The sequence below is a fragment of the Leptosomus discolor genome, chromosome 2, assembly GCF_034619465.1.
Source record: "Leptosomus discolor isolate bLepDis1 chromosome 2, bLepDis1.hap2, whole genome shotgun sequence".
Taxonomy (NCBI): Eukaryota; Metazoa; Chordata; class Aves; order Leptosomiformes; family Leptosomidae; genus Leptosomus; species Leptosomus discolor.
Window position 1 is genome coordinate 65230816 of NC_141392.1, and position 70699 is coordinate 65301514.

Genomic DNA, 70699 nt, shown 5'->3' on the forward strand with positions numbered 1-70699 from the left:
TGTACTGTATACACAGAGCTTTCTAGACTCCAATTTATTGGTTTGTCAGAAACTTCAGTTATTTTCATCAAGTTGAGTTTTACATTAAACATTCCTCCACTTAATTGGAACCATGCGGATATATTTGGGCAGCATCCATATTCCTGCTCAAATAAAAGGGGTACTTTGTTACAAATTCAGCATACTTTGCTGCTAAATTATATTTTGCTAGCAATTACAATTAAATATGAAGTTCACACTTAATAGCAGACCTTGTAATCATGTGGGAGTAGTTCTCCTTCCGTGAACATCATGTGTGGGTGGGAGAGGGGAGAGTCCTGCAGCCTCATTTTAATAATGAAATAAACAGTTCTACTGGTGAGTAATTCAGGGATTTTAAAACAGGGTAGTGGCAGGATGGAAATTGTTTAAGAAGCTTATTTAACCCTCTCACCTGCTACTTCTAGCTCGCTCAAGAACTACCCACCACTCAATTGCAGGCAAACAGGAGCCACACCAAGAGATTCAGGAAGGGATCAGGGAGTGGGGCAGGGGGTTGTGTCGCACCTGGTTTTATTCATGCTTCTAGTCTCCTTGTGAAAATTGTGGAGGATAGCAAACTCATATTTGCAGAAAGCTTTTAAAGATCTCTTTTTTTTTCCCCCAATTTAATTCTGAATTATAATAACAACAATTCTCTAAGAATGTTCTGCTTTTCTGGCATTTGTCTTGGAAAACAGGTAATGTTGTTCCGCAAATTGAGATTTCATTTTAAATTTCATTTATGGTTTTGTATTTTTACACGTGTTCCCATTAGCTGTAAGTGTGCCTGTTTATAGAAAGGTATCAAGTGGTTTCATTAGAAGACGAAGAGGAGACTGTGGAGAAGCAGATTTGATGCCTCAGTCAGTACAAAGCAGCCTCAATTTTAAAAACAGAATGTGAAATATTGCAGCTATTACATGTTATGTTGGTACTTCTACTATCCTGAAACATGTTTCTACTGACATGTCATGGAATTATAGAATATAAATTACTATGAAAAATACAAAATATAAACCTTAGAGGAAAACTCTCTCATTCTAAATTCAGGTGGTGAGGTTTTTTCTGAAAACAAAGCTTTAAATTTGCATTTGTACATGAAGAAAACTTATGAAAGAATCTAGAGGACTAGGTCTGAGGACACATTGGGATGAAATCTGCTTTACTAAAACAAAGAAATCCCAAGATCAACCTGATAATTTCAGCTCAAGTGAATTACCTAGTCTTTGCCCTTAAAATTTCTTGCTGTCTTCCAAATGAACCTTATTTCCATGCTGCCGCTTTAGAAGAAACTGGAGTTTGTCCTCCACGTATGGCTGATACTGCCCAGCTACTGTCACCCATCATTCAATCCAAGGCATGCCCTGCTTTCCCTCCGCTCAGCCAAGTTCGGTATGTTTGAAAGACAGCTCCAAGCGTGTCCAACTCAGAAAGAAAGCAAATGATGAGACTGATGCTGTGTCAGCAATTCAAATCAACTGCCCTTGCTGTTGAAAGCAGCTACTTGCCTTCGTGGTCACACATTAGTGCCCAACTGGAGTATTTTTGGTATTTTTGGGTATCATGGGGGGCTGTGGGGGCAGGATTTAGGTCCCCAGACACACAACTTCACACTGAGACTTGCAGCGCATACCGCAGAAATCTGCACCGAGCATCTCCTTGCTGCAGCATGGAATTTAAAGGAGTGTTTTCCTTCTTTAGCCCGCACACATATCCCGTTTATTTCCACCTTTGTCGTTCCTGCACAAAGCACACTCAAGAGAAGCCAGCTCCATGCCAGTATAAGCTTTTCAGTTCTCTGGAATGGGGGAATTAAATAACTCTGAGACCTACAGAAAGCACCATTCTACAATGCTATCACCCTGTTTCTGATATCGCACGGGGGAATTAAACCCACAACAGCACACTGTTCTCACTGGAGAGCCCGTCTTACTGTTTCCCTGACACAAACCGCTGAACTCTTCTGGTCATCCCCAGAGCTGACACCTCTCTTGGGGACTAGTCATCTGCAGAGCTAACATCTCTCCTGGAGGTCCTGAAGGATGGTGAACCGCTTTGCCAGGTCCAGTCTTTTCTGCTTTTACATCTTCTCACTGCCTCTGCAGCCATTATACCTGTAAATACGGGAAAGTCCGTCTATTTCACTTAGAAATGGGTGAACCTTGTGGCATTTGAAGTACCAAAGATCCCTTGAAATACTTTAGAACAGTTTTGGTTGGAAGAGACCTTCAAGATCATCGAGTCCAACCTTTGTCCTAGTTCTACCCACACCACTAAACCATGTCCCTAAGTACAACATCTACCTGTCTCTTAAACACCTCCAGGGATGGTGACTCCACCACCTCCCTGGGCAGGCTGTTCCAATGCCTGACAACCCTTTTGGTAAAGAAATTCTGCCTAACATCCAGCCTGAACCTCCCCGGGTGCAGCTTAAGGCCATTTCCCCTTGTTCTATCGCTTGTTACTAGGGAGAACAGACCGACCCCCGCCTCGCTACAACCTCCTTTCAGGTAGCTGTAGAGAGTGATAAGGTCTCCCCTCAGCCTTCTCTCCTCCAGGCTAAACAGCCCCAGATCCCTCAGCCGTTCTTCATACAAGACATGCTCCAAATCTTTTACTAGCTTTGAGGGTTCCAAGCTAGTCCCATCTCAGAAAACACTTTTACTTGGTATAATTTAGCTCCATGTTTGTCTCATCGCACCGCTTTCCAGATGCAATTTCACTTAAAGCTGGGAAAAAGATCTTTTTTACACTGGGCCTTTTCTAAAAAAATGACAAACATGACTGCACAAACAGCACATCAAACTTCAGAATCTGTGCTGTTTGATTTGTTTTGAAATTTTACAAAAAAATGATCCTTAAAACATCCAAGAAGTGCCTCTGTTATGATGTCCCGATGGGTCCCAAAGGACTTCCCTGGACAGGACCTTGTAGTTTATTTCCAAAATATTCTCAGTGCTGTGCTCCAGCTCATACTTTCTCCAGAGGCTGCCAGATCTCCCCAGAGGCAGACAACGCAAGAAAATTGCAGCTGAAGAGACAATACCAGAAACATTCTGCTGAACCTGAAGCACCGTATTTCTTTCAGAGCTTGAATCCAAGTTCCCATCACCCTGCAAATATGCCTGAAAAGGTATTGCACTGAAAATGACTCTGCTTTGCAGCAATAGATGCCTTCTGCTCTTTAAACAAGTCCCCGTCAACAACACATATTCTCATCTGTGCATTTCTAATAGAAGCATAATTTTTGTCATATGTTATAATGAATAGCATACAACTAAACAGTGCGTATAAGACTGTAATTCCATCTGGGAGTTTGTTGACATTGATAAACCACTCGGGTTTTGCCTTTGTGGTTCATGCCATTACAGCAGCTCAACAGGATTACAGTCCTGTTAGGTATAGCTGGTTATAGGCATTATACCATATGATAATGACTGCATGTTTTATTAAAGAAAAGATTTGAATCTAAATATATAATTGAAAATTCTCATCAATGGTCTGATAATACGCTGTTAAAAACCATCTTTATGTTATTACCTGAGTGGCTTGCTTATTTTATTTAAGATTCCTCATCTCAGGCAATGGGAATACTTTAGTCAGATTTAATTATATCTACACTGAGGGACTGAAGCATTTCCCTTGTAATTTTGTGGCATCACTACTTTTATAGGATATGAAAACCAGAACATTGCACTGCCCATAAAGAAAAGTGAACCAGACAAGTCTAGTAATTTCATAGTCTAAACCAAGTTAAACAGATACACACAAAAGCAGATAAACAGTGAAAACTGTGGTTTTACTTTTTTTCTTTAATTTCCAGGCACTAACAAATGATAGCAGTGGCACTGCTAGGGATTGTTTAAAATATATAATAACATTTTCCTTTAATTCGATTATAGTTAATAGATCAGCCAGTCCATGTGTGCATTTCCCTCAAAATGAAGCTTATGTTAAGACACGTTTCCCTCTTGTCTGCAAGTAAAGCTATGAAACCTGTGTGAACAGGAGCTTTCATTCTTCTGCACTTTACTCCCAGTTTGCCTGGATCACCATAGGTTTTAAAAATTTCGGTCATGCATCCTGTTTCTAGTGTGGCCTCACTCTGCTAATTGCCATTTAGTTCACAGTGAAATAACTGCACTAATGACTTCAGCAAAGTCCAGATGTTCTACGTCGGTCAGAAGGGAGATATTTCTAATCTGAATTTTTCTACTTACAGAAACCACTGGAAACGGCCACCGCTGCCTGACAGAAGACTCGGGGCACTAAGTCTGACGTCCTGCTGTTTGGCTCTGCCCAGTGTGCTCTGTGGAAAGGTTATTATCTGTAACACCCCCTGTATCGGATTTCCAGATTTCACTTTTTGCGCCAAGTAAGCATTTAGCAGCATCAGCAGGAAAATCACTGGGATAGGTCATGGCAGCCCACAGGCATAGGGCACAGAGTACAGCTACACTTCTTCCCCTTCCCATCAGTGTCTTTACTGAGCTGCTGCTTGCCCAACGCCCGCACACCAGCCTCGGGTGCCTCGCCACTGCTCCTGTTCAGCCACAGGAACTCTCATATACTAGGAGAGAGCAGAGGTACCCACATCATCTCCAGTCAGCAAAATTAGGGGAAGAAAGTAAAAGGCAAGACTGCCCAAAGAGCCAGCGGAAGCTATTCTGCTGAAACCTACATGCTCTGGATCATTGTCTGAAGGCTCTGCAGGTGATGAGGAGCTTCCAGGCAGAGGCAACATTCACAAAGCTGCCGTTTAAAGTGTTAGGAGCTATTGGGGTGTATTTGCCCACTTATCCCAATTTCATGCAGTTTCTGACTCCCCTCTAGACAAGAAAAATTGAAACTTCACTTTCAATGTAATGGCACTTCCACCCTGTGTCTAGGGCCTTCTCTGTAGTACAAGATCTTTGCAGACATAGCTTTCACAACAAACTCTCCAAGAGGAGACGTGGTATATACCAGCGAGAGATTTTTGCTAACAGTGTTTATACCAGCTACCCAAATGACATAAGTTAGACCTCTCAATAGAGCTTTTTGCTGGCATAAGAACATTTACCAGAACTGATGATTTGATTAGTGGTATGTTTCTTTTCTTCTCTTCCCATGCTCATAGCTGACAAAGCTGTATATGCCAAACGTTTGAATGCAGACAGACCTATTACTTCTGGGGAAGCTCCACAACGGCCAGCAAACGATTCCAGCATTGATGGGGGAGTGGAGGGGGCTGAAGCAATACAGCCATGACGTGCGGTGAAGCAGCATTCTCGTGGATCCTGGGCAATGTCCAACAGTAACACACAAAAATCTGGGGTGGGATTTAGGGCTGCAGGTTGCTGTTACAGAAGTTCTCCAGAGCCAAGGTGGAAGGAAACAGAAGACAACCACCAATGAAGCTGGTTTCTCAGTGATTTAAGACGACTAAATCCTTTCACTCAACATGGGTACTAAATTCTCATTAGCCTTAACATATCATAATGACCAGAAAACCTTCAGATGGCACCTTCCCACCGAATGCTCTTTGTCATCCAGATATAACCCCTCACTCGACTAACCAACACAGATTTTTCCTCTGTTAACACCCTACAATTGTTAACCTACTGTGAATACTCTTGGGAGGGTGAGATGGAAAGGGAGAAAAAGGCTTGGGGAGGTGGGGATGGGCAGACTCTAGTCTCTCTTGCACATTGTTAATAATGTTAATAATATTGTCAGCTAAATAATTAAATCATCATCATTATAAATGCAACACAAAAAGAACACAACTTGACGCCAGGTGGGATCCGCAACACTGTCAGATTTTAAAAAAGCTGTTTAAAGGAGGCAAATTTGATCCAGAGCCATTGAAAGAATAAATTTGGAAGACCACCAGGTCAATTTTACCGAATCCCTTTTGTAAGCGTAATGGCACTTTAATGGATGTTACACTAAAGACACATATAAACAAGAGAAAATTAGTGTATATCAGTTATGTTAATGTTTTCTGCTGAGTACTGAAAAATTACTGGAAAACCACTTAATAACTACGTAATGTTTTATAATACTGTCAGCTGAGTGATTTCCTGCTCTAAGGGAGACACAGCCCTGCAGTTAATTTCATTGGGTTGCACTTAGGGACTGTTCCTGTGCATACAAGTGCTCTCAGTAGCTACCTTGTTCATGATGACATAAAAGGGGGTACGGAACCCACCTTCTGCTCGGCCAAAACCCAGAGACATGAGATAGTTTTGGTATTATAGGCAGGTGAGAGAAAATGCTGTAAAGAATATTTTGGGTATTTGTTTTTGAAGCTTCAGTTTTACCCTAGGATGAGGGAGCCTCAGCATCTCTGCCACAGCTGAACCAGGAATGCTCCAAGCTTTATTGACAGCATCACTACTGTAATACAGCTGCTAATAACTTGTTTACCTCAGGACTGACAAACTAAATAATTCAGAAGAAATTAATCAGGAAGCAGAAAGTTAAGACTGGGTAACTCAGAAACGAGGGCAGGCATGGCACATCTACCAGAATTTTGGGGTGATTTGCAGTTGGCATCGCCGAGCACAACTAGAAGGTGGTGTCACCTGAAACAGGTACAGGTGGTGTCATCTGAAACAGTTGTGCAGCAAATCCCCTTCAGCTCTTTCCTCCTTCTTCCTTTCACGTAGCTCGCTGTTAGATGAGAGCTGCATCTTCCCCGTACCACGCTGTTCTCAGCACTGATCTGGAGTGAAAAGAATTTAGACCTTATCTGTTCTGCGTTTTGTAGGGTCACTTTGTTTCCTATATTCAGTGAAAGCAAAATTGTGCATCTTTCCTAGGGTTAGACAGGTTTGTGGTTTTCCCTAGATTATATATTGCTATGGTTAGATATAACTCCAAGTCCTAACTGCTGGTTTGTACAAAAAGTGGTCACACAGTTCTGATTCCTTATTACAAAGGGGAGGGGAAACTAAGTGTCCTCTGTATCTTTCAGAGTTTTTCAGAGGGGAGGAAATAACCTAATCATTACTTTTTAAAATGTACCATCCTGACTAAACATGCTGTGGAAGAGGTGCTCAGGATCTTCTGTTGCATTAGGTGTTTTCATTCCAACTAATTTTATTTCTAGGACTAAATAATCTCCAAACCTGATTTAAGAGTTTCCATACCACCTTCCACTGAAGCCAGTGAGGACGAAGGGCTCAACTGTGTACATCTACTTGCTAGTTCTTCCTTTACAAGTAGGGGCAGTTACAGTGTGCTCGCATTTACTGGGATTTATTTAACTGACTTTCAGCATACCTGACTGGCCATGTGGGTTTGCAGTCTCATGGACTGCAACTTGAGCTTTGGGGTATATCCAGCTTGCATGCTGAGAGCAAAACTGCAACTTTGAACAGTTTCTAGGTGGTTGCGGTCAGGGTAAAGCAGCCATTCGGTACTGCGTACACATTAATTTTAAGCACTGACCCCACCTTTGTTCTCCATCCAGTGCCTTCCCCCACATATAGCTCACTAACAGAGAATAAAATACTTCTCTCTCTGTGCCAATTCCTGCTTTTTGTTAGTTTTGGTTTTTTGTTTTTTTTTTAAGGAGGGAGATTCTCCCCATTCTTACCAAATTTGGAGGACAAATATTAGCGGCTGCTTGTCAGACTCCAGCAGAAAAAACATGGAGTAAGAAAACTAAAGGTGGTTCAACTCAGGCTTTTTCTGTAACATATTAACTCAGGGCTACTTAAATGGGGGACTCTGACCCAGACCTGCCCTGAGGTAGGTTTGTTCACAGCACCACAAGAGCCCATGCACCAGAGGTACGCAGACATTTGGGTCAGTCGTCAAAGGCTCCCTTTGCAGTTCTGGAGGAGTGGGTGGTTCATTTCACTCATCATTTTAAATGCCTACTTTAAGATGAGATTAAGTGACACTCACTTTTGTTTTCCATTGGCAATAGGGAGAGTCGGGGGTGATAACTGCGCCTTGTAGATATATAGCTATGATAAACCAGCCTTGAAGTCATAAACAGAGACACCATGGGAGAGATGAGGGACCTTACCAGAAGAAAGTCAATAGCTTTCCTGGTATTCTGTCCCATGGACTGCTTCTGCATTTTACTTTAGAGAGTCACTGAAGAAAAAAAATCAAAGTTCCCAAGAAATTACTTGGACATAAAGGACCAAACTTCTTTCTCCCCATCCCCATCCAGGATTGTATCCACTGAACTACAGATCAGGATCTCTCCTGCCTCCTCTCATTCCCCCAAGACTTTAACATTCCTGGCTGCACAGGTGCACCCTCAGCAGGGCAGGGGCGACACTACCTACATAGAGAGACTGAAACGGCTGGATTAGTCCAGAAGAGAAACCAACAAAAATCGCTACTACAGAAACTTCCTAACACAGGAAACAGCTAATAAAATGGACATTTGTTTGCTAGAATTAATATATACCAAATTAAAGTACTGCACACTTAAAAATTCTTAAGGACTTCAGATTTTTAAGCACAAATGAGTGTGAAATTCTGACATCATTATTATTAAAGTCAAGGAAAAAATGGGTAGAGATAACATGAATATCTGCAAGTACATTACCTCCTTCAAGGAGGGAAACACATGTATATGCACATGTGCACTTGTACATGTGCGAACACATGCAGTGGAGGAGTCAGGAAAGGAACAGATTTTATTTTCCTAGACTCCCCAGGAAAAAGAAATTTAGATTACAGTGTATTTTTCCTTAAATAAACAAATTAAAAGTTGCAAAATTAAAATGTAGAAATTTCTCCTTTGTATCAGCACAAATTTCTGAAGTATTAGACTATAATACATTTTATAATATGATGAATTTGTAAATGTTTTGAAGAGTAAACCAGACTATTTTCTTAATCTAATGGATTTTTTTTTTTTTTGTAAATATAGCTAAAAGAAAACATTAACTGCTTGATGCAAATTGTAGCTGCTGTCTTGCCTTTATGCATTGTACTGGTTTTGGCTGGAATAAAGTTAATTTTCTTCCTAGTAGCTGGCATAGTGCTGTGGTTTGGATTTCGGATGAGAATAATGTTGATAAAACACTGATGTTTTAGTTGTTGTTAAGCAGTATTTATAAGTCAAGGACTTTTCAGTTTCTCATACTGCCTTGCCAGTGGAGGCTGGGGGTACACAAGAAGCTGGGATGGGACACACCCAGAACAGCTGACCCAAACGAGACAAAGGGGTATTTCATACCATATGACGTCATGCCCAGTATATAAACTGGAGGGAGTTGGTCAGGGGACACTGCAGCTCAGGGATTGGCTGGGCATCAGTCAGTGGGTGGTGAGCAGTTGCATCGTGCATCACTTGGTTTGTATATTCTATTATTATTATTATTACTATCACTACTACTTTCTTTTCTGTCCTATTAAACTGTCTGGTTTTTTCCAATTCTTTCCCCCATCCCATTGAGGAGGGGGAGTGAGCAAACGGCTGCGTGGTGCTTAATTGCCAGCTGGGGTTAAATCACAACATGCATACAACAAACCAGCTCATGTTTAAAGCTGTAAGGATTTGTTTGGGCTTCTCATAATCTCTCTGTTTGCCTTAATGTTGTCCTACCATACTATCTTCTAAGTATGGGAAGTTTACTTGGAAACGTTTATTTATATTTTTCAGTTGACCACAATTCCCTGAGATAATTGTTTTAACATTGCCTTTATGGCTGGGCTGTTTCAAGTCTACGTAGCATACCAAAATTATCTTGCGAAAACCTGTTGAATTTCTTTGTGAGTTTTCTCCCAGAATCCAAAACTTTAAAAATGCTATTCTTTTCTTCCCTGAGGTAATTTTCTGATGCTAAGAGCTAGTGGGCTTCCAAGCTTTCTACTCACAGAGTCTTTGAGGCACTGCCTTCCACCCTGTTCTTTGTTCTGTGAATTTTCTCATGGCTACCCAAGTAATTTTCACCAAGGTTCAGTACAAAGTTTCACTAACGACTGCTCAACAACTATTAGTGAGCAGACTCCAGGTTTTACAGGCCATTCAGATGCTGCAAACTGCCTTCAGACCTGGGAACTGCTGCAGCCAGAAACAGCCAGCCCCTCGGAGATGGAGAACTCGAGGGACCACCTAGAGGAATCAGGGAGACATTGCATGGGTAAGACTTGGGTAGGTCTAAAGAAAATTAATTCATTATCCAGTTATAAATCAGCTCAATACCAACATAAACCTGTTCTAGGGAAATGGACTTCGTACGCACTGACACTCTCCCACACATTACAGTAGTCGCATCACAACCATGTATCTCTCGTTAGCATATCATATGACTATCAAAGTACAGGATGACCGTCATTTGTATTTGGGGGGAATTTTATCAAATATTCATAGATTAAACTTCTTTTACTACCAGTAGACCGTGACTTTGTGTACAAAGATTGGGACCCATGATACGTACACCTAACACAACACAGCCTATGTCCTAAAGCTAAGCAGATGAAACACACAGCAGAAGTAAAAAGCCACACTTCCCTCACTCTTTGTAGCTGGTGAGCTGAGGGACAGATTTGCTCTAAGTTTCGCAGCAATCACTGGCAAAGCTGGGAAACAATTCAAGACCTGTGTTCTAACCATAAAACCATGCTTGCTCTCCTGGCATAGAGAGAAACAGGAACATGCCAGAGATGCAAAGCAAACACCAAGTTGTAGGATGGGCCCCTAAAGTATTTTATACCCTGGAGAGAGATTAAAGTCTTGCAGTACATATAAACACCTGCCTAATGATGACAGAATTTAATTTATTGCTTCATGCAGCAAAAATGCCTCAGAAATAAGATACTAGACGTACTATTGAGATCATCCAAAACATAACACGTGTTGTAGTTATCACAAACTTCAGGTGATCAGCCTAAAACATCTGCAGCACATGTACTATCTGGTGAACACCAAGGCACAGCTCGTAGAAGCTCTGCCCAGGACTCTCCAGAGATTGTAAAGTAGCTGAGACATGATAGACTCGAAAGAACACCTCACTTCATGAACCTCCACCACTACCCCAGCACAGCAGCTCCACTGGAAGCGCTGCCAAATGCCTAAGCTATGCGCCTTCTCCTTCAGCTTATCACACTCTTAGATTAGTGAAAACACATTTCTGAGGCTGGGATAATAAGCTTGAACAGAGACCTTAATACAGAACTGCTGCACCTCTTCCTTTGGGAATCAACTATCTTCTATAAGCACTTAAGCCACAAAGTATTTCTAAAAGAAGAAAACTGGGCTTCAAAAATGTTAATCAAATGCAACATTTGAAACAAATCTTTCTAATCCCTCTTGATACATCCACATAGTCGAAAAACAAACCTCTATCATAACCAGCATCCATTGGAACAAGTTGTATCATGCTCACACAAAAAAGCTTTCCAGCTCTACTGGGTTTAAAGTTGGTATGAGCAAAGGCAAATTCCATTAAACTAAATCTGACAGTGATGTTAAAGGTGAGATACTGTAATTTATATATTGGCTGTAATATGGTCAAAATCCTGGTACAAATGGCAAAACAATCTACACTGCAGTCATCTGATATTGTTGGATTTATTTTCTCATATTAAAAAAAAAAAGTTTTCATGGCTTTTTATTGATAGAAGACGTAATCAAAATGGTCAGTCTTGACTGAAGAGTTAATCATGCAGGTTGAGGAAGAACCATATTTGCAGATCATAAATTAGGTGAAAAAGATCCATGTTTATTTATTTTCATTTCTTCTCCTCTGGACAAAAATCCCTATTTTATTATCCAGAGCAACTGGCAAATATTTCAAAATACAGTCCTTACAAATTACAAATTTAGCTTCACTCCTCAGATCTCAGGCCAACAGCAGCTAAGAGAAAGAAAAAAACAAATAAATCCTTGCCCCCACTCACCCTTTCACCACCTTCACGATTCTGTTCCTCTCAGAAAAACTTAAAGAGAACTGGTGAACTTTGCAGTGTGCCAGAGAAGCTGGTGCACATGGGCTATTTTAGATCAAAGGGAGAAATGCCTTCTGAAGTGCCAAGAGCTCCCTCACTATTATACCAAAAAAGTGACAGTTCACCTTTTGTGCTGGAAGAAACATCATGGAGAGAGAAGAGCTGGTGTCTAACATGGGCAGGCCTGTGTCATTAAAGACTCCACTAAAGAGTGGAAAAAACCAACTTTCAACTCCTTTTGGAAACAGCCCATCCTGGTGCACAAAGGCAATATACTCACAGGGCAATAGACGGTACATGCCATGTTCAGCCCTGGACTGACTTCAGTTTCTGAGCTGGCTCAATAAGTAGTTCCAAGTGAAGGACATCACAGCAGTGCAATTCCCAGGATGACAAAGGCACAAAAGGTATGTCCACCGCAAAACCAGAGCAACCTCAGAAGGAAAAAAACTCAAGAGCTTTTTAATAAGATTTCTTACAAGTATCTAGAAAGCTAACTGGATTGGGTATGTCCACAGTTCTAATATTCTCCATTCAAATGATGGTAAAAATGGTTATTGCTTCCTTCACTTCTATAATCTAGCACCTTGAGACTCCTTCAGTCTCTGCTAGCATTTGATTTTGAGCTGGCTGCTAATCAAGCAGATTCCTGAAAAAAATCTAGCTTCTTGACTTCCAAAGGATTGAAGTAGCCATCTCCTCTTAGCTTGCTTTCTCTGCAAGTGCTAACAATTCCTCTTGTACATTTTTAAGACTGTGACCATGAAACAAGAGGCTTTAGGCAGCCATTTCAGCTCTTGTAGCACTCTTTGGAGCATGCTCATCTTACCTTTTCCTATCAGAAATGCCCCACGGGGTGAGACCAACATCCATGGCCCAGTTTTCTGTCTCCCATAGTGGCTGTTGCAGAAGTTGCTTAGGGAGAGCATGCTAAATGAGCCACTAGCTGAGGTCCAATCCTCATGCTCCTTCCTCATCCTGCTATTAGATTTCGGATGTCAGAGAGAATATCGTTGCCTATTCTCAACAGTATCTGGTTTGCACCTTTTATCCATTCATTTGTCTAATCCATTTTGAACCTCTTGATGTTTTCTGACTTCACACTTTCTTGCAACAGCAAGATGTAGAAATTTATCACAGGCTTTGAACACAGGCACTTTTAAAAACCTGTTTTAAATTACATCGTGTCAGTCTGAATGCATGTTCTCTGATCTAGTATTGTAGGATTTGGTAAACAAGCTAGCACTCATCTTCTGCACTGCCTTCTTGATGTTGTAAATCAGCTTCATCCCTCCTCAGCCTTCTCTCCAACACGTGTTACTTCCTTGTAACAATTTTAGATGTCCTTGTCCATAACTTTTTTGTTGTTGTTCAAGAAAAAACTATGGTCTTCTTGAGATGTGGAGAAAATTGTATGCAAAACTCAAGATGTGGAGGCACGAAGATGTTCTACAGTGGCAAAATGTCATCTTTGGTCATGTTCTCAGTACCCACCCTTCCTGATATGGGCAATTTTGGCTGCAGCTGAACACTGATGACAAAGAACTGCTAACTCAGCATGGCTTGGATTATTCTAAAGTACCACAGTTATTTTGGAGATGCCCAAATTAAGTCCAGACAAGAAACTAGATCACACAACAACATAGGATAATGCCATGCAGAGATACTTCCTTAAGCCCTGGAAGATTTATAACTACATTAACGCAGTGCACGGACTCCTCCTAGATTTGGCAGTACCTTGCCCAGCTAGGGTGCCTATAATCACAGCACATCGGGTAAAACAGGCAGGCCAACAATCCCTCCTGTGCATTTGAAATGTCTTCAAAACGATAACTCTCTTTTGGGGAGCCCTCTCCTCACCCCGTAAGGCATCTGTATCCGATGTGTACAATGTCTGAAGCCCATGTACTACAGAGTTAATAATTATCAATAAAAATCAGTGACTAATTAATTTTCCCCAATTTAAAACTTGTTTTCAGTCACTGAGAAAATTTGCCAGTACCCTGTCTGAAGGGCAAGGCATAGCTGTTATGTGACAGAGGAGGATGAAAAGTATGAGCTACTTCCTCTTCACCCAGTGCTGCACGCCTTCTCCCTCCCTATGTACACCACTGATGCACCTCAAAAAATATTTATGAGTTCTCATACAAATACTTCAGCTGATAAATTTAATATCACATTCCCTGGGGTAAGCAAAAAATAAAATATTGCATTGGCCTTCGCACATGTGGAGATTATATTACTTTACAATGAAACCCAGCAAGCTGCACATTACAGTTTTTACCACAATCTCCTTGGTAGGAATGTTTCAAATACATTGCATATGTGTGAATACAATATAAGCATACTGAAATGCTTTGAACACTGTAATACATCAGACACTTGAGGCAGCAGGGGAAAAAAGTGCCTTCACCTACCTTGGCTCTTGTCTTAAGTCTATGCTGTCCTTTAAATGCTTAATTTGACACTGGTGTTCTCTAGTCTCATCGATGGTGCTACTTACAATGTACAAAGTGAACTTTCAAACCGGCTGCTTAAACATATCCCCCAAACCTCTGTAAGTTTGCAGCTTGTTCATTAAATAGCTCTGTGAAAGGAAGCAGACGAGAGGGCTTGCTCTCTGTGGTACGACTCTGAGAAAAACAGATTAAAGGAGGCGCAGCTGCACAACAAAGTCCTTTGGTTGATGCAAACACGTTTCTACACGCCGTAAAAGTCTAAACATCTGACTGACTTGGATTTTACAAGGCTACAACACTGGAAAATACGCGTAGAAACCGACAACATTCAAAGGCATTAAAGACTTTCATTTCACATTTGTTTCCTACGCCGCCAGCTTGCTGGGATCGCCGCAGCACCTGCTCCCATAGCTCTAGCCCCGGCCGGCCAGGCCCCTCGCAGGCCCGCTCCCTTGTTTTTTCGGCCGCGGCCCTGTAGCTGTAGCGCGGCTGCCATCTCCCGCCTCGCTGGGGAAGCGCTGCAGGCCGCGGCGGGCGGAGGGGCAGGGGCGCCCCGAGGTGCCCGGCCCCGGGGCTGGGGCCGGGGCCTGGCCGGGCTGCCGGAGAGCTGCCGGCACAGGCCGGGCTCCGCCGGCTCCCGCCCGCCGGCCGGGGCCCGGTCACGGCCGGTTTCTGCAGCCGCGCGGGATGCACTGCGGGCAGGCCGGAACGGACACACCGGCCTAACCGCGGTGTGGGGCCCCCGTGAAGCGCTTGAGAAGGAGAAGGGGATTTGTCTTCACCGGCCTCCCAAAGGGGGTTACTTCCCCCATCTGCACTTTGGGAAACGGTGGCTCACGAGTTACAGGCACCCATCCATGTAGACTAGCCAACCTGAGACTTGTAAACCCTCTTTTTCAGGAAAAAAAAAGCATGCTTGGTAGCTTTCTGTGCTTAAACCAAAACGTCAATAGCTGTGAGTGTTTGTCGTTCCTGCAGAACAAGGCACAGGCAAGTTGGTGCACCCAGAAAATGAAAACATACCATCAGTCCCCCTTCACGGACATTTCTAAATGACTTACCAACCTCTGCGTAGGAATGCAGTTGCAGAGGCAAATCGACATCACCAATTTTAACCACAAAACCATAGTTGGGTTTTGGTTCTTTTATTTTTTTGCAGAGCAGACTTTTTCACAGTAGAGCCCTGAATTATTTTTAGGTTCTGCTGGTCAGCTTTGCCATAAGACAACTGTAGAAACAAGAGCTTATGACTACATGTTTAAAGAATACATACATGCCAAGAGACTTGAACAGGGTGGCACATGCAGCTTTTTTTCCCCCTAATATTGTCTTGAGCTTTGTAATCTGCCTTTAAAATGGCACATCATATGGATGCGTGCATGCACCTTCGCTCCTCCACTCAATTCTGCCCCTTAACAGTCATCCTCCCTATGGATAGGTGCTAGAGGATGAGAAACATACATTGCCATTCATTTCACGGATGATTATTGGCAAGAAATCAGTGGTGAGACGGGGCCTCTTGAGGCTCAATACCAGCTTCTCATGTGTCTCATTGACTTGGCCCCTTGCTGTTCCTGCTCTTCCTACTCTGCCCCCACCTACTATTAATTATGTTGACCAGTCTGCCTTTTTTTTTCCTACACATGCAATTCTCCCCCTCTACCCATCATCTAGTGCTCCTAGAAGTGCTCCTTCTCTCCTCCAACTTTACCCTTACATCCCAAGTCCATGAATGGAAATACTTGAACTTCCTAATGAAAAGATTTTAAGAAGTTAGCTGAGGTTTAAAATAAGAAGTAAATAAACCCCGTCAAACACCTTGTACTCAGCAAGAGTCTCAGAAATAGCTATGTTGCTTTAAACCAAAGTCAAAAACCAAAAATATTTGAGATGGACCCTCTACAAGGAGCAAATTCAGGCCATGGAAAACAGGCTTAGCAAAGTTCTCAACAATGTAATTAGGATCTTACGGGAAGGGCTAGCTATCAGTCTCTATATTCACAACCATACTAGCTCAGTCAATAATGACATAATGGATTTTATCATAAGATAATGGAGACAGTCATACAAAAGGCACTGCTTTTCCATCTCTGTTTCTTGGCTGTAGGCCAGTTCGGCTGACAGTTTTTCTTCTCTTCCGAATATATGCAAAATCACCCATAGCTCATGTCCAAACAGCATTTTTAGGGTGTTTTCACACAATTGCAAATAGAAGAGGTACATATATTCCAGTTAACTTTCATTTGAAGAGGACATGAAAATAGGCTTGAGGGTCAGACAGAATGATCACAACGATCAGAAAAGGATTAAGACATACTTGTCTTAAAAGGAAATGTTAAAAGCTGTCATGCTGAGTTTAAAATGTATGGTTAGATAGTCATGAGGGAAGAGTCAGAACCAGCTGAAATTTTGGTTTGGATACAAAGCATATCCATGGAAGGAATGGAAGGGTGAAAGTCAGTCTCTGCAGAAACGGGAATTGAATTTATATGTTTTTAGAAGCACAGTAGCTTGCTAAATTCCATGCACATAAAGGCATTTCTTGTACACGTGCTGACAAACATTGTATTTTGCTGCCCTGAAAAAAGCAAAGCTGAAGGGTGTTACTTGAATATTGTCCATTCAAATAAATGGATGAAAAATAGAATATATACCATGGCTTGTATGGACACACAAACACTTTTATATATATGGATATCTGAGGGTGTTTCATTTTTTTGTGGAGGGGTTCTACTACAAAACATGACCTCCATTCCCTTAAACTCATACTCTTAAAACTAGAACCATTTCAGGTTTTTTTCCCCCTATTTGCCTTCCTAAACCTGTCCTAAGCATCTGTATTATGTTATCCAACACACTGGCTGCTAACAATACAATCAATATAAAAGGTTACTTACGGGGCACGGCTTTTTTCTGCCCTCAAAATACAAAGCTTATTTTAACAGGGATTTGAAGTCTTTCACTGTGAAAAATGTCTTAGAACCATTCAGAAAAAAAAAAAATGGAAAAAATGAAGCATACTGAAATTACAATTTTTTGGAGTATGAAAACAGGAAATTTGCTTTAATAAACATTTTTCTGCAGGTCAGCATAAAATATATTTTTTCAGTTTCATAACTTGATTGTAAAATTTTACAGGGCAGGAACTTGGCATGCCAGGCACTGACCTAAATGCCTATTATTTCATTGCTTTTAGAAAAGAATATCTGATCCCTTACGTGTTGGTATTCTTGTAAAGTATCGATGTACAAACTCTACCGTTGTGCTTCAAAGAGTAAAACTTATTCTTATCTTACAGACAGCACCCTCAGTCAGGCTACAGCAAAGATGAATGGATTCCTGACATTGACTGAGTTAGAAGACTACTTGAAGGTAACAAAATTCCAATTAGATAAGCAGAAAAACAGCTAGGTTGATTTGTACATAAACATTTTTCCCCCTGTAGATACATATTTTTATGTAATTCTGCTTTGTGCTTAATAATCTTTCAGCAATATGAAACATCAGGTGATCATTAAAAGGATTTTCTTTTAAACAAACCAATCAAGTACAAACAAAATTATCATATCAGTGTATAAATTTTTGAAAACTGTGGTGGTGGTTAATTTAATTATCAAAATTATCGCTGTTTTATGTAATAGTCTACTGCTCACACAGGTCTCAGTGAAAATATTTTAAATACTTTTGCTTAAAAACTATAAAAAGTCCCCCCAATTGCTTTTGAATTGGAAGAGGAGGGGAAAAGCTCCTGTAAGTCAAAGTAATTTTCAAATTAGTTTCCACCAGTTCATATAATAAAACATGACTCGAACACTTTTGGAATTAGAAGGAAGGAGGACAGTTACCAATGGCTGAAAGTTCAGATATTTGTATAGTTGTTTACTTCCATAAAAGATTATATCATCATTTAGAACAGATCAGCTACTTGAGGCAGTTAATGTGGATTTAGGGCTTTTCATAGGTGGACTTTCATTCAAAAATAATGCCAATGCATGAGAAAATTATAAATGTGTGTAGGATCATTATATACAACAGCTTACTAACCACTTCATCTGCTCAATTTGTTAAAAAGACTCTCAAAATAAACATTTGCTTGCTGGCCAATGGCTGAAAAAAATACCTGTGTATTTACTTGACTGTCTAAAACCATTCAGAAAACAACTTGCTGTTACTTCCGTTTTCCTTCAGGCTACATAAATCAAGCCACAACTGTGCTCACCCAACATCCAATGTCTGGTTCAATGGCCTAACACAAATTAAAAATCCTCCTGAGGCTTCACATCCCAAACACATCCTCTCCGAGGGAGAAGACAAGGCTGACAAATGGATGTATGTTCAGAGCTCCTTTACATTGCTGGATGAGAGACCTTTGTGAGGTCTCCAGGAAAGGGATCATGTCTCAGGGACTATGTTTGCACTGGCTTTGGTAACATGGACACGAGAGGGGCACTGGCTTGCAGGTGGGATACCCAGGTTCTGCAGTACAAACAAGGAACGAAACAAAACAGGTAGAGGCAGTTCTAAATCAGGAACGTTAGTCAGAAATACTGGGGCTTATTTGTTACAGAAAGCGTTAAGGATACTGTGTTTTAATACTAAATATATTTTTAATTCATGTGGGATTAGCACTCACTCTCCAATAAATACTTCATGTGTTAAGTAAGACTGGAAGACATACTTTTGTCTTGGCAAAGCAGGCAGAATAAACAATGCTTTCCAAAGAAAAGGTTGGAGCCCGCAGAAGTGCTTGTGTCGCATGGCGATTTGCTGCTGACAAGCCCTGATCCCCTGACGTTCATGCTACTGCAAGTTGTATCAGCATGTTACAGTGGGAGATCCTGATGTGAATGAGCTGCCCTGACAAGACATTATCTTCAAGTGAGCACTCATGCTCCCACTACACATTACAAGCACACACACTCCCTTCTTAAGCAGAATTAGCATGGAGTAAACATGGAGTAAGCACTGCCGTTATCCCAGACGCCAAGGGATTGAAACAGTAAAACAGGCACGGGATAAAGAGTGGAGGGCAGGTATAACCAGCGCCCCACAGGAGCCACAGTCATGGCCACAACTCCATGAAAGTAGGAGCTGTGCAAATACGTGGTGGTGGCGGTGGTGCTGTCGAGATGCTCAAGCTTTTTACGATCTGAGGCAAAATGCACAAGGCACAGAAAAGCAGTACTGGCCAGGATGACACACACATGGTTCCAAGCCAAAATGAGCTTAACTGTTGTCAAGATATTATTTTATTTTAAATCTCACATAGGAAGTTCTTCCAATGCTATCTAGAAGTCTACACTTAGCACCTTCACAATGACTTACCAGCATTTCTTCAAAACACTTTGTTAGCTTTCTACTTCAGACTACCAATCCATGCAAAACCACTAAAACCCGGTATTTTAGTCCAGCAAAAGAAATTCATTGTGCTGCTTCTACCAACCAAAAGACACAAAACATGCATCATTGAGCAAATCATTCTGCATTATCCCCGTTTCACAAGGAAAACCTGCAAGGGATGTTAAGTATGGTCACCAACAGAGGAAAAGTCAGGGTCAGTCCTGGAACTCTAACTCCGAAGTCTCCAATTCCCAGTCCCATGTCTAATGCTGTCTAACCACACCCTTTCAGGGGACAGGTAATGGATACCTTTAGGGTGATGACTACAGGTGGCTATAATTTAAAAGCCTACTCCTCTGAAACCTTATCTGAAATCCTGCAGGACACATCAATATCAATACATCTTCTATGGCAAAACAAAAACAACACCTATAAAGAAAGTGTGAAGAAACTAGGTTTCTTTAGTCTACAAAGCAGAGGTCTCAGAGAAGCATATGCTATCTTCCAGTATGAAGGACTAGCAAACACTTGTCTTCCTTGACTATTTTGAATTTAAAAAAAGAAAAAAAAAAACAACAAAAAACCTTTCATGAAAGATGAAGGTGAACAAGAAAGTTTGGGTGGAATTTAGTTCAGGGAATTTTTGAAAATAAATGAAACACTAGAGATAGTCTTAAGTAAAATATAAAGTCAACTGAGTCTTAAGCAGTTCTCCAGTGCCAACCCTGCATAGGCTCTAAAGTCACTTCCAGGAAATAAAACATTACAGGAAAAACCCTAACTTGATACCTAAGCATTTTGATCAGAAAATTAAGATCTCAACCCAATTCCTTCTGGCAAAAATATTTAGGAAGTGTTGGTTCTATTCCAATGAAAAAACCTTGGCATGAGAGTTGTCATTCCCTAGTATTAATATTCATCGCCATGTAAAATGATAAGGTGACATTTAAAAAAAAAACAAAACAAAACAAAACCAAAAACCACAAACCAACCCATAGCCCTGAACTTATATTCAGGTATTGTTCCATTGTTGCAAAAGAAATGCTGTCTAACAAACTTGCTCATGGACTACAGCTCTCCTTACTCAAACCCCTTATCCTAAGAGTTAACTGATCATACTTAATAGTAACTAAGGAAATTTATAGCCTCGCTACTGCTGAAGTAGCAATTCCAATATCCCATAATATAAATGAAACACAGAAACCATTTAAAGTTATTTTTCTCACGTGGAAAATAAACAGTTAAAATGCATTAAATGAAGCAGAATATTCTGTAAAGTCAAATAGCTGGAGTGTGCTGGACTCTTCTTAAATTGCTTGCCTGTTTAAATATGTAAAACTCCTTAAGTTTACTTACAATTAAGACTAATAGCTTGACTAAAGATATAAATTTGCAGTGTTAACAATTCTCAACAACTATAGATTCAGTGTGCAACCTTCCTTCTTGTAAGCTGTGAATGCCCACAGAACATCTTTTTCTTTACCCAGCATATCCCATTTCTCTACTCAGTGTCATAGCTGGACAGGAAATCCAGTGATGACACCACAACGCAGCACACTATTTTGAATTAGTTTTCTCTGTAAGTATTGAGCAAAGTGCAATAACTTCAGGTATTAAATACACTACATAAGGTGAACAGCCTTCCACATTCTCTGTAGAGGTAAAGTAGTAACGGCCAGACAACTTCTTCAGAATTTTATTAAAGCAACAGGTTATCAACTTTATTTTTACTCATCCTTTCCAGTGATAGTTCCTTCTCCTTTCACTTCAAGATCATCTCAGAATTACAGTTCACCTGGACACAAACATCTTCCTTCTTCCAACAGCCTTCCTATTTGTAGCCCCAACAGCAAATCATAAAACAGTCCCCTGTGAAACTGTAGTACGTTACCAGTGCTTTGCATCACAAGATACCATTAGCAGATTTATGAGAAAGTTGTACCAGCAGAAATTTTCCATGTTGAGTTGACCTCAAGCTAAATTGTCACTTAGAAGGGCAAATCCAGTTAAAAAAAAAGTTTAAGTTCTACAGTTTGCCCATGCTAGAGCAACCAAAATCAGAGCGTGCTATAAGCTTCAGCAGTTTTAACTTCACATACATATCCAGAAAGTACCTATACATGATTTACTTGCCTAAACTCCCTTTGTAGTCAGTGGAGTGTATCTGAACGAGGGACCATGCTCTTCTCCATGCTCCTGAGTCGTTTTATGTTAAAAAAATTAACAAAACAAAATGCTGTATTTTAGCCAAAAAGCCAAACATCTTGAAATGCTCAGTTTGGTTGCATAAGCTTAGCAAAGACTTCCTCAAATTTGAGAATGTAAGCCTATGGATTTCATCTTTTTTAAAAATCTTCACCCACTACCCTGGAGGGGCTTCATTGGATTGCACGTGTTACCCTGCATCCAGAGATGTTAAGGCGTTAAGAGGACTTCACTACGCCTAGCAGGTAAAAAGTGTTCTGGTACAGCATGTGCTGGTTTTGGCTGGGATGGTTAATTTTCTTCGCAGTAGCTAGTACCGGGCTGTTTTGGATTTGTGCTGGAAACAGCACTGATAATACAGGGTTGCTTCCGTTGCTGCTGAGCAGGGGTAACACAGAGCCAAGGCTTCTGCTTCTCACCCCACCACCAAGTAGGCTGGGGGTGCACAAGGAAGTTGGGAGGGGACATAGCTGACCCCACCTGACCAAAGGGACATTCCATGCCATATGGCACCATGCTCAGCATATAAAGCTGGGCAAAGAAGGAAGGGGGGGATATTTGGAGTGATGGCGTTTCTTTTCCCAAGTAACCCTTATGCATGATGGAGCCCTGCTCTCCTGGAGATGGAGGATCACCTGCCTGCCAATGGGAAGCAGGGAATGAATTCCTTGTTTTGCCAGCCAAGGAAAAGCAAACCATAGCCAACGCCATCTCAATTATTTCTCTAGAATGTAGCTGCAAACAACATTATAAAAATATGAAGAATGTAGCCTAATTGTTTTATCCAAAACTCTTGGAAGATGCATCTTCTTAAGACAGGACAAAAGATGAAGTGTGCATTGATGTGCTTCTGTATACAATAGTCTGATATTCAAAATTATTAGCCAAACTCAACTGAGTTTTTCAGTAGTGTCCTTCAACTCCATTTAAAAAGGAATAGTCTTACAAATTACTCTTATAGTGTTAGAAACCTTACTTAATGAAATAAGATCTGCAACAAAGGCTCTTACCTATGGGGCTGAATTTCTCTTAATTTCAACTACATTCAAAAACATCCAAATGGAAAATGGTAACACTCGTACATTGGTGTTAACTTCCCTCCATTTGCAACACTAGCTTGATACAACTGAAGTGCTACTTTAACTCCTTCACTGAGAATTTCATGCACAAGACTGAACGTATGCAAGGTTCATTTCAGCACAAGGATACATATCTTGGTTTTAACCGCTCAGAACATGCGATTCCATCATTAAGTACACCTGAAAATGTTACTACAGGAACCTCCCAAAAACACAAGTCACCCAGACCTAGCCACCAGCCACAGGTGCCCAGCCCCACATATTCACATTCACATCCTACTTATCAGCATAACGGAGCAACTCCTTATGACTCCACTTAGAGGTGCTCTGCAGAAAACATTAGACATATGAAACAACTTGGAGAGAGAAAAGAAAGCAATCTTAAATTCCAGTCTGAATCCCACCTTGTTCCCAAAAAGCAAATTGACAAAAACACAGATTCTGTACATCATCCAGCTACTATGGAAACGAAGACACTGGGCAAGTCAGAGTACTACACTGCTTCTTTGAGCAGTGAGATCCCACAACTACATGGCTACCTTGACTAAGAACTCAACAGAATCAGAAGTACATGACAATACTTCTTGTATAAAGCTAATTCCACCCACAATTTGCTACAGAATTGGGGCAGGATGAGACACACACACCTAACAAAACACATCTTGTGTCCACTAAGTTCCCTGAATAAATTAAGATAGCATTTAAAAATATCCTGCAACATCTCAGAAGACTTGGGTAACGGTTAAGGCCACTCTCCTCATTTGTTTCAGCAGAGGGAGCCAAATTTTCATCACAGATGCAGCATTACTTCAGACTTTCCCTAACAAGTTACTCAGAATCCCTGGGAAAGTACAGGCCTAAGCACTGCCAAGCAGAGGTAGTAATCAACTGGCAGCACTTTTGCAACTGAGAAACTGCAAATTTCCCAAAGTTGGTAACCTCTAGGGTAGGAACAGGAAACAGAAATACCCTAGAAGAGCAACGGCAGGGATTCCCATTATCTTTTTAGCAAGCTGACACAGTTAACACACTAATAAACTACACCAAGACCTGCAAAGTCCTTTCATCTTCTGATGTTATCCTGTGTAACTCAGAACTACTCCACAGATGCCCACCCATTAATCACACACACACTAGTCAGGTTCAACATTTATTTTCCACTCATTTCTTGCACTTGAAGTACTCTTCGATGACATCTTTGGCCTGAGATTCCTTGCCATAGTCCTGTAACACAAAATAATCCATTAAACATACAGACCCATTCAAAATTTTACGATCTATTTTTAAAAGGACAACAAATTCTGACACTTTCTCAAGGCATTCCCAAATATTCCCAACATTCCATACGAGTAGCCTCAAGTGATCTGCCAGCTGCTTTCCCTCCATTCTCTAGTGAGACTATTCTAACAAAGGTCTACTATTTCATTCAAGTGTAACCCCGTTGGTACAGATCCAAACAAATTCTTCATTTCTGCTTAAAGAAAGCCAAGTGAAGTACGTGCAACAGTAGCAGAAGCACGAACACACATGCAGAAGGCATTAGTCTTTGTTGTGAAGATGTAGCCATCTCTCGGGACCTCAAAGACAACAAGGTCTTCAAGGCTCGTACTGTGGCTTTACTTTACCAGTGTCATTTTAAAATATGCTCTGCAAAACATTTTCAAGTTGAGCAGACACATAGAACTGGCATTTTTTTTCCTGAAGCAAAACCTCACCTCTTCTAGTTAAAAGCCCTTTCCTTTAACCCTTACTGCCAAGTGGGCAGATACTTTAAGAACACCACCATTAACTCACGAAATGAGTATTTTAAATAAACATGAAAGGGAATATAGAACAGCAAAGTAGTTTATTTTCACTATCAACAATGTAAAGCAATTGTTTTAAAAAAAAAGTAAAAATGTAATAGTCCCTTATCTAAAGCAACCTTATCTTTACTGCTTATTTTCAGAAATCAAGAAATAAGCTGTAATTAGCATCATCTTACTTTGACAACCACACAACTGCAGCCCACGACTTTGCGAGGTTTTCCTTCTCTGTCGATCTTGCAGAGACCTACCCATTCACCCAGCTTCTTGTTGTCATCAACCTGTGTAAAACGTTGCATCACATCAGAACTAGCCATTTCTAACAGAACCGGGTTCAGCAAAAAGAGCCGCTGTACTCTCAGAAGCATTGGGTAACGGATGGCTGCTTTCCTCACAACTATCAGTAGAGGGAGCCAAAGTATCATCATTGTACAGCTTGTAAGCATTCTAATTCGAAGGAAAATTCATGGTGAGACTCATCCCGTGCTCCACCATCACTTGCATCATTAACTCCACTTCTTATTACAAGACACAAAACCTCATTTTAACTTCACAAAATACCTGATACACATCCTTTGCCATTTACATCCACAGTTTTTGTACTCCTGCTGTGATAACGACACAGAACGAAAACGATCTCTGCTGCTCAGAGAAGTTTTGCTCAGATAAGCCATATACAGAATTACAGCACAGTGTCTCACAGGTTCAGGCTCTCTATATGCTGAAACAAGCAGCTTGTATTGCAAGCGGGGTTACTGTTCCAAACTTGCGTCTGAAGTTCCAACACTCACCTTTATTAAGTTGATCTGATGTTCTGCACAAAGTGCTTCAACTAATTTTACGTATGTGGGTTCATCACAATTTGAAGCCAGAACACAAAGGTGGGCTTGGCGTCTAAAAAACATGAAAACTGACAAATGTGACTTCAGACACTGCTTATACTTTCTTTAAAATCAAAACCACATACAACAAAATCCAGCATGTGCATTTCTAGACAACGGCTTCCTAGGTTTAATTTTTGGTTTTGAAACACCATATGCTTTTAAAATACTAAATATGGCTTTGATATGATCTGCTACTTTTTATGGTTTTCATATACATAATAGACTACTCATACATTGTTAGCTTTATTAGCAGATTCCATTCCAGTTTGGGAAGCTTCTAAAAAAATCCCACTAAATAAATTCTTGGCCATTGGAAAAAGGTGTAAAGACTGCACAAACACCAGGTCCCATAAAGAACTGGTGTCACTGCTAGAAAGCAACAAAGCTACTAGCTGTTTTTTCTTGTTTACCACAGATCACAGCAATTTAACATGAGAATTGTAACTATTAAAAGCTTGAATTTCCACATCAAGTTGTTATAAGCTATTCAGAACAATCTTTTCTACTCACATTCAAAGAACCTGTTATGACAGGGCCCCAATTCTAATGAGGAACTTTGTGTGCTGTGGTACAATGCTAAAAATACCAAAGGGATTACCTGACAGCCAAGAGAGCTGTACAGCTCTTCTATGCTCAACCCCATGGCATCTGACCACCGCAAAGACACTTTTCTCTACGGCTGCCTTCATCACAAGTTTCACCAGAATGTTTCAGGAATACTTCCAAGCAAGAACCGCATATAAGCCTTGTACATACATGATCCTCAACACACGGCATAGGAAGTTGTAGCTGAGCTCAAAAGAACTCTTACAAACTAGCTGCCAGTCACCTAAGTTGTATTTCTCTTCCATTATTTGGTGCCTTGTCTCAGAGCTTTTCGCATACAGGTTTGTCAGACTGCTGCTTTCACTCACAGGGCGAGTGAAGGGGTATCCGACAAATTGTTAAAATCATCACCCAAACACTGTAGCGTTACACTTAAGCACCACTTACTCTTAGAAGTACATGCCTATAGACACACAGAGGTGTGCATGTATGTGTGTATACCTACCAGGAAACCATAGCTAATTACCATGGTTGGCACATGCGTGACAAGTTTAATGTTGTTTTGATATTGTATCAAACCCATTATTTACAGCTGCAACACTAAAAATGAAGCAGGCAAAAAAGTAAAGGCAAGCTACGAATTTCAGTTTTTCTTCATAAAAACTAAAACAACTCTTCCAGGTTAAGTCTGTCATGCATATTAACACCCCCCCCCCAATTACTAAGTTTTGAGAAGAGTTTATCATTTCTTAAAACACAAGGTTCTGGAGCCCCAGATTTCCATAGCGAAGTAGCACAAGCACCATGTCATTTTCTTCACAAGACCAATCCATGTGAAAACTCAATGGCACTGTGGTCACAAAAAACCAGAACCTAATACATTAGACGCTGTTATTCTTGAACTACTGAGTTTAGCATCTGCATGTTGGGGTTGTTCAGCCTGGAGAAGACAAGGCTCCAGGGAGACCTTACAGCAGCCTTCCAGTGCTTAAAGGGGGCCCACAGGAAAGGTGGGGAGGGACTCTTGATCAGGGAGTGTGGTGATAGGACAAGGGGTAACGGTTTCAAACTGAAAGAGGGGAGATTTAGATTAGGTATTAGGAAGAAGTTCTTCACTGTGAGGGTGCTGAGACACTGGAACAGGCTGCCCAGAGAAGCTGTGGCTGCCCCCTCCCTGGCAGTGTTCAAGGCCAGGCTGGACGGGGCTTTGAGCAACCTGGTCTAGTGGAAGGTGTTCCTGCCCATGGCAGGGGGGTTGGAACTGGATTGTCTTTAAGGTCCCTTCCAACCCAAACCATTCTATGATTCTATGTTAAGATCACAGTGAAAGACCCCAAAACACAGACAGCAAAAGACAAAACCCACTGGCAAAAAAACTTGTTCTTGCAAAAGCTTTCAACTAAACACGTGGACAAAGAGACCACTGTTGAACGCATACCTCACCCAGCTTTGCCGTACACTGTAAACACAACAGGGAAACAACACTTACTTGTCCAAGGCTTTGGCTGCTTCACGAATGCCACGAGCCAGGCCGTCATGGATAAGTGCGGTCTTCAGCACTTCTTGCAGAGCGGTGTTGACATCCATTACACCTCCAGCAGTAATGCTAAAGACAAACATCGCCCTGATCGTGCCAACATCTTACAACTACAAGCAAAGGCTTCCCGTTCGCCTGCAAGCGCCCCATAGTTAAAAAAACGTACAGAAGCAAAGCAAGCTACAGAACCGAGCCAAGGCAGAAAATGTCTGAAGACGAACTGAACGAAACAAAGAGATCCAAACTCCCCGGCCACCCGGCCCGCCGCGCTCTCCCCACGCTCCTGGGCCGACACGGGGAAGCACCGCACGCAGCGCCCCTCGCAGCCAGGCCCCGCGCCGCCCACCGCGCCTCCCGCCCACGGAAACGGCGCCGTAGCCCCATGGCCGGGCCTGCGCGGGCAACGCGCGGCCGCAGCTGCAAGGCCCGACACGGAGCAGCGCGGTCCGGCGAGACGCGGCCCCTCCGCCCCCAACGGCCCCGGCCCCGCTCACCCTTCCTCGGCCATGGCGCTCTCGGTGGGTGTTGTCCCCGCCCGGGTTCCTGCTGCAAATACAGACACAGGCCGCCCCGGTGAGTGGCGCCGGCCGCCCCGGGGCCCCCGCCCGGCCCGCTCCCGCCGCGATGCCCCGCCGGCGGCAGGGATTCAGCCCGGCGGGCCTCGGCGCCATCACAGCTACTCACCCCGGCACCTCCGCGCGCCGTAAGCGAAAGGGAGGGCGGGCCTTCCGCCTCACGCTCTTATAGCGTACGAGGACCCCAGCCTCCGCCGGCGCGGAGGCTGACCGCCGCGCTGCCTGATCCGACACTGCGCCCGGCTTCGCGTAGCTACGGAGATGGCGGCGGGGCAGCAGGGCCTCCCGCCGGCCCTCCCTCCCTCTGTCGCTCGGTGCCAGAGCAGGCCCGGCCCGGCCGCAGGGAGTGCGGCCTGCGGGGAGGAAAGGCAGCTGCAGCAGCCGGCTAGGGGCCACCTGGGGCTGGGTCCCACCTGGGGCTGGGCCCCATCATCTTCCTTAGGGCTGTAAGTGCACGTGTTGCTGCTAAAGTGGCCTGGCTTCACAGGGCACTGTTCCTCAATACCTGGCAGCCTGGAGGAAAATGAGGAATGAATGTTAAATCGCTTCCGCCTTTCAGTGGGGGTTACAGCGCTTCGCTGTAACTCAGAAATCAAAAAAGTGCAACTGAAAGAGCTAAACTCTGACAATCCCTGGCTTAGGCCTCACTGTCATCTGTTTAGTTTTGCTTGTGTCTTTGTTTTCCTGAGTTTTTCTTCCCCCACAAGGATGGTTTTAGCGATTTGCTGAGCAAAGTTGGTAAATAGATAACATCTTGCTTGACACCAAGGAGACAGCCATCTACAGGTGCCAGACATTAAGGCAAAGCCCAGCAACATCTACAGAGCTGCTTGTCACAAGAGGAGGTTGCATCAGAAAAGGGGCCCTGGCTTGTGCTCAAGAAGGAAGATTCAACTAGCATGAGGAAGACTATGAGCAACTACCGGAAGATGAAAAGACCCTAACCCTAAATTTACTGCGCATGCTTGGACCATGTAGATGAATTCCGGGAACTCATCACCATAAGACTGCCCTTCTCAGGAAATCTGATGAATATGTATGATTTTTGTGTATATGAACCAGTGTGTTTTGCTAACCCGTTGGAGCACTCATGGTGGAGCATCCCCAGTGCTGCCCAGCGCTCCAATAAAGAATGCCAACACTTAATAATAAGTGTTGTTATTGAGTTTTCGTATCGGAATCCTTACCCAGCCGCACCTAGCCTCCCACCTTGGTGAGGAGTGTTAGAAAGCAAGGGGGTTTGGAAGCTCCTAATTTTGTATCACAACTGCACGTTCCCGTTCCCATCAGAGGCTCATGTGGGTTACGTGCGACGTGTGTGTGGGCAGACACAAGTGATTCAGCGGTCTGTGCGTGCGCAGCACAGCCATCACGCTTCAGACGTGTTACTTGCTCAGGTGCTGTCAGTCTGACATGGGACTTGTCCATCCTGTTTCAGAATTGACCATTTGACCCTTGGGTGCCACCTTCGTAAAAAATACATAGTGACAAAATATAACAAAAATAGGTAACAAATATTGATAGTCGTGGTTTGTGCCTAATGCAATCAAACACGTTTGTCACCAACACTGCCAGTCACCTTTTCTACAACATGCCCTTTTTTGATCTTCCTGGTATCATCAAGTGGCAGGGTGCAGGCTAAATCCAGGTAGTGAGGAGACTGTCCCTGCAGTGACCGACCAGGGCTGGGGAGGGCAGGGGAGGACAGAAGGTAGAAATCGCTCAGCTAGCTCAGAACTGCCCCACAGGCCTCCAGCTCAGGCAGCACCACCTTCCCGAGTCTGCGCGGGCGAAAGGCCTGGCTGGGGGCTGTGGCTGCAGCACTGCCAGGCTCCAGGCGCTAATGTCAACTCTGGGGCACTCACCTTTGTGTTACAGAGATCTAGAGGGGGCAGAAGCTAACCAGAGCCCTCTGAAAAACAGCCATGGAGACAAAAGCATAGCGTGGGGGCACCCCTCTCCCTGCACTCTGAGGCACCAAGGGCAAAGCCCGTAGGAACCACACTGCCCGTTACTCACACTGACAGCCTCCAAGGTGCACAGGGCCACCTCCAACTACTGCCATATACTGCTTGAAGCTCTGAACGGCAACCCCGGTTGCAATACCCCAGTGGGTCGCAACCACTGCAACCCCAACACGGGTGTTCTCATTCAGCAGCTCCTGTGGGACATTTGGCCACGACTTCTCCCCTCCCTCCTCCACAAGAAGTGGGAACATATAGTTTTCTTCGTACTGCTCAGACCCCAGAAAGCACACAAACACACACAAATTACAATGCCCACCTTACTTCCCTCTTCTTGGGGAGAGTGTTCTTCCCTACATCCATCTATGACTTAATCTTTCTTGTGCCCCTTAAAAAGCCCCAAAGACACATGATCCATAGAGGAGTTTTTGTACTGAGTGGAACAATAAAACATTATCTCCCTCAAGGTCATCAAAATACAACAAGAAGTCTTTAGCCAGCCATAAAACACATCAGTACTGCTACATAAGTGCAATGTATGTTCTGTCCAGGAGATGGAAGTATGCACATCTGAAAGATTTGTATTACAGCAAAAGTCATAATCACAGTCAAATTACAATCTAACATTCTAGAAGGAGAATATACAAAAATAGTTCTCCTAGAACAGTTGCCAGAAAACAAAACTGCGCTAAGATTAAAGTTACATATGTGTAGAGGGAAGGTTTGCATTGGCACTGAACTCTGTTTTGAACTGTTGGTATAGCGTAGTAGTGTATGCATTTGTGTGTGATAACTAATGGAAGTGTGTGATCCTGTTTGAAAGTCCACTCCACCGCACAGCGTGTTAATGCAAGCTCAGCGTTCACGTGGGCGCTCTGCACGCCGTTGGCACTACTCCACCTGCTCCACCTGTCTGCCGTAGGCAGGCGAAGGTGTCAGGCATTACAGACTCTCAAGAGAGGTCCATGACACTACCAAACTCTGAAGAGTCAGTTCTGAATTTCAGTTCTGAACAATCCTTGCATAACTTACTTCCCTCTGACATCTGTTTCTAGAAAGACAAAGCACAGGCATGTGCTACAGTTAGATTTCGAATGTCACAAGATAGAATTATGTCATTTTCATTCCAAACCAGACATCATTTCTCAGTCATGTGGAACGTCAGGTTACAAGCCTTCTTGCAAGTAACACCAGTGCACATTCCACCCTACCTTCCTAAACAATTATCTTACTAATTTCCTGGTCACACAGTCCAGAAAAAGGTTCTGCATCATAAAGGTCTTTGTAAAGGGCAAGCTGCTTTTACCCATTTTCTCGCCCTTCCACAGAAGTCCTGCTTACCAGCCCAGAGGGGAGGGATGTGTATTTCCAAGCACCTCCAGGTAACCGTTCAGAACAGCCAAACTCCTGCTGCTACTGCGGAGCACGAGGGATGTCTGCATTGAGTTTCAAGCGCCTGGAGAAAGTGTGGTGAGACCATTCTGGGGTGTCAGAAAGAGGACAAGCTGTGGCATTTCAATACCGATTTGAAAAGAAGAAAGACAATGACGTCATGAAAACTGAACAAAACGGTTTGCTGGTTTTTGTTGCCTTCCACAGATTCTGTACTAGTCTCTCAAAGGATGTGGTTGTCAAGTGGTTGCATTAGAGCCTTTTAAAACTCTTTGCAAATACCTGCGTGCAGCCGCTGTGACTTCTGGCAAAAGACTTAGTAATACGATGCAAATAAGCACTGTCTAAGTGATTTCTGGATTGTGATGCAAAAGTATTTCTAAGGTCCCTACAAATATACAGAACAATAATAAGGGATATGTATTCCCACATGTGCTGAGCATTTCAGAATGTCCTGGATGTCCGCGAAGGAAGCTGCTCTTGAAGGAATTGTTGTTAATACGTTTTTATCTTGTGGACATAAGCAATGGCCGTAGACTCTCTTTGTAATTTATAGAGCACTAGTGCTCCAAGGCTTGAATTCCACATACAATTTGGGATCTGAAAGGAAAGATAAATTTTTTGTAAAGTTGCTGCATACGTGACATAAGCAAGAAAAGCTTTTATGCTTTTAAAAAAAAAATCATTTCTGTTAGACTTGAAAAACTGTTATGACAGGCTGGTAACAAGGCCCAGTTCAAATGTTAACAAGTATTTATAGCTCGTGAAGTATAGATGAAGAATTAACAAACATGTTCCATCAAACAGTTTCGACTGACAACAATGAGTAATGCATAAGTAAACTGTATGCACGCATAGGGAGTTCACAGCCCCGTTTCACTACTGGAGCCATAGCTCGTGCTGGTCACAGTGCATCACTGCTACTTCCCACACTTCAGCCTCCTACTGCACGCACTGACTTTGTGGAAATCTGAGTCCGCAGGCTTTGCTGGATTACTCATTACTCGCGTGTAGCTGTTAATGAGAGGAAGGCTGGGTTTTGAAAGTAGTTGGAATCTGTTGAGTGAGAGTCTAGACTGAAAAGAGCAAGTAGTTGGAGTGAAAACTGTTTCACCTCCTGAACATAATTGACTGTCTATCTGTAGCCAGAAAATGCAAGCTTTATTCTCTCTGGGATTTTAAATCTCTCTCTACAAGTTTCTCTTATTTACTCTGTGTGTCATGCTTTGCATATATAAGCTTTTTGTTATTACCCTTTTGTGAACTCAGGATGACTTGCAAGTGGTCTTCCTCTTTTGGGGATGTAAGGCTCTTCAAGGGGCAGTATCTGTGAAGAGGATTTATGTTTGTCTTTTTCTGGTAGGCGGACAGGAAAAGATCAGGGTAGTTTTTAGGGATTTTTCAATTTCACGGCCGTAATATGTGCTACACACAACGTATTGTGAAAACAGGCTTCAGCAAAGCAATGTGTGGCTGTTGTTCTTTGTGGCTGCTAAATATTTTTTAAGTTTCGTAATCTTCTGGTAAGAAAGTAATTCTGCTTTTTCCTTGTGACGTGGAGCATGGGATTCTAAAGTTAGGTACATGGCAACGTTTGCTCTGAAATGTCCTTACTATGCATCTTAATACTATAACTGGTGACTACATGGAATACTGATGGCCTAGTTAAAACAGTGCTTGTCAGAAGCAATTACTGTTTTTTCTCTTCAAGCAATAGGTGGTCTGTCTTTTATTACATTTCAAAGAGGTCTCGAAGCTCGTGCCTCATCTCCTTCCTCACTTTCCTCCCCTCCCGACAGGAACTTGTGCCAAATGCCTTGATTTTATCACTTCTTCCTCATCTCCAGCCTGAATTTACTCCTGGCCAGTTTACAGCTACTAATTCTTGTGAGGACTTTGTCATTCAGCTCTTCTGTTACTGTTTTATGGTTCCTGTAACGTGCTAGAGGCTGTGTATCTCGCTTGGCCTACCAGTCCTGAGAAGCCATCCCGAATCTCCCTTCGGTACGGCAGACAGAACCGTTACAGCTCTTTTCAAAACAGACGAATGCTTGTGCTCACAAGGCACACCAGCAGCCCTGCGGCGGCTGCCAGCCGCCCCTCAGCGATCCTAGAGAGCGACGCCGGGCCCAAGGCGTGAAGTTTCCCGGAAATGCAGCCGGGTCGCTCCGCTGGAGCAAGGCGGAGTGCCCGGAGCCCACCCCGCCTTTGCCGCCCAAACTGCCGTTCGCTGCATGAGCCCCTTGGCTCCCCCAGTCCCTAGCAGTCACAACAACATCATGTTCACAAACGTTGAGCTCTTGCTCAACCCCCTTGGGATTTGCACTTCCACCGTCAGGCTCTTCTATAACGTGGGTTGTTCAGCTTGTCCGAAACGGCTTTCCAACGTCCCGCTGAGGCCGAGTCGTACTGGGCAAACACCCACTTGCTCCCGCGGCAGCGTTGCCCGCCTCCTCCTCGGTTCTCTCCCCCCGTAACCCGCGGAACCAAGAGCACAGGCCGGTCCCGTGTTTCACCAGGTGCAGCAGGGACGCAGCTCCTCGGAGCCAGCGGGCCCCGGCAGCCGGGAGGCGGTTACCAGACCGCCCAAACCTACCGCCCAAACCTGCGGCCCCCCGGGCCCTGCCCGCCCGGGCCGTCAACGCCCGCAGGGCGCAGCACGCCCGGCCGCCCCGCGGCGGCCCCCGCAGTGCCTCCCGGCGGGGCGGTAGCGGGCCGCCCCCGCGGGCCGAGCATGCTCAGTGGCGGCGGCGGCGGGGCCGGCGCTGGCCCCGGTCCGCTGCCACACGGGGCGGCGGGGAGGCAGCGCGGCGGATCGCGCCGGTCCTTCCCCATGGGCAGCCGGGCGGCGGACGGCGCGGGCAGCGAGCAGCCCCCAGGTGGGAGGCGGGGGGCGCCCCGCGCTTCTCCGCCGGCACGACCGGGGCTGGAGCCGGCGGGCAGCTGCGGGGACCGGGCCGGCGCCGGAGGGCTGCTCTGCAGCGCCGGAGTCTGCGCTCCTGCGTGAGGAGCAAAAGCGGCCCGGTCTGGTTTAATGCCCCGGAGCCGGGAGGGTGGAAGTTTTGTGCGGATTTTAGTTTTCAAACCTGCAACTTATGTTTCCCTCTGTCAATTTATAATACTTTTTTTTTTTTTTTTTTCCCCCCTTTTGTATTTCGAGAAGATGGCATGCCAGAAGCAGTTGGTGAGGAATCAAGAAGGCTTACTAGAGAACAGCTATTTACAGTGGCTGCGACAGCTTCTATAAACTTCAGTTCGATGATATGCTATTCAATCCTGGGACCCTTTTTCCCTTCAGAGGTAAACAAACAATTTAGCCAACTACTCTTTAGATATTTTTTTGCATGTTGAAGCTTTTAAAAGGATTTTGAACACCGTGGGAGCTTTATGGCTGACTATAAGCTCCAAGTTAGACTTTTCAGTTGTGGGAATTCGTAGTGATAGCCTGATGCTGGCTAAAATAGATTAGAGTGTGTGTAACGGTGATATGGATTCTGTCCATGGACTGATTTCCTCTTCCCTGTGGCTGCAGAAGAGACAGCAAATTAATGATATGAGATAGAAGTTGAAATGGGTTATTGGAGAAGTGACGTAGTTTTTTACTCAGCGTTGCACAGCGGTTTGGTAGTAGAGCTGAGATTAAAACTCTGCCCATGTTGCCCATGTCCTGACTTGCATTTCAGTGCCTTAGCCACTCAGTGACTTTATTCATAGCTACCGCTCTGTTCACTTGTGTTGGGCCATCATTCACTGTGTTAAACTTCCTGACCTAGCAATTGGAGGGGAAAAAAAGCGAACAATTGCTGCGTATGTTGAGTGAATAGAATGTTTAAATATAGGATAAAAAAAAAAAAAGGTCATGGTGCCTTTGCAGCAGAGGTTCATTTCTATTATGACCAAGTTGTTCCCAAGTATTAACAAAGAAGTGTTAAGATTATTTTTGCTCTGAATATTCCTATGTAGTGCTTGTGCCCAAGTAAGTGTATTTTGCCAGCTGGATCAGTACAAAATTTGCCTGGTGCTTGTTATGGGGAGGCGTGGTACAGTGAAGATAGCATATCTGTTCTCTGCCCTTTCACCATGCTAGGGATCAAAGCTTTGTAGCTAGCTCCGTTGTATGCCAGCTGAAGCCACCTGTATAAAGTGATCAGTTGCTCAGTAGTTCAGCAAACAGCACAATGTTTCTGTCCGTTGAGGAATGAATGTTGCTTTGCCCTTGATTACATATAGCTTAAGTAGAAGTACAACATATCTTTAAATTGCTGTGTTGTTACCTTATGAGCCCCTACTGCCTTTGAGAAAGCAAATTGCTTTGTAACTGTGCTAACAGAGAATTTAAAAAAAAAAAATTAAATCTATAAGGCAGGAATGTTATTCACCTCATGAATTTGCCTCCATCTTTACACAGTTGTGATCTTTTCTTGCAGGCAGAAAAAAAAGGTGCCAGTAACACTGTTGTTGGCCTGATTTTTGGGTGTTTTGCTTTGGTCAATTTCTTGACTTCTTTAATCTTGGGAAATTATGTAAGTATAACTGAAGCTGTAACTTATTTCTGTAATAGATAGTTTTCTAAGGCTGAGCAAAGAGATATCTCTTCAGTTGCACTCCTGCAGGCTTCTGTCTGCAGTAACTGAAGCCTGGCCAGTCAGTCCGACTCTGATAGAAGAAGTCTTGTCAGTACAATTTAAAAATTGCTCTTTGACAGTTCTTGAGGGTTGCGTAGGGTGGCAGACATGTAGCTGTTTTGTCTCTCTGGTTAACTGTTCTGTTTCCTTCAGAGTAATCTCTAATCAGGTCTCCTTTCTATTACCTCCTTTCTTTCTACTCCCCATTTTATTTATTGCAATTGCTTAATATATTCTGTTTGCCTTTGGCTCTATTCTTAAGGTGTTTGTTTTGGGTTTTTTTCTTTAGTTAGCTACACCCCTTCTTTTCTGGTATGTTGTCCTTTTCTTAACATTTCCTCCTATTATGACTCTCTGCTGTTTAACTGTTTCCCCTTATGCTTCCTTATATAGCCATGTGAAATAAATGGAGACAGTTCTTACAACTTCAGTTTTCCCACAGATTCAGGGGTTTTCTCATGCTGGAGAAATTACAAATAAATTATATAACAGTTTGCTTGTTTATATGCTGGAGCGCTGCTGTCTATGCGTTTTTGTCTAGGGTTGCTCAGGATCATACCCTGAGCTGGGGCTGCTGTGGTTTTGCAGTATTTCTCTTTCTTTGGGTGGGCAGTCTCTTTGCTGGCCCCATGGTGAATGATTTTCTTTGGTGGTGAGGTGGCTCATCAAGGGATCACACAAGTGCCATTGGTTAAGCCCAGGCTTGGTGCCTGTGATGGCATTCAGCTATGGCACAACCCTTACCAAGTACTTTACAAGGGAGAGAAAGAGTAAGCGCGCCATCCTCGCTGCAGACAGATGAAGTAAGCACCAGTAGAGGTGGACAGTCTAGCAATCAGAAGTCCTGAGTGTTTCAGTGAAACTGGGCAAAATGTGGGCTTTAGTAACAATGGCTGAAACACAGGGACTTTGTCCAGGCCTGAATGAGAGTCTGAAATACCTGCTGTCCTCAGGGGAAGTTACAGCATGGAACTAGAAGCTCAGATGTACTTTGTTATGGGATTGAGTTAGCTTTATGGCATGCCTCTCATTGTCCTTCACCGTGATGATGGAGTCTGAAATGAAGTAAGGTGGGGTCCTTTCCCCAGTAATGGATGAGGAAGCCCGAAGCTACCATGCTTCCTATGCCAAGGCTTTGCGCTATTAAAAGTTGTGACAAATTTGCTTTAAGATCAGCTTCCATGGACTCTCCTGAGCCATAATACATGACACGTATTGCTGACTTCGCATCATTGACAGCGCTGGAGAGGGAATGTATTACTTTCCGTTTGTTTATAATCAGGGATGCTGCTGTAAACTGCTGCTGTGCAGAAGCTGCAGCACAGTGCTGTGAAATAGTTAACTGCACCATTGTCTTACCATTCTGAAAACTAGGTTAAGTCACTTAACAGTTTAGAATATTTTTAGATTCAGTATTGCATGAAGGCACACCGACAGGAGTGGTGTCTCCAGATCTTTTAGTTACGTATGCCTTAAAGTGCCCATAACATTTCTATTTCTTAACAGTAACTTACTTTGAAAGATTTTTCCTCTAGGCTTGAAATAATAACATGTAAAAAAGGTTCTTTTTTATTTTACAGCTTACACATATTGGAGCAAAATTCATGTTTGTGTCTGGGATGTTTGTTTCAGGATGTGCGACCATTCTTTTTGGGTGAGTAATTTTGGTTGGTTGGTTGGTTTTGTTGCATTTGTCTTCTAATCATTTTCATCTATATGAAAAGATGGACACAAAACAAAACTGGAAACTCTTGGGCATCTTTTGGGTCTTGGTTAGGTCCCCTAACTTTTTGCATCTTTACTTTTTATCCATCCCTTTGAAAGCAGAATGAACACTTCTCCCTTTCAGTAGGTTTCAAAGCCTCTTTAGTACTTTGAAAGCAAAGGAAGAGGGTTCCACCTATTTAAATAACTACCATAGTTGATGAACTACAAGAAGTCCATCAAAATGCAGGAATAAGGGAACTATTTATGCATAATGTTTTAATTCTTCTTTTCTAAAAAATATCTAGTGCAAATGAGGAGCTTTGCCTGGCAGGCAGAGAGGCTAAGCCACTCGTTTTAGTAAAATTAAAGTTTTATTAACAACAAAGGAAGCTCTTATTAGTTAGTTGTAACTCATTGTGACAGGCTCCTTGCACAGTTGCTTGCAAAAGTTATGAAATACAACAGAAGATGGCATTAGAGTTTTTCACAGGTTGTGTTTCATGCTTTTTTCACCACCAAAGAAAGGGGAAAAGGAGAAAGCTGCCAGAAATAATTCGGTAGAGTTTGAATGACTTCACCGATGTGGTTCAAAAAGATGTGGCAATAGAAAGCTTTGAGTGTCTTGTAGCTGTGTCCTTTCAATGAGTAAGAAATTATGTTCCAGGGCCTTTAGTAGATGAATTGTTGCATCCTGAGAGATCTTCATTTACTGTTTTTTTTTTTTCCAGAATGCTGGACAAGGTGCCAAATGGACCAATGTTCATCGGTTTGTGCTTTTTAGTAAGAGCAATGGATGCAGTAGGTTTTGCAGCAGCAATGACAGCATCGTTTTCAATCCTTGCAAAGGCGTTTCCCAATAATATAGCTACTGTCCTGGTAAGTGCAAAAATCAGCGTTACAGCTGAGTACCTGCAGTATGATAAATTGCCAGTAGGCAGCCTAAAACCAGATGGAGAAAATCTGCTGTCTCATGTGCAGGCATATTTGAAATCATCATGTAATGTTTGTAGTCTAGAATTACAATCCTAGAGCAAGTTTAGACCTTAGCATAACTTCAGTTAGACATAAAGTAAGCAGTGTGTGTTGCTTATATTTTGAATATAGCTGAGCATTGGTGGCAGTAGTTATCTCTTCAGTTGAAATCAGGCTGTTAAAATACTAATACAGCTTTTAGTGACTACTTCTAGATAGATAGTAAGAATCCGTGTGGATTGGTTCAAGAAATTTGATCATTCAAATAGTGTTTATTTAAATGACTGGAAGATGCAAAACTGGAAACAATTTTGATTTCATTTTTCTAATCTATTGATAAAAGTGATGTATGAGAAGAGGAGAGCTACAACTTCTTGAAACCTGAGGGCACTATTTCTGGTCATCAATGATTCGTTTCAACCAGAGATATTACCCTTATTTAGGTGGTTTTTAGTCAGTGTTAGGGGGGAAAAAACCCTTTTGTATTTAATAAAATGCTGCTTTTCCGTTCTCTTTTTCAATAAATTCTGGTTTCAATCCAGATACAGACTGACCAAAATAACTGGGTTAAATTTTAATGAGTGAACAAATGTTAAGAACATCCTTCAGAACATTTAATAAGATGGGAAAAGTTGATGCTTTTATTAATATTGCTGTTATGTTGTATAGTTACTTCTATAAATAAATGTCTATAAAAATATGACCTCCTAACTAGCAGAAAACTGATAAATTGGATCAGCAGTGTTACCAGTTTTCAGCCCACCTTTTACCCATTGGGTGCCCTAGAGAATGTATGCAGAAGTTATTAAATGTAGGTATGTCAGCCTTGTAGAAGTGGGAAGATCAGCATCTGTCAACATGATCCCTTTGTGGGAGGAGGTATGAACTTCAGAACATAAGCACTATCACTTTTCTTACAATAGCAGGTTTACCTTATTCCTCCCCTGATCTATAATAATGCAATGCCTCCGCTCCCGCCCTCCAATAATTCATTAACTGAGAAGGGCTAAATGATGTACAGCCTGATTTGAACTGTTCTCACCAATCATAAACATTTTTTGTGCTTGGTGAACAACACCAGTAACAGCATTATTTGGATGCAGTTATATTAACTTATGGGCATTCCATGTGTTGAAGTTTACCAAAACATCTCAAATCTACCTAGAACTAATTCTGAGGTCTTGCTAGTTATATGCTGTTATTAGTTATTTCCTTTCCTAAGAAAGGAAGAGGCTGGCACCCTAGAACCCTAGGCTGACCTAGGGCAAAGAACTTGGCTATTGCTGACTGTGCCCGCTCTCAGGCCATTTGACCACTCTGAATTGTATCGGTAAAATTGATGATGAGGATGAATCTCTATACTATCTTTCTGGGTCCCAGAAGTTAGCAAAACTTTAACTGTAAGCAGTTATTACTACCAGCTGTTACTTTTAAAAGGGGGTAGTCTAAGCACTGATTAGTCAAGTATTGAGGCAGATGTTGACAGTGGTGGCTATGGTGTTGTAACACAAAATTTAAGTGTATTATTGTCCTCTTGAAAATTAGTATCTTATAAAAGATGGCAGATTATTAAATTATAGCCAAAATAATCTGAGTTATCCCCATTGCAATTTCACTGTTATTTCCTATCCCTAGTCAGTGAGTCTAAACAGTCAGTTGTGGAGAAAAGACTTTAACTTGTCACATGTACCTCATCCCACCAGATAATGACCCATCCAAGTAGGCTTGTTTGGGTCCTTCCTCTCAGGCTGGAGTGTAACTGCAGGTGGGAGAGTTGATGGCTTCAGCCTGAGTTGTCCTACAGATGCTTTCCGTCAGCAGAGTGTTTTGTCTTGCCTCAGGACTGGGATGTGTTAGGTGACGGCAGAGTGGCTAGTGCCGCAATGCAGGTGGTTTCCACTTAGTGAAGCAAAGGAAGTGATGGCTGTCATGCAGACAACTGCGAAATTCGTTTCACCAACCCACTTTGTGAAGGTCTGTGCTAGCCATTATCCCCCTTAGTGATGTAGTGCCTTTTTCTTTTCACTAGCCTATGTTGTGCTGCTCCTCAAAAAAATGGATTGCTTTTACTGTTATACTAGAGCATTCTTTTTTTTTGCTTGCTTTCTTTTTCATCCTTTAGGGCAGCCTTGAAATTTTTACAGGACTCGGACTGGTGCTGGGCCCACCTTTAGGTGGCTTTTTGTATCAATCGTTTGGTTATGAGGTCCCTTTCATTACACTGGGATGCATAGTGTTGGTCTTGGTGCCCCTGAATATGTGCATGTTACCAAAATATGGTAAGCACCCTTCTTCCTGTCTTCTTTGCTTGCCTTAATTTCTCATGTATATAACTGCGTTTTAGAAAAACACCAGTTTCTGAGTCTGATACAGAGGACAAAGCTCCACGTGAGATAACTTGTGATCTTGATCAGGCCAATGTTTTAATGCAAACTAGAATTAATGTGTGCAGATGGCCTGGAATGAATCCGACATCTCATGCCCATCTCTGCAAACACTAAGAACTCTGTGTGGAAGTGAACTGAGCTAAATTTCTGTTCTCTTTTGTCTCTTTAGCTTCAGAGCTTGTAAAGGATCAATTGTGTCATCTTTGTATCAGCTTCTCATTGCAGCTACTCGAAGAAAAGATGGAGATAGGTTTTGCCTAAAACAAGAGAACTTGACATGTTTGAGGGGGTAACAGGGGAAAAAAACAGAATTACAGGAAGAACAAAAGGAGTTCATTTGTACTGAATGATGCAGGATCTGATTAACATGAAAGGATGTTAATAAATCAGGGGTTTAACTGAAGTGCTGGAGGTCATATAAATTTGTTAAATTTTAGATGGTCCTGCTTGGACAGAAAGTTAACTTAAAGATAAATCTTCACACAAGATTGTAATTGCAAGGTTGCAGTTCTATTAGTCTTTTCTAGAATAAAACCTGGTAACTGTAAAATACTGTTTTTAAATTTTTTTTCCTCTTAAATATGAAAAACTTGGAGAATAGCTTCGTATATATTGGCTTCTGGAAGAAACTTACAGTGATTAACCATGTGCTGCTACTGCTAGCTTCCCCCCCACTGCCCTGAGCTCTGAAATTGTGTGGAGTCATGATATTACTAGCCATTTTGAAACTACATTAAATAAACGTTAGCTCTGGGCTGGTGGATGGTGATGAATGAACTTTTAGTTCTGTGTATACTTTGGGACCACATTCAGCTACTAAAGCACCAACAGCATCAGGAAGGGAGCCTGCCTTAGAAATGGCATCTAACCGTGACATCTGAAAGAAGCTTCCTGTCTGGAGTACAAACTGAACGTGTAGGAGACCTGAATGACTAATTGCTTAAAAATTCAGACAGATGCCAACTGATAAATAGCAATCTTTTTAGTTTACTTTCAACTATGTTCCTCTGGTTGGATATGAATGATTCGTGCATGTGTGCATGTTGTTTTCAGTTGAAGTATATACATGAGATTTTCATTGTATAAGGGCCAGCAGAGAAGTAACTGTATTTTTGCATAATTGGGAATAGTACATGGGTTGGTTCTTTTTGAGTTGGGGATTTGCAATGTTGGGATCCAAATTGTGTACTTTTCTTCTTTTATTCACCTATCAAATTTGGTTTTTTAATAATATAAATATTATTAATATAAAAATAGGGTAGTGTGTAGTAGTCTGCTATTGACTTTCATTTGTTAGATAACAAGAGTAATAGGACTAGAAAAAGGGAAATACTGATTTCTTTTCTAAAGCAAGAAGATCAATCATGAGCTTATGCTGCTGAAGATAATGCAATCTCCCTGCCTTTTCTCTTGAAACAGATTCGATCCCTAGCAAGGACTCCTTTTGGAAGCTCATTCTTCTGCCGAAAGTCTTACTACTCTGTTTTATTATATTTTCTTTAAGTGCGTGCTTGGGCTTTTTGGATCCCACAATGTCTCTATTTATCCTAAAGAAGGTAAGTCCTGTTAATGTGCAGGGAAGTCTTGACTTGTTAAGTAGTAAATAACCAGTTATAAATGTGGTTTAAATATCCTAAACAAAATTAAGCCTTTTCCAACTACATTGCTTTAATTAACTGTCAGTAATATGATTTCCAGATAACTTAATTTCCACAGTACTGACAAATCAGTTTCCATTGACTCCATCTGTTGCCGCTGGGTCTTGGTAACTTTGAGAATGAGGAACTGTAAGGCCTTCAAAAGTATCCTTTTTCCACTTAACTGGCTTTCAGCTACAGAGTACATTTTCTGAACAGGGCATAGCAGCTGGTTTTGTAAACGAGGGACTTTTTCCTCCTTTCTGGAAGCAAAGTCTGTAAAATGGCAACAGTCACTGAGAGCTGATATGTCTCTTGATGTGGACATTTGTTTTCCCACGTGATGTCACAGCTCTGCCTTCTTTTACGCAAATGCCAAAATTAAACTGATTTCAACTACGTAGCCTGCCAGCTGACTTTTTCAGTCACTGATTTTAAAAAGGCAAATGGTGTTTGATTTGTTTAGTTTCTATTTATTTTAATATTTGTTTCCTACTTAATTTTGCTTATTTATTTATTTTATTTTATTTACCTTCAACATGGTGTTGAAGGTAATGAATATGAAGTAAACAGTTTAAGATTCAGTTCCTGTGGGAAATTCAGCAGTGCTTTTTGAGTGGTTTATTAGTTGTTTTTCCAGGGAGTAGTGTTTCACAGGTTATTGTGCTCCTACTTTTGCGCTGTCTGGTCCAGTACTTAGAGCACTCATCCAGGGTGGAGGAGAGTTGGTGCTAACCTCTTCCATCAGTGGAGATGTGAATGTACATTTTCCATCACCTGAGAGGGATCTGTAATTATTCCACTGTAGAATATTGTGCACTTGTGTGGCTCTTCTGCTTTCCCTCTGCTCTGTGCCAACAGATGCTTGCTGTGAAATGGCTGTAGCCTTCTTGGCAGGTGTTCTAACTGCTGAATTAGTTACTATCATGTGCTTGCATATGGCAAGGAAATAGTGAATATTTATGTAGTCCATGCCATATGAAACATCTTGGAATACCTTCTAACTGGTAGTTAAAGCACTCATTTGAGAGACTAGGATGCTTTTGTTTCATTACACATTTTGTTTCAAAACAGAAATGTGACACTGCATTAGGAATGTGTAGACCTCAGGGTGTTTGCAAAAAGCCTCTTTACTCATTCTTATAAAAATCCTTCTTTAGTTGGAAAGCCAGAGTTGTGTTTGATAGCACTACTTACTTGTAAGATGATTAGCAGTGGATGACTACAGCATTTGTGCTTTTTTAAGTGGAAATAAAACTGAAGATTGGAGAATTAAAGACTAAATCCATCTAAATCTCAGTGTCTGAAGTGTCTATTTCAAATTGCCAGTTCCTGATGTTAGAATCCAGTGTGCTGGTGTAGGGACATAGCATAGTGTTTCCTCCTGATATTTTTTAGGCTTTATCTGAATACAGTTTTGTCAGAAGTTTTCATTCCATGCTTAGAAATGGAAGTGAAAGGAAACTGGAGATCTGCTGATGACTTCAAATACCTCTGTATGGTATCAGTAAAATACTTAAAATTATACATTTCAGTACATTGACCTAAAATGTAATTCTTGGATTATGCTTTAATGAATGTAGTATATATGGTTTTATATATGGTTTTATATATGGTTTTATATATGGTTTGACGTTTTGGGGGGGGGGGGGAATGTGTTATTTATTTCTTTATTTTATTTTTCTTCCTTTCCACAGTTCAAACTCCCAGCTGGTTATGTGGGCTTGGTATTCCTCGGTTTGGCACTCTCATACTCCCTGTCTTCTCCCCTCCTCGGACTCCTCAGTGACAAACTGCCAGTGAGTACTACGCTGCTGTTTGTGCAGGGTTAGTCTGTGCATTTAGTTAAAACTGGAGGACTTCCCATATTGAAGCAATGGCTGTAGGCCTGGTTCTGTAAAGGGCTCTGTCTTTTAGGATCTTGCACGTGCGCTGAATACGGCCAACTTGAAGGTCTCTTTTGCAAGGTCTGGGTAATATGAGAGTGTCCAAAATAGTGAAGGATGTGGGACAAGTATCCTGTAGTGGAAATGTGTTGAGCTTTTCTGGTAGACTAAGCACAACCTATTTCCAGACAATATGGAATGGAGGGTGGGAAAATATGTGCCAGTTATCCATGCTTTTGATCACATCTATTAGCTTTTGAGAAGAGGTGTAAAGATGTTCTGGTTAGCTGTATTGACTTTATCTCTTAAAAGGTCTAATACCTGAATTAGATCAGCACGGTGGCTGGCTATAGTTCTGTAGCTCTTAACTGCACCATAGAAGGAGACTTTTGACAGTGATATATCTAAAACTGCCTGGTTGACAGCCACTGCTGATTGATCAAGGCAAACTACACTTTGAATGCCGTGCAAGAAGGACAGCGCCAGTTTTCTGACGCTGTTTTTTCCTGACACAAACTGATAATGGCCTTTGTACATGGGAATTGCATGCAATGCTACATGATACTTCTTATACTAAGGAAGAGTAAGACCTAAAATACTTTGCTAGCAGAGAAGGACTGTTACTCAGTATCCTAAAGAAATATCTGTATTAAGCAGCTACTGCCAGTGGTTACTGGAGTGGCAAGGAGACATGAATTCAGTGTTGATGGTGTTCAGAACTGGCAGAGAAATTCCCAGTTTGTGTGTAATGATGGTCTCTACAAGAACCGTGCTTTTCAGGAGAAGATTTAATAGAAGGATATTAGGAAAGACAAAATAGTTGCATTACAAATTTACATCTCTAAATTACATACTTCTTCCTTTTCTTTCACAGTACCTCAGGAAGTGGCTGCTGGTGTCTGGAGGCTTAATGACAGCATTGTGCTTTTTCATGTTAGGACCTGCTCCTGTACTGCACATTGAAAGGTACAGAACTGCCTCTTCTTGAGCCTGTCCCCTTACAAAATCTTTTTGTGATAGCTATCATGATCATAGTCATGAATGTCCACAAGTCTGTAATTGGCACCTCTGACTGAAACGGGGGTTTTTTTTAACTTCTAACATGAGACCATGAAAGTAAAGTAGTGGAAGCATCTGATAATGGAGATTTTACAGCTTGAAATAGATCCTTTTCTTTTTGCTGTTACTCTGCTTATGTTAATGTGTGTGGTAGGAAGAATGCTGCTTTTTAATTTTCTTTCCTCACAATTCTGTGGCATTTCCAGTGCAGCAAGACAAAGTTCTCTTTCTATCTTACTTTTAAGTTTTCTCTGTTTCATCAGTGTTTCTTAACTATGAGTTTTACTTGCTTGGCTGTGCAGCAGTATTGATTTTTCTTCTGTCTGTGCTTAGCTTAATGAGGAACATGCCAGATTATAGCTTTGTTTTCAGCTAGCTAAGTAAAGACAATGTCAGTTGCAGCTGAACACTGCATTGCCATATCTCTCAAGTTAATTCACTGCAAAACACTCTGCTACATTTACAAAACAGCTGTACAGTCCTATTGTCCTAGGTTGTATACTCTGTTAAAGCTGATGATAGGCTTGCTAATGTGCAGAATTAGTCAAGTCGTTCCTCCTAGACTTCTAATTTTTGAAGATCATAAAGAGCTGATGAGAAAAAGAAATTGGTAAAATCTTCAACATTCTTTTCTTTAGCTGAGTCTGTTTGGTTATAATGTATTAGGCTACAAAATTTTAGCTACAAAATCCTTCACTTGTGCAACAAGCTTGGAGCTTGGATGTACGTATTGCTGAGTTAAGCTCATCTGTCTACCTCTTCTCTATGTGCTCCCCTTAAAATGAACTACATTTAATAAGGAAATAAGCACAGGATTTTCAAGTTCTCTTACAAAGTCTTTTTTTAAGCATAGAACTGTATTTTTCAAGTCTTAATGTTCAGTTAAAATAGAGCTCTTCTTGGCTTCAAGAAACCTATTTTTTTGGTCGGTCATGGAGAGCTAATAGTCAAAGGGGTGGGTTCCTTACTTGAAAAGAGTGTTCAGCAACTAATTTCTTTTAAATACCTCTTTTTCAGTCAGCTGTGGCTGTTTGTGTTAGTGCTGGTTTTGATTGGCTTTTCCCTTGGCATGAGTGCTATCCCAGTGTTTCCAGAGATACTGCACTGTGCATAGTAAGTAACTCGGGTCCAACGCGTCTTTCATGTTACTGACAGTAGGAAACTGCAAGTAATTTTCAGGGGAAAATCTGAAGTGTGGATTTGGTGTCGCTTTTTTCACCTTTTTTGAGACAAAGGCAGCGAGTTGTACTTTAATTCTTTCACTACTCTTTTGTCTTAGTTTTTTCTGACTGAGCACTCCAGTCATTATACTCAAAATACAGTTTTGTAAATGTGTACCTCAGTACTGTGAACCCACTGAAGTCCATCAGACTGTGAGTCTTATAGCATGGGGCACCTATGTGTAATTTCATATACGCAGCATTTATTTCAGCTCCTGAGGATGATTAATAGCAAGCAGTTTTCACTGGATTTTCAGACTGTGTTGGCTTTAACAGCTGCACCTACGTGCGTCATACTTGCTTAAAGTACAAGGTCTGTGATGTGGCTTGGCAGTGATCATCTAGATGGGTCTTGATTTAGTCTTATTAGTATGTTCCTCTTGGAACAAGGTCTCTCCTTCTTAAAAGCCACTTGTCGCTGTTTTACACTTGCTGTATGAAACATGGGGAATAAGCGATGGTGTGATGTTAGGAATCTTATTCAGAAGACATCAGAGATGGGGAGTAGCACTGCAATACTCCAGAGAGGCAGCAAAGAAGAAAGTACTGGGTAAACAGACATGATTCCACTGTACAGTTTTGCTTCTTAACTATTTCTGTTGCATGTAAATTAAAAGGAAGGAAAAAACCCTGCTTATAGGGGAAGGCTATAGACTGAGACACAATAACGTGTTGTTCTACTGTAACTGGTCTGTCCTTCCGCAGTGAGAATGGATTTGAAGAAGGTCTGAGTCTGCTGGGACTGGTGTCTGGGCTCTTCAGTGCCATGTGGTCCCTTGGGTAGGTATGCAGTCACCTTTTTGTAAGCAATGAGTGTTCAGTTGTTTTATGCTATTGCTGCACGAAAGCCTGCTGTATTACAACCAGAAGTCTGGCATTGCAGTCATTGTGTCGACCTTGATTCAAAAGGTTCTTGCTGAACAGGTGCCTAGTGGGCATCTTAAAACTTTTTACCCAACCAAGGGAATGGAGTCTGAACTTGTCTTCCTGGAAATGTTCCACGTCAGATGGGGCTCTGAGCAACCTGATCTAGCTAAAGACATCCCTGCTCACTGCAGGGGGGTTGGACTAGATGACCTTTAGAGGTCCCTTCCAACCTGAACCATTCTATGATTCTATGAATTGTATTGCCCTGCATATCAAAAAGCTGCACTGATCAGGCAGATGTTAGCTTGGCTTCTGTGTGGTCATTTTTGTTGTCACTGAAAGATTGAATACTTAATACAGAGAGAGGTGGACCTTGATTTTTTACAAAGCTAAGTCCACCCACATGGAGTGAGCTGACTAATTCTCTTCTCCCTTTTTCATTTTCCACATTTCCTCCTTTTGTCTGAGATAGCTTAGGGTAGAATCTTATCTTCTCTTTCAGTGACAGCCATTATTTAAGGTCTGTGTTTGTGTAGCTTAGCAGAGTGTGTCTGTGTTTGTTACCCAGCGGTCATCACAGAAATGAGTGAAAGGCACTACTGGCTGAGTGACCCTTCAGAGTTGTCACTCAGTGGGAAGTGACAGAGTTCCCCTGTTGACAGCCACTTCCAGGATTTTTTTTTAACCTGTGCTTGTAGTCCTCTCTGGCTGCAGATAGGGTTCAGTGGTAAAAATTTGCACCATTTTTTCCAAGCTAACTGAAGTTCTACCTGTCCTGTTTATTTGGTGTAGGGTTCAGTACAGATACAGGTGGTATAAAGTTACCAAACCCCAGTTTTATGCTGTTATCAAATCTGGTTTTATTATGTGACTTGCTTCCAGGAAGTGTAACTAGTTTTACAGATTTGTCCCTTTCTGTAGCAAGAGACCGTATCATGTAAGACCTTTCGTAAGTGGCAGCAGCTGCATACCCTTTCATGGCATTCTTAGGCCTGAAAGTGAAGGGCTGTTACATAGAGCTTGACCTTGTAGTGACCACATCTGTCACAATGTGCCTTCCCACTTGCCCTTATCAATCAGTCTTTTGTCTTCAAGTTTGAAAGGTTTACATTTTGAGGGATGAGAGTTTAAATTTCTTTTGTGGTAGAATTGATTGATGTAGATGCCCTGTTAGAACATGGTCCTTAATGGGGCTTCTAAGCCATTCCAGATACAGAACAGAGTGCATTCAGCTTTCTGATGTGGATCCTATTTGCAGCTGAGGAGGTACCAGACTGGTTAATTTGGGCCATGGCAAACAAAGAATTAATACTTATTGTGGATTATAGGAAAGTTAGGTCTGTGGAAGACAATCTCTTTGTTGTCAAAGGAGAGAGAATCAATGCAGGGAGTCCACAAAATGCAATAAAAAAGGTCTCTGAGAATATACGTTATTTCTTCTGTTTGGGATGCCAGTACCTCATTTTGATTTGTTGCAGGGCATTTGCAGGTCCCACTCTGGGAGGATTTCTAAATGAAAAGCTGGGTTTTGAATGGGCCGCAGCCATCCAAGGAGGATGGGCACTCTTAAGTGTAAGTAATTACACATTTTTTGCTTTTTATATCTATTGCAATTATGAGCTATTGCATAAGGTTACTATTATTACAATTGTAACTGTTTCCTCAAAGGGTCTTGCAACTGGAATATTCTATATCACTGAGGCAACAAGGAGAAGGTATGCTGAGATATTTATTCTTTATTTTGCTTGCAGCCGTATAGAGCAAACCTTTGAAAGCTGTGCTTCCATTTTTTCCTCATTACCAACCTGATAATGATAAGATGAGCAGTAAAAATACTGCTTAAATACTTTGTCTGTATGCTTTCCTGAATCACTACTGACCTAAACAGAGACCTAAACCAGCAATACCTGTACTATACAAGTAACTGGCCTGTGGCATTAATGAGCAAATGCTACTGTGAGCTGGAATTGGCTGGATGGCTGCATCCAGAGAGTAGTAGTCAACGGCTCAATGTCTGGATGGAGATCAGTGACAAGTAGTGTCCCTCAGGGGTCTGGACTGGGACTAGTACTGTTTAGTATCTTCACCAGTAACGTGGACAGTTAAGATTGAGTGCACCCTCAGCAAGTTTGCAGATGACACCAAGTGGTCAACATACCTGAGGGACGGGATGCCATCCAGAGGGACCTGGACAAGCTTGAGAAGTGGGCCAAGGTGAACCTCATGAGGTTCAACAAGGCCCAGTGCAAGATCCTGCACCTGGGTCAGGGCAATCCCTGGTATCAGTACAGGCTGGGGGATGAAGGCATTGAGAGCAGCCGGCTGAGTATGAGCCGGCAGTGTGCGCTCGCAGCCCAAAAAGCCAACCGTATCCTGGGCTGCATCAAAACAAGCGCAGCCAGCAGGTCGAGGGAGGTGATTCTCCCCCTCTGCTCTGGTGAGACCCCACCTGCAGTGCTGCGTCCAGCTCTGGGGCCCCCAGCACAAGAAAGACGTGGACCTGTTGGAGCGAGTCCACAAAGGTGAACAGAGGGATGGAGCACCTCTCCTATGAGGACAGGCTAAGAGAGTTGGGGTTGTTCAGCCTAGAGAAGAGAAGGCTCTGAGAATACCTTATTGCAGTCTTTCAGTACTTAAAGGGGGCCTATAAGAAAGATGAGGACAGACTTTTTAGCAAGGCCTGTTGCGATAGGACAAGGACTAATGGTTTTAAGCTAAAAGAGGGTAGATTTAAGCTAGATATGGGACAGAAATTATTTACCATGAGGGTGATGAAACACTGGAACAGGCTGCCCAGAGAGGTGGTAGAAGCCCCATTCCTGGAAACTTTCAAGGTCAGGTTGGATGGGGCTCTTAGCAACGTGATCTAGCTAAAGATGTCCCTGCTTACTGCAGGGGGGTTGGACTAGATGGCCTTTAAAGGACCTTTCCAACCTGAACCATTCTGTGAAATGATAGGTGTGAAAGCAATAGTACGTGATTCTGTGCAATAGTGGGGAACAAAATCCACTGGTCCGTGTAGCTCTTTCCACGTAATGTGTGGAGGTTTTGCTATAATGTTGGTATTGCATAAAAGTGTCTAGAGAATATTAAACCTGTTTCTTCCCTCCTGTTCTTTTCCTTGTGCAAACAGTTCCAGTTCCAGCCTGCAAAATCCTGATGGCAGTAGTGAAGAAAGAACTCATCTGATGGGCAGTGAAACATAGCCAGACACACTTTCAATTCTCTTTTTACTATTGTGGTTTAACCTAGTGTGGAGATGAGTGGACTTAACAGCATTTCATTATTCTGGAGCTGGGATACATGATCCCTTAGGGCACAAGCAATTGTGGTTTAGTTACAGCTGCATTAGTGTTTTGAAACACTAAACACTGACTGCCTTTCTTTTGGAAGTCCTCGTGTGGATTGGCCGAAGTGGTCGAAGTGGTGGGTAACTGTCAGATGTCAGCCTGTTAATTGTGTTCCATATACAGTGCACCACTGTGTGTGAAGAGGGGTATTTTCAAATACTGGTTTCTATACTTGAGAAATGTGCATTATTCTTGGGTAAAGCTACTATTTTGCTACCATGATTTTCTGTATTTTTTTAAAAAAAGTTCATTATCTTGTAATACTTTAATTGATAAAATGTTGAAACAGAATTTGAAATGACAAAGCATTAAGCACAACATTGTTTTCAATAAAGCAACTTTTTTCCTAAGTTTCTAGGCAACAGGAGAAATCTTTCTGTCTACCAGCACTTGTGTTAATCTTGAAAGTGCCTGAAAATGGGAGGCAAAGGTAACGAAGAGAAAACTTAGCATCTCCACACAGAACTAACTGATCTTCAGTCCTGGAGGAGACTTGTGTGTGTATGCATACGTACACAGACATATGTATGTTTGTATTGTGTATGAAGACTCAGCTTGGTGTGTGTGAGATCTGTTTTACTAATAAATGCCAGCTGGAATGTTTGTACTAATTGCCTCTGCAACAGTGACTCTATCAGAAGTCTAGGGATACTATTTTCCAACAATAGGAAAAAAAAAAATCTCCTAACCTTCTCCAGATACTTGGCAAAGAAAGGCAAGGGAGCTGAGACAAGGGCATGCCTGGCAAACTCACACTAGACTTCTTGACCTTGGTTGTGGCAAAAAGTCTTTTAAGTTGTCCTTGAGCCCAGAACTAGGTCCTAGAAGGGGTTCTCTGTGGTACCCATTTTTCCTCAAATAAGAACAATGGTCTAATCCTAGCCCTTTTTTATCAGTTTCTCTTTCAACTACTGGAATTTACATGAGAAATACTTCTTTCTCTGCCAGAGCCCTCTTTGGGGCACTAGCAAGAAAAACTGCTCTGGTAGCCAGCTGAACTGTGAAGCATCAGGGCACTAAAGGGCAGGCTGCCCCTGGCAATAGCCCCTTTCCTTTTGTATCAGGTGTTAGACTTTACTGAAACCAGGAACGTACACCTCAACCTGTTATAAAGTGCTGACCCTGCCAGTGCCCACGGTGAGGCAGGTGAGAAGGAGCCGGGAGGCAGACACAAGGTGCACAAGATACAGATCTGTAGACATGAGACTTCATTAGCTGTCTTTGTGGAATGACTTGTTCACTGACCTGACTTGCACTATTAGGACTTGGAAGTGGCCGGGATTACCAGAAGGAGCACAAATGTCATTGAAATTAATGAGTTGTCCTGTAATGCATGAACTTTACCAGAACTCCAGTAGAAACTAGACAGGCTTAAACTAACCCCTCTAGTTTTCTGGCAAGACATCTCCCCTTTTCATTCTTTCACATACACAATGGAGGTGAAAGAAAGCTGAAGAGGAATCCTGGTTTCCAGGTTTGTTGTTCAAATCAACTCACAAGTATGTTCTCCTGCCATGATTATCCAAGGGTCCTGGACGCATGGTTAAAGCAGAGCAGTGGGATCTCCTACGGGACATTCAGCAACCTCCTGGCTGGTGCTGTGCTTGTCTCATGAGGTGGCAAATCTAAACACCCAACTGCCGTTACTAACACAGTTGTACCATCTGTGAAGCTGTGATAAGGGGGGACTGTGCCAGGTGTAGCCAAACTACACAAGGCTAGATTGGAGCACCCCTGAGCTGGGGCAAGACAGGCAGTGCCCGTGCAGCAGCACCGAGCTTGAGGCCAGCTGCCTGCCTCCTGTAGCCCTGCCTGCACCCCATGCCCTCGAGTTTGGGCAGTGTCACTGCTAGTCTTTTCTGAGATTTCCCAAACTCTGGCTTGCTTTCCTGCTGTGACCAGGGCTTGTCTTGAGCTGTATTACCACAGCAATGCCACGCCTGTATCGTTTGTAAATCTGTTTCTTCAGCTGCAGCACAGTGGTGACTTCTCTGTGACTTCTTGGTCAGTGGTGTAAGGCAGAATCGCTCAATGCTGGCGGCTCTCCAGCCTTTGATGTTGTGAAACTTCCAGGGCAGGGTGATTGAAGGCTTTCTGCCACTCTGGGGAATTCCCAGGTTTTGTGTAAGACTTTCCCTTTTAAAGACCCCCTCCGTCATCCTTGCTTGCCCCTGGCTTCCTCTTGGGTGACTTCCAGGCTCCAGACATGGGGCTTCCTAAAGCTCGTGCCTCTGCTGTGCTTTTGGTGCTGTCTGCTCTGGAGGCCTGTGCCCTGGACAGCTACATCACAGCCATCTACAAGCACAGTGTGGTCTTGTCAGAGGACACTGAAGTGCTGGTTTCTCCTGAAGAGGCCTTGATGTTGATGGACAAAAATACGGCAGTTTTAGAAGTGGCCATCAAAGAAGCAGACAGACAGATATTATGACACAGTTAGAGCCATTAATTTTGGTAAACACTGACCATTTATTCATTTTCTTAACGGTGCATTTTACGTTTGTATGTTGGTACCAGGGTAGCCTTATCATTGTGACTCCAGAAGATGGCATTTATAGCTGGGTCTTCACAAGGGAAACAATATACCCTTATCTTGAGGGTATCCCAGACCCACAGGTGGACTGGATTCCATGCGCTTATCCTGGAAGGTATTTTCCTGCTGTGCATGGGAAAGACAGCTACCTTTGGGAGTGGTTGTTGATAGTTTTAAATGTCTTGGAATGACCGCTGTGAAATGGAGGCAGGTTAGACATCATGTAGTTGCCATAAACAGCTTCAGGCAACTTCCTTTGACATTTTCCTCTGTTGTTTTTTCTTGCTGTAATTAATTTCATTTTAGTTAGTATACTCATAAAGGTTGAGATTCATTTAAAAGAAAGACAAAAACTTACAGAATCTACATTTTAGTAATGTATTCCATGCATGTTGAGAAAATGTTTAAGATACAGGAATATTTGGAATATTTGTGAATAAAATAAGAGCTACTACTGAAAGGATATACTGCACAATTTCAAATTTATATTTTTGAATCATGATGTAATAGCCTTTTTTTCTGTTATCTTCCTTCACAAACTGCACCATTTTTTGAAGCTGCAGTATTTAGTGAAAGATAACAAAATGCACCATAGAAGAAACAAATCTTAAGATACCTCAGCACAGCAACCAAATTGAGAGCCGAAGCAGAATGGCTGAGATTAGCCCATGTGTTGGTGTAACATCATTGCTATGCCACACTCCAGCAGCAGAAGGAGACTTGCAGGTGCAAAGATTCTCTTTCACTGCAATGAAACCTCTGTGTTCCTCACTTAGTTAATATGAGGTAAAGCCAGCGTTTCAGCACACGAAGCTTTGAAGCACAAAACCACTGCCTTCTGTTGAATAACAGAAAACGACGGTTTCATATTAGATATGGCTAACTTAAACCTGTCATTCTTATGATCTGTAGTCTTAGTGTTGGCATTTTTATGGATTGACTGGTTTAGGTGTTTTATTTCCTTTCTTCCTTCCCTGCTGTTTAGGTTTGCTCCCTCACCCATGCTGGAAAGACAGCTGTCTGGCAAGGAATAACTCCATCTATGTGGTTGCAAATAGGGGAGACAAGAAGCCGTGTAATTCCAGTGATCCAAGGTGCCCAAGTGATGGTCACTATCAGTACAATACTTTGACTCAGAAGGGAAACTGGTGGCTCGTTATCACAAGATAAGAGGATTTCACAGTGTTCAGGGAGTGCGCAGTCTTCAGGTGATTAGAGATGTGAAACAGAAGCTGCTTCCCAGGCTTAAATGTGTTTGTACAGAGTCATTACAGAGCAGGTGTCAGAGGGCAGGTGAAAGCCACCACCTTAAGATATCTTCATTCCTGCTAGTCTGAATTTAACAGCAAGTAATTAAAGGACGTTAATTAAAACTCAATTAAGTCCTCTATTTTTACTGCTTCTCAATACGAAGTGACACATGAGATATTAAAGCATTAACGTCCTAAACTCTTGCTAACTAAATACAAATTCCCTTCACGGGTATAAATCAGAACCACAGATACTTGTGCTTGACTCCTCTTGCAGTGGTATGAATTCTCCTTTTCAAAGTTAAGATACAGCATGTTCACAAAACTTGTTCTCCGTTACTGGTATTTAAGTGAATGAGTATTATATTCAGTATTAGTCCAATTTAAGTGGTTTGATTTCTTTCTAATTTTTTTTTTTTCATCCATTTCTTCCTTTCTGTGAACAGTACAACCTTTTTGTGACAAAGAAATGGTTTAATTGCCCCAAGGATCCAGAATTTGTGACTTTCAATACATCCTTTGGCTACTTTGGCATTTTCACTTGTACTATCATGACCCAGCTGTGGTCTTGGCAAGCAGATTTCAGGTTGACACCATTCTGTTCCCAACCGCTTGGGGTAATACTCTTCCAGCTGTCAGCAAGTCCAGTTTCACTCAGCATGGGCCATGAGAATGGGCATCAACTTTCTTTCAGCAAATACACACAACTCCACTTTAGGTATGACAGGTAATGGAATATTGCTCTAATTGATCTTATTCTAGTGGGCAACATTTATATCTGTGTAGGGCAGTTGACCTGAGCAGAAATTCCCATCAGCTTTACGCATGCACACTGCATGTCGACAGGATTAGGACAAGAGAACTTGTATAGATAAAAAGAAATAAAAATGTGGTATGTAAGAACTCAGAAGTGTTTAAGTTGACTAGAATACCTTTAGTTACTTGTTAAATGATCAGTCCTGAGAGTGATCAGGCCTGCATGTGATTCATCTTCTGACCCTGGTGTTTATGTTTTGGTCATGTGAAGGCCCAAACTTTTTTTCTCCACTAGGTGGAAACCTAACTCTGAGAAATGTTCTTCCAAGTCCTGTAAACATTACTTCTGGGGCGGAGACGTGCCTCGTTTTCTTTGCAGGCTCTGTTTTCACATATTTTTTCTGAGCAGATGCTAGAAGTCAAGCACAAGTTTTGTGGGTACAGGCTTGCAGAAGTGAGAGAAACTTACTAGTGTTGCTAAAATGTAGCCCTAAACTTTGCCTTCCAAATAAAAGCATATGTGGGCTGTTCCTTTAGTTCTGTCATTGACGACCCTGTGTCATACAACTCATATTCTTTATGGACAGATTTTACTTCGACATTTAAAGATTTATGTATTTCTGTAAAGAATTTGCATTAAAAAGTGACTTTTAGTAGTATCTTTTCCTTGAAGACTTTTTTTTTTTTTACTTGACAGTGCTACTGTTCATTCTAATCAGAAACATGGATTTCTAATGCAGCTATACTCAATGAGGAATGTATAGCTTCAGTCACTTATATATAAAGAAATGTAATTAGCACACTAGTCTGGTGACTTATAATACATGAAACATCAGAGTTTGGACTACTTCACATTGATTGCAGAAAGCATTAGGTTAGGATTGTAGTCTGTGAAAGCTTAGTTTAGTTTCAAACCAATTTAGTAAACATTAGAATAAAATTTGGCACATGTTTAATTAGTGAAGACTGCTTACTTGTCCCATACACTTGCTTTCACATTATAAGCTTTTTGGTGTTACATATTCTCAGGGATAGTATTTATGCCCCAGATGGTCCAAGAGCGTATTATTACAATACAGAAACAGAAAATGGTCACCTTTTGGTAACAGAACTGAGTTCACACCTATGTCTCTCTCCGGACTATCCAGCTGCTGTTAACTGGAAATTGTACGCCAACAGGATCATACATCTTCCATCAAACAACCACTATTTCAGTGGGGTTGTTTACCATGATCTCTTCTTCTTCACGGAGCTCACTGAACCCGAGGGAAATTGTGCCATTTGTCAGGAGGACCTCTGTTGCCATCTGAGTTACATGAGGGCGGAGAAGCAGAAAGATAACATTTATGTTTTGGGTGCCTCTGGCCTACATGTTGTTGAAGGAGTGTATTATTTTCAGGTAAAGGTTTTCTGTTCTTACTTGGGCAGTGGGAAGGCTGCAATACTCTCTTTGCAGCCCATTTGCATTTGTCTCATTTTTGATTGAGGGCGTTTAAGAGGAGGCATTTTTTGGGCTCTTCTGAAAACATTTTTCTTCGTGATGCATTTTGACTTCATTAGGGATGTCGATCCTGCTTTTCTGTCTATATTATAAATTATGTAAGTGAAGACCCCGAGTTGACCCTGTGCTATAACATTTCAAGGAGGTTTCCATATATGTGTAAAAAAGGGAGAGAAGGTTGTAGAGTTCTCCCTGTCCTCATAGGGATGCTCTTGTCACAAGAGAGCCATTTTCTGCTCTGTGGTTTTTACCATTGTGCTGATGTTGTTCTCTGACATGCAGTTATCTAACAAAATTAAGAAACTGAGTGTGAATGTAACATTTGTATTCACATGACTTCTCAGTGTATAGATTGTTTTAAATTTCGCTGTTAGGCTTTTTTTAATGTGTTGTATTTTTATGTCTTTTCTCTGTATCTTTAGAGTTTTCCCAGTAGAGTAGGCAAGTAAGTATGACTTCAGTTTTTAGGAAACTCAGCCAGAGCTGAAGTAACTTCCCTAGGTCACAAACTGTTCCCCATCTATGACTAAATGCATATGCGTTATGCACGAATGCACACGTAACTTATAAACACATGTGTGTACACACAGACACAGTGCTTTGCTGCAGTGCTGGCAAAGAACTGTCTTTGTTTACAAAGTTTCAAGTGCCACCCACAGATCCTCTTGGCCTAAATAAATGAGTAGATGTATTGGATCATTTCTTCATCATGACAGCTTTTCTTACAGTCAAATCCAGCTCTTGATTGTTGAAATCTTAACAGTCATTTTGCCTTTCTGTATCCTTCTCCCTGCAGATATACACACTGCTCCAGTGCAAGAGCACAGACCTGAACATGTGTGGGCAGCCGGCGGAGATGGCTCAGACCAAGTTTGAGATGTTCGCCCTCAGCAGCATGTTTGGCACCAACTATGTCTTTGCAGAAGTCTTGTACAGCGGGGTGCAGCTGGCCGCCGGGGAGTTTGAGGTAATGGGACACCCTTGTGAGTTGTCAGACTTGTAACACACATGGTCAAAAAGCCACCGCAAGGCACAGGAGCAACTTGGGAGTTACCCGTGTCCTCTGTTTCAGTAACTGCCTTGAGTTCAAGGCAGCTTTATTTCTGCCTGATTTTCCTGATTGCATTCATACAGCAGGTCTATTTTGCTGGTTCCCTTCTTCCTTGTCCCTCCAAATTCCCTAGAACAAGATTTTGCTCAAGACAGAAGTGTAGTTTTTCTCAGACTTCGTGACATCTCTCAACTAGGTCAACTGTAATGAATATATTATTTTGTCATACAGTAGTACTGCTTTGCTGATGTTCCTGTTTGTTTTACTTTTCCATAACTAAGTGCTAACTGATGGCAGTCTGGTATGTCGGACTAGCACATCAAAAACAGTTTTGAGTGTATCTCTCTTTGGGAGGTGGTATGAAAAGGACCCTCCACCCACAAAGCAAGCTTCACCATGATTTCACTGCAGATCCTTTAAGATCTCACCTGATTGTTTCTGTAACGCTAATAAATCATAATTAATCATAATGTTGATTAATGTTAATACTCATAATGACATTCTGTTTCTCAAGTTGCCTTATCTAACAGCATAGTCATTGCACATTGATCTTTTGACTTGATTTTGCAGCAAAAATAAATTACTCTGTTGGGCAGTTCTGTATGCGTTCCTGTATGATAGCGTCGGTTGTCATAGGCTTGACATTGACACTGGAGACAACAGAAAATAAATCCCTCAGTCTTTAGTGGTGTAGGATTCAGGCACATAGCAGTGGGTTGTGGCCCAATAACAATCTATTTTTAATTCTTTGAAATTTTTGGTGGAGCATTAGAAGTCATTTCCACAACACTGTTCTGCCCCATCTCTGAACACACACTTTTCTAAACCAGAGATTAACAGAACCTTTGAAGGCCAATGGTTGAACTTTTATCATTTACTTTAAAAAAGGAAAACAAGCTTCGAAACACTGCTGCTCCAAAAAACAGTTACTCAACTCAGCACACAGTGTAATGTGTTATCATGCTGTGCCCTAACTTACAGTTGGAGCAGTCTGCTTGAATCTTTCTGGCCACAGTTTTAGGGTGTGGAAAATTTCCTTTCCGCAAAACTATTGATAGCTGTGTCATCTTTTTCAAGCATTCAGGTGGGTCCATCTCGAAAATTCTCAAAATGAGCAATTTTGCAGGTGCATACCTGTCTTCCCATGAAATGGTTGCTCATGCTGGTGTGAGGGACAGTCAGGATGGTGCAGGCAGGCATTGGGAAAGGCTAGTGTGCAGCTTGAACAGACTGAGCACACTGGCATGTGTGTGGGTGTAGGCTCTGCAGACTGTACTTTCTAAGCAAGTGAACTGGATCACTTTGCATGGCGTAGCTAGGATTTCTATGTGTGGTTAATTCTGGTGTTTGTTCTGCAGGTTTATTTTGAAATAAAACCGTTGTTCACATTTAATCTGAAAAATGTCATAAAAAATAGACTTGCAGGATGCAAAATACATTGGTTTTGAACAAAGTGAACATTGTAAAAACAAGATTTTAGTCTGTAATTATTAAATGGTAACCCTCTGCAATTCATCTAATAGAAGTAATGGAAAATACTCTACTTTTTTGTGGAGAAAAAGTACTGTATCTCTACATTTATATCTGCACCCTAGGACACGGTGTCCTGTTACAGCTAAGCAACATAACTATGTGCTGTTGCTAAAAGTGGGAGGCTTCTGATTTCCTCACCCCTGCCCTCATGTCCTTCCTGCTTTGCAGTGATTGCATGGCTGCAGGTGTGACCCTTCACACAGCTTCTCCACAGCAAGATTAACCCTTCGAACAAGGAGTAGTCTTCCATGCAGCCTCTCTCAGCACAAGAAAATGAGCAGGACCACAATGTGAAGACAGACCACCTCTACAGCTAAGCTGATTTAGCGTCAAATTGCATCCTGTTTCACAAAGGTAAGTCCTCAGACAACTGACATCCTCAGGCAGCAGCAGAGACTGGGGAGAGTGGATTGGGAAGATGGCGGTGTGATGAGTAGAGGGAGCTCTAGGGTAAGCTTCCTCTTACATTGGCCCCAGGCTTCTATAGCCTGGACCACCATAGTTTTGTTGAGTTTTATTCAGTGGGTTGGTTTGTTTGACAGACATTAGTTCCTTGTTCCTGGGTGAGCTCCCAGCTCTGCAGGCAGTAGGTGGTGGTGCCTGCTGGTGCAGAGGCAGACAGGGATGCCTTCATCCCACCCTACTACAGAACCCCCCTGTCCTGGCAGTGTGGCTTGAACTGCCCCGCGCTTGTAACGTTTTCTGCTTAGCCCTGCCAGGGTAGTCACCTTTCTGGGCTGACTGTTGCCCTAGCAGTTGCTAAACAAGGGAGCATTTACTGCTTCCTCCTTCAGGCTTGTATTTGATTGTGGTTGACATGATTCAATCTGTATTTCATTTGGTAAGAAAAACAGGGTGGGGAAAAAAAGGCTTCCAAGCTAGATTACTTCAGTTATCACTGAAATCTCTATTGCAGCCTCTTAAAGGCTCGTATTTAAGGCACCTGAATGAGCCTGCTGTAACGAGTACTGTATATAGAGAAGTACTTAGAGTGAATGGAACCAGATGTAGATCAATGTTCCTAATGGTTGAAAACCTTGATCAGCGCTACTCTTGCAGGGGACTCCGGTGCTTGCATTCACCATCTCTTTTCTGCGACAGCTCTACAACAGTCTGCTGTAGCTGAAATCAGACAGCCTGTTCTGCTTCCCACTATTCAGAAAACATTTTCCAAGTGAGAATACTGTAGCTACTAGAAAGTAAAAAAAGTCATAGCAAAAAATGCATTTAAACTTGTCACGGTTTGAGGCTGGGCCGGCCACTAACGAATGACAGACGCTCTCTACTAACCCCTCTCCCCTCCCAAAAGGGAAAAGGAGAGAGAACAAGGGAGAGAGACTTTACGGTTTGGAAAAGAAAACTAAAACAGCTTTAATGGAACAATAACAATAAAAGAAAAGATAATAATAAGAATAAGGAAAAAATGAAATATATACAGTATGTACAAATATATACAAAACCAATACCAAACCCAACTCCCCCCCACCGTGATGACAATACGTCACCACCACACCGCAGGGCTGGCACTGGGGCAGTCCCAGGCTGGACTCGGCAGCAGACAGGGACGGGATGCAGGAGCTGGACTCAGGCACTGGATTCAGGGGTGCACGGATCAGTCCTCCTCAGATGTCGGCCATCGAAGAAGAGCGAAGGGGAGCAAAGGGGCGAGACCCTCGTGATCTCTCAGCTTTATACTGAATATGACGTCTATGGGATGGAATACTCTGTTGGTCAGGTTTGGGTCACCTGTCCAGTTCGCTCCTCCCTGTAGGTGCGACTCTTTTCACTCCTGGCACCCCAACACGCAGTACAAGATTCAGCAGTGACCTTGGTCGCCATAAGAACAATTATAAGCAAGGGCCTCTCTGCATACCATTCCTTGGTACGAACTGTAAACATCAGGCCTTATCACTGCTAGGAGCAGTCACTGTCTGGAAAAACGTGCTGATGTTTCAGAAAGTGCTGGTAGTTAGAGGAGACTTAACTGAAAAGTTAAAGCACTAAAACAGAATTAGTTCTGATTTAGCCCAAACCAGGACAAAACTGAATTGAAGATTAAAAATGAAGGACTTTCAATACACAGTGTGTTCCTGGGAACAGGAAAGGTAAGCAGAGGAGGAGGCATGCCAATGCACCTGGTGAACTAGCCTCCTCTTCTGCTTCAGGCTAGCAGCAGCCAGGCAATGAGGTACTTAACCTGCCTGATTTCAGAAGAAAACATTCCCTCCAGATGCATATTTTCTGGTGGAAGGCTGTTGGAGAGTGATGTACAGCTAAACAAAATCAACTGGGAGAGCCACTGGGATAAATGCAAGGAACGGTTCTGTTGCTGGCATGTTAAGTGTATTACATCTAAGTACAGTGTGATTCTAATGTAATGACTTTGGTCTAAAGAAACTCAATGAAGCAAGCTGCACATACTGATACATAGCACAGGAATTGGGGGATATGAAGACACTAGAATAAAGCTGGTTTTAAGACTCTCAGTTTTGCCACTCAGACTTCACGTAAGACTAGCTCCAGGGGTGACACATCCACCTTTCACCTGGGTATCAGAGTTGAGCCAACAAAGGTAGCAAAAGTCTGTTGCAGTCAATTACAGAGAAAAGTAAACAAAACTTGGGCTGTTCTTTCTAGCCATGTGTTTAATGATTTAATTTTATATTGGCACAATTAGTCTTGGCATTGCCCAGTTTTTCAGTCTTTGTCCAGTTGTGACATACTTACTGTGTGCTGTTATACTTTCCCATATGTCACCAGTTTCTGATTGTTGGCAGAACTATACTGTACTTTCCCGGATTACTCAATAGAAGATTACTTCCAAAGCAAACATTAGTCTTTTCTCCTCCTCTTTGTGTTTATATTCCCCATGCCCGATCCAGGAGCTGTGAGGCACCAGCCATGCTCCCTTCCCAGCCTCTCCTGCACGCTGCGGTGTTTGCACTCGCAGTCCTCCAGGCCCTCGCCTCCGACACCTTCATTGCAGCTGTCTATGAGCACGCGGTCATCCTGCCAGATGCCACTGACAAGCCTGTTTCTCCTGACGATGCTTTGGCCCTGATGAACAAAAACATGGATGTCTTGGAAGGGGCCATCAAGGAAGCTGCCCAGCAGGTACTAGGTGCATCATGAGCATTGTTAATTAGTGTTTTCTTCTCCTGATGACCCTTCTGGTTGTCTGTTGATGGGTGAATTCTAACGGAGCCTGTTGTGTCAGGGCGCCCACATCATTGTGACTCCTGAAGATGGCATTTATGGCTGGCGTTTTACGAGAGAAACCATCTACCCGTACCTGGAGGATATCCCTGATCCGGCAGTGGACTGGATTCCCTGCACGGACCCCACAAGGTGATTCCTTCTGCAGTGATTTATGTGGTTTCAAACTAGTGTCTCATGGAGTCATGAGCTGCTCCCAATAAATGCCTAAGAACTGCTAAAGCTTTTGACATGAGGATAAGTTTCAATTAAAGTTGCATATGAAGGTAAGTTACATGATAAAATGTATAGCATGCCCATGACTAATTGATGAGGGAACCTTGTTTTTTTGAATTAGACACTTTAAAGATAAATTAAAACAATACAAAGAATTTGCGTTACTGAATGTAGAAGAAACGTCTTTTATTTGCATTGGAAAAGCTTTGATGTCAGAATATGCTGCTTCTCATTCTGCTTTCAGTTTTTTTCATGCTATTTTGAACAGAACTGATTGTAAATTCTTAACTAGTTTTTATTTGGTTTTTTGGTTCGTTTGTTTTTTTACAAATGCCATGTTCAAACAAAAGGACATTTTTGTGGTCAGCCAAGAACTGAGCAGCTAATAACAGTAGTCAAAGTTCAAACCTTTAATTTTACTTTTTCACAATTAATCACAGAATCACAGAATGTTAGGGGTTGGAAGGGACCTCTGGAGATCATCTAGTCCAACCTCCTGCTCAAGCAGGTTCACCTAGAGCAGGTTTCACAGGACTGCATCCAGGCAGGTTTTGAATATGTCCAGGGAAGGAGACTCTACAACCTCCCTGGGCAGCCTGTTCCAGTGCTCTGACACCCTTAGTGTAAAGAAGTTTTTCCTCATGTTGATGTGGAACTTCCTGTGCTCCAGTTTGTGCCTGTTGCCCCTTGTCCTGTTGCTGGGCACCACTGAAAAGAGCCTGGCTCCATCCTCTTGACACCCACCCTTTAGATATTTATAACTGTTGATCAGGTCTCCTCTCAGCCTTCTCTTCTCCAGGCTAAAAAGCCCAAGGTCTCAGCCTTTCCTTGTCGGGGAGATGCTCCAGCCCCCTCATCATCTTCGTAGCCCTCTGCTGGACTCTCTCGAGTAGTTCCCTGTCCCTCTTGAACTGGGAGGCCCACAGCTGAACACAGTACTCCAGATGTGGCCTCACCAGGGCAGAGTAGAGTGGGAGGATAACTTCCCTCGACCAGCTGGCCACATTCTTCTTAATGCACCCCAGGATAACATTGGCCTTCTTGGCCACAAGGGCACAGCGCTGGTTCATGGTCAACTTCTTGTCTAACACAACTCTCAGATCCTTCTCCACAGAGCTGCTCTCCAGCAGGTCGACCCCCAGCCTGTACTGGTGCATGGGGTTATTCCTCCCCAGGTGCAGGACCCTACACTTGCTTTTATCGAACCTCATCAGGTTCCTCTCCAGCCTGTGCAGGTCTGACTGAGTGGCAGCACAGCCTTCTGGCATGTCAGCCACTCCTCCCAGTTTAGTATCGCCAGCAAACTTGCTGAGGGTGCACTCTGTCCCTTCATCCAGGTCGCTGATGAATGTGTTGAATAGGACCGGACCCAGTACTGACCCCTGGGGAACACCGCTAGTTACAGGCCTTTATCTGGACTCAGCGCCACTGATCACAAGTCTGAGCTCTGTCCTTCAGCCAGTTCTCAATCCACCTCACTGTGCACTCGTCTATCCCACACTTCCTAAGCTTACCTATGAGGTTGTGCTGGGAGACAGTGTCAAAAGCTTTGCTTTTGTCAAGGTAGACAACATCCACTGCTTTCCGCTTCTCCATCCAGCCCGTCATACCGTCATAGAAGGCTATCAGGTTGGTCAGGCATGATTTCCCCTTGATTAATCCATGTTGACTACTCCTGATAATCTGCTTTTCCTCCACCTGTTTAGAGATAACAGCCAGAATGAGCTGTTCCATCACCTTTCTAGGGATGGAGGTGAGGCTGACTGGTCTGTAGTTACCCAGATCCTCCTTCTTGCCCTTTTTGAAGACTGGAGTAACATTGGCTTTCCTCCAGTCCTCAGGCATCTCTCCTGTCCTCCACGACCTGTCAAACATGATGGAGAGCAGCTTAGCAATGACAACTGCCAGATCCTTCAGCACTTGCAGGTGCATCCCATCGGGGCCCATGGATTTGTGAGTGTCCAGTCTGGCTAAGAGATCTCTAACCCAATCCTTCTTGACCAAGGGACAGTCTTCCGTCCTCCAGACTTCAATATCAAGATCAGATAAAGTCTGAATTGCTAGAATCTCTGTGCTGTAGAACATGATCTGTCATTTAAGCGTCACGTTTCAGCAGGGACAAGCTAACCTATAGTTGAGTGCTGGACTTCAGATCCATACAGCATGAAATAAGTGCTCAGCCATAGAACTACAGCTGTAGTCTGCCTTTTTCACCATGGCTTTCTGCACCTGATCAATGACGAAGTGGTTAGAGCATGTTATTACATCTGTGAGGTTGTAATTCCTCAACGATCCCAAGAGGAAGATTCACAATGGGGAGAAGTGCAGGATGTGCAACTTTTTACTGAGGCATAAGTAGCTAAAATATATAGAGTCTTTCAGTGACTGTAGGGTGGCAATGTGTCTAAGCGGGCAGCATGTTTAAGCAGGTCTTTATTCCAGTTCTTCGCACAGTTAATTTTTGTGAAGGTGATCTGTGTGTCTCTTCACTGTTCTAAATCAGGGTTTTCATTAGCAGCTTATGGGGATGTAACACCTGCCATCACAGTCTGGCATGTCCTATTCCGTGGTGCTATATATGTATCTTGCATGATGGTCCTTCTGTGTGGCCCATGCACACCTTGCAAAGCCATATGCATCACCACCTTACAGAGGAGGATGTCTGCTTGCTTTCTGTCCCAGTATGGGTGCTTCAGAGGTGCTACCTATTTATGGCACATGGCCTCTCACATCTTGAAAGGAATATCACACTGCTATTCATGCCATGGCTGGAGGACTGTGTGCTCCCATCCACGGGAGGAGATTAATTGCCTTGACCACACCAGCCGCACTATTCCACAGCTCAACTCTCCTTGATATATCGAGGGCTCAGAGCTACGGTCCTCAGTTGCTACTATGCCAGAGACTAAGGTATTCTTCTGTGTGACACCAAGTTAGTCTCATCCTCTGCCCAGCTATTCCAATCCTGCCCTTTCCCAGCCCTAGGATTATCTGCTTGCTGCAAGACACGTTCTGGCTGCCAAGGGGTACTGGCAGGCAGACTAGGAGTGGCATGTTCCTCCAGACACTGATTGGAGGGCTTCAGGACCTAGCCCAAGTGCGGGCATGCTGCAGCAACCCTGTATATCTGCCTGCCCTGCCATGACTGGAGGATCGCAGGTGCTGCTGGCATGCCCTCAGCACTCCAGTGATGGACACCACCAACAGCAATGGTGGTTTTTTGTTTTGTTTTTCTTTCACCAAAAATGCATTAGATTTGCTCCAGCACCAGTGCAGGAACGACTCAGCTGCATGGCCAGGAATAACTCCATCTATGTGGTTGCAAACATTGGGGACAAGAAGCTGTGCAACTCCAGCGATCCCAGCTGCCCCAGTGATGGTCGCTATCAGTACAACACCGATGTCGTCTTTGATGCAGAGGGGAAACTGGTAGCACGTTACCACAAGGTAAAGTGGCCTTGGAAAGTCAGGACCTATTTTTCCACTAATTCCAAAATGTCTCCATTTGGCAAAAGAATTAAATGCCAGTCATTGTCCCATGGCAGATTTTTGCTTATGTTTATAATTTAAAACTTATCTCTCTCTTGCTGTGAAGTGTTGACTCCAAATTTGCATTTTCTGTCATGTTTCTCAAAACAGACTGGAATGAAAAATGATTGCTCAGGTCCAATTTAGTGGCATATGGTTTTGGTTGACTTCCTCAGTTTGTTAACTCCCTATTACTGGAAATCCTGCTGCTTAAGCAGCTTTAGCTTTCAGCGCCAGGTTTTCACCAGACTACCACTTTATGTTCCAGGATTCTAAAAATTTCATCTGCACCTTGTCTTAGATGAGTAGTCTGATTTAAGGAAGACAGGCCCTTTCCTGTAATTTTTTTTTTCTGATGATGTTTCAGCACAGTTTTTGCATAATGGGAATTATCTGGACAAAACCATGGACCTAAGCTGAGTGTACAAAGAGATAAGGGCATTGAAACATTTGTATCCAGTGAAAGTATCTTCTTTCAGTTTTACGTGCCTACCTGCAATCAAAGTTGTTAGAGAGTCATGTACCAGATATCACAATGGTGTGGCTAGACTGAAATCAGTTGTTTCTTTAATGCACCTTGGGCCCAGTATTTCACGTGGTTCTTTGGAGACAATGCCAAGATATTTCCTTGTGAGCAAACTGGGTGAGGGGGACACTGATAATGACAGTCTTGTCCCCAATATGCCAGCCTGGCACAGCCCAGGTGCTGAGTTGAAAGTTCAGTAACTTGAACCTCTTTTCTGGCTTGGTGCACATGTTTATTGTCCAGGCCATCTGGAGATTAAAGGACTCTTTTAGTTAATGTGAATGTGAAAGAAGGAAAATATTGGAAAGCCAAGAATGTTGCAAACTTGGATTTTTCTGTTGGCTTAGATCATCTTCCTTTCCCCCCCCACCACAGCCTTTGTTTTCTTCTCTGCTCTAGTCTCTCCCAGTACTGTCTTGTGCTTCCTGCTGGTGCTGTGTGCTTCCAGTCCTTCTGCACATCGCCACACTTAAGGTCACAAGTCCTGTCTCTTGGTACTAGATCCTCCATGCTCCTCTTCCATTATTTTTTCTCTTATGTGTGTCTTTCAGGTCACCAGAATTATAAACTAGGTGGGGAGAGTGCAGAGATTATTTTTATGAGAGTCGCAGGTGGCTGACACCAACAGACCTGCAGATAGCCAGCTGCTTTCCTAGCTAGATGACAAGGCAATGTGTGTCTCCCCATATCCACATTTTTGGGCTCTGTGGTGATCATATGATTTTAGCTTGATTTCCAGCTTTTGAAGGCTTCAAACGCAGGTCAAAAAAACTTCCGTAGTTATTCTGAACAGTTTTAGGGAATGACTCCAGGATATTGCATTAAGTGTCTTTAACCGGTTTCTCTTTTTCCCTTCCCCTACAGTATAATCTCTTTATGTCAGAAACTCAGTTTAATTACCCAAAAGAGCCAGAAGCCGTCACCTTTGAGACCCCCTTTGGGAAGTTTGGCATTTTCACTTGCTTTGACATCCTTTTCCGTGAGCCTGCCGTGGTCTTGGTGAGCGAGTTGCAGGTGGACACCGTGCTCTTCCCAACAGCTTGGATGAACGTCCTGCCACTTCTGACTGCGATTGAGTTTCACTCTGCCTGGGCTATGGGCATGGGTGTCAACTTCCTGGCTGCCAATACGCACTACACCAGCATATCTATGACGGGTAATTTTCACTCTGTCTGAAAAATCTTTATAACCAGGAATCTTTATCCCCTGTTCTGCAAGGTGATTTTGTGGAGGAATATAATATATTTATCTGGAAGGTGAAGAGTCTGTTCACCAAATTTTAAACAAAACAGGACAAATCCTGTCCCTGCTGGTGCCATACAAGGCACAGCAAAACTTGTATTTTTCTTTTCTTCTCCCTAGCTTCTTAGGATTTTCCTTTCTTTCTTTTAAAGTCTCTAAACAAGTAGTAAGTTACTGCCTCTTCTACCTGAGTAGAAACTTATGAAACTTAGGCTCTTTTCCTCTCCACCTCTAAGTCTGTGATTGAATGCCAAACTGTAAATATACTTGTAAACCACATACATGGCTCAATTTATTCTGGCCAAATGAAAGACTTATTTGTAGCTGTATTTAACACAGTTGTGGAGAAATGTTAAGAACAAATTTTCAGACCTGTTGCAGTAACACTGCTAAGAAGTCTGCATTTTCTTTTAAGAGTATAGCACTGATTCGCTAGAGCTTAGCTTATGGGATAGTATATTTCAGCTAGACCATTATCTCCACTGAGTTGTGAAACCACAGTATTGGCTTGGGGCTTCTCATTTGAAATTCCTGACAGGCTACTGCTTATTGTCCATTCTATGTGGCTCTTCAGCAGTGATGGGTATGACAGATCTTCCTTGGTTTCCTTCTGTTGCTTGGCACAGGTCAGACATGAATTCCCCATGTGGGGAGGAGTCCTCAGCCAGTGTAAATGGGGCTGGACAGCTGCTGTCTCCTTCTATGTTCACCAGGATGGGCCTGTGATACTTGCCTGTGTTGTGTTTTGGACAGTCTGAATTGGTAGATGGTCCTTTTACATCAAGTAGCCACGAATAAAGGAATTCTCAAGAAACTGTTGCATACAGGAGAAAACGGAACTGGGGAGGTCCTAAACACAACCATAACATAACATCCTCTGCCTTTGGCTACAGTAAGCAGACCTCACCTGGGGAAATAAATGCCAAAGCATGAGCTCTATGTACTGAGTTGCTAATAGTCACCCTTGGTGAGACTAAAATTTCTGTAATATTTATAAAATAGTGGATAAGCTAGCAGTAGAGACAGTTAAAAGGACAATACAATTTTTTTGTATTTTTGGACTGACTAGTGTGCTTTCCTCAGGGAGCGGTATTTATGCACCAGATGGAGCCAGAACATACTATTACAATATGAAAACTGAGGATGGGCGTCTCCTCATTGCTGAGCTAGATTCACACCCTCGACTTTCTCCTGCCTCCCCGCCTGCTGTCAACTGGAGCTCATACGCTTTGAGTGTCGAAAGATTCTCCCCGAATGACCATGATTTCAGAGGGCTCGTCTTCCACGACTGGTTCACTTTCACTGAGCTCACTAAGCCTGAGGGGAATCTCGCTGTTTGCCAGGAAGGCCTCTGCTGTCACTTGAGCTACAAGATGGCAGGGAAACGAGAAGATGAAGTTTATGTCCTGGGTGTCTTTGATGGCCTTCATATTGTTGAAGGACAATACTATCTGCAGGTAATGGTTCTTTGGCGGGGGGGGGGGGGGGGGGGTGGTACTTATTTTAGGAAGCTTCTTTACCGAGAGAAACTGGGAAGGAGATGATGACTTTCTTGTATGCTGGAGTCTTGGTGTCCTATCTGTTAGCAACAGGAAATAGTTGCTAGAACAGCCAAGCCTGCTTACCTTTAAATCCAACAAATGGAGTGGAGAGGTCTTTAAACCTCTTTTAAGATCCCAGAGTGAGCTCACTATTTTTTTTAGGTGTGTGATATTGGCTAAATTAATTAATTAATATAAATATAATTAATTAGGTTCTCTTTTGTGACTATCTATAGTAAGTGTTCTCAATCTCCTCTGTAGTCTTCATCGAAGAGTTGCAGTTCAGAAGTATCCATCTTTATGCAATGCTTTGATGATTTAGAATCACAGAGATGTTAATTTTTTGCCGTTACTGAAATCATAGCAATGAAGGTTTCTGAAATGG

General features: G+C 42.6%; 4 protein-coding genes and 4 non-coding genes across 9 annotated transcripts in view; 3 read left to right on the forward strand and 5 right to left on the reverse strand.

Moving 5' to 3' along the window:
• Window positions 1-23727: 23727 nt before the first annotated feature.
• LOC147416019 (small nucleolar RNA SNORD100) lies at window positions 23728-23812 on the reverse strand. Its single transcript, XR_015183409.1, has one exon. It is a non-coding gene; the product is annotated as a small nucleolar RNA SNORD100 (small nucleolar RNA).
• A 336-nt stretch (window positions 23813-24148) lies between these two features.
• RPS12 (ribosomal protein S12) lies at window positions 24149-28525 on the reverse strand. 2 transcript variants are annotated; one of them, XM_086461223.1, is made up of 6 exons: window positions 28468-28525; window positions 28278-28329; window positions 27736-27852; window positions 25608-25710; window positions 24996-25097; window positions 24149-24235 (listed from the first exon to the last, which is right to left on the reverse strand). In XM_086461223.1, exons 2-6 carry the CDS (start codon window positions 28289-28291, stop codon window positions 24173-24175), a joined length of 399 nt encoding a protein of 132 aa, XP_086317349.1. In that variant the 5' UTR covers window positions 28292-28329; window positions 28468-28525; the 3' UTR covers window positions 24149-24172. The 2 variants fall into 2 exon arrangements, with proteins under 2 accessions (XP_086317349.1, XP_086317350.1); XM_086461224.1 differs by having other exon boundaries at window positions 28278-28326; window positions 28468-28517.
• Window positions 24567-24701, reverse strand: LOC147416020 (small nucleolar RNA SNORA33). The gene has a single exon (XR_015183407.1). It is a non-coding gene; the product is annotated as a small nucleolar RNA SNORA33 (small nucleolar RNA).
• Window positions 25166-25252, reverse strand: LOC147416021 (small nucleolar RNA SNORD100). The gene has a single exon (XR_015183408.1). It is a non-coding gene; the product is annotated as a small nucleolar RNA SNORD100 (small nucleolar RNA).
• Window positions 26588-26663, reverse strand: LOC147416022 (small nucleolar RNA SNORD101). The gene has a single exon (XR_015183396.1). It is a non-coding gene; the product is annotated as a small nucleolar RNA SNORD101 (small nucleolar RNA).
• Window positions 28526-34547: 6022 nt separating the features above from the next.
• Window positions 34548-52031, forward strand: SLC18B1 (solute carrier family 18 member B1). Its single transcript, XM_086461225.1, has 14 exons — window positions 34548-34593; window positions 34875-35014; window positions 36142-36237; window positions 37920-37993; window positions 38775-38922; window positions 41141-41297; window positions 42825-42961; window positions 44740-44841; window positions 45803-45894; window positions 47005-47100; window positions 47913-47987; window positions 49553-49646; window positions 49743-49789; window positions 51208-52031. The coding sequence occupies exons 1-14, from the start codon at window positions 34548-34550 to the stop codon at window positions 51278-51280; spliced, it is 1377 nt and encodes a 458-aa protein (XP_086317351.1). The 3' UTR covers window positions 51281-52031.
• Window positions 52032-53630: 1599 nt separating this feature from the next.
• On the forward strand, window positions 53631-58912 carry LOC104343154 (pantetheinase-like). The gene is given in 11 exon segments (XM_009946963.1): window positions 53631-53843; window positions 53936-54069; window positions 54940-54966; window positions 54968-55077; window positions 55080-55138; window positions 55651-55747; window positions 55750-55842; window positions 55845-55944; window positions 56996-57359; window positions 58258-58444; window positions 58794-58912. Coding segments are annotated over 11 exon segments (1503 nt in total).
• A 4034-nt stretch (window positions 58913-62946) lies between these two features.
• LOC104344399 (pantetheinase) overlaps window positions 62947-70699 on the forward strand; it is a 9872-nt gene continuing 2119 nt past the window's right edge. Inside the window, exons 1-5 of the mRNA XM_086461226.1 lie at window positions 62947-63159; window positions 63263-63393; window positions 66732-66924; window positions 68396-68687; window positions 69857-70230. Coding sequence (XP_086317352.1) covers window positions 62947-63159; window positions 63263-63393; window positions 66732-66924; window positions 68396-68687; window positions 69857-70230 — 1203 coding nt within the window. The remainder of the gene's footprint in view (window positions 63160-63262; window positions 63394-66731; window positions 66925-68395; window positions 68688-69856; window positions 70231-70699) is intronic.

Excerpts from the sequence above, each read along its gene's own strand:
- RPS12 (XM_086461223.1), bottom strand. Across the intron at positions 25,711-27,735 it reads GCAGCCAAAGCCTTGGACAA|ACGCCAAGCCCACCTTTGTG; the intron begins GTAAGTGTTGTT and ends CATGTTTTTTAG. Across the intron at positions 25,098-25,607 it reads ATCAGATCAACTTAATAAAG|GTTGATGACAACAAGAAGCT; the intron begins GTGAGTGTTGGA and ends CGTTTTACACAG.
- SLC18B1 (XM_086461225.1), top strand. The coding sequence starts at position 34,548 with ATGGGCAGCCGGGCGGCGGACGGCGCGGGCAGCGAGCAGCCCCCAG. Across the intron at positions 35,015-36,141 it reads GACCCTTTTTCCCTTCAGAG|GCAGAAAAAAAAGGTGCCAG; the intron begins GTAAACAAACAA and ends CTTTTCTTGCAG. Across the intron at positions 41,298-42,824 it reads GTGCATGTTACCAAAATATG|ATTCGATCCCTAGCAAGGAC; the intron begins GTAAGCACCCTT and ends CTCTTGAAACAG.